The following is a 69,336-nucleotide window of genomic DNA, read 5'->3' on the forward strand; positions in this document are numbered from 1 at the left end:
GATTTTGTCCGTTGCAGAATCATGTGTTCCAGGCCAAACAATCATTTTGATCTTAAGTTTGTCAGGGTTGAGATTTGCCATCCAGTTTTTTCTGTCTGATGGGTGGTAATCACAGCCAGGGTAGTTTTCTCCTAAGCATTTTAGATCAGATAGAGTTTTCTCTTCTGTTTGGATTGTTTTTCGTTTTTCGATTTGTTTCGAGACCTGAGAACCCATTTTCTTTAACATCAATGAAAAAAATGGGGACAAGGAGAAGAAGAGGAAGAATAAGAATTCCTAGTTCTTCCTCTTCTTTGGTTCTGTCTTTGGTGTAATGACTATGTAGATTGGATTTAATATGATAAAGCATGGTGTCGTCCGAATGGATTTATAGTTTAAAATGAAATGGAATGAATAGGCTTGATGAAGTGGACAAGGGTTATTGTGTTTCTTCACTCAATTGATTTTTGGTTGCGTTGAAGTATTATGGTTTTGGATTAGAAATGACTCATGCATTAACATGTTGTCTTTTGTGTGTGGGAACCTTCGCTCAAATTATTGGTTTGGAGTTATAATCGATGTATGTCATTGGCATTTGGGTGGTCCACTTGTATGGCTGTCCAAACTCATCTGACTTGGTACTTGCTTTTGTTTATTCCATTCACTTGGCTTTGTTGTTAGTGGTAAACTTTGTTACTCTCTTGGTTACTTATTATAAGATTCCCTTTGAAGTTTACTTGTCTTTTAATCTAAAGATTACTTGTAAAATTTTACATATATTAATAACTTTTTTACAAAAATACAATCCCAAAGGTGTAGTCCATGACAAAAGGGTTGAGACATTGAAGGAGTATAAAAATGTGGTCCATAATTTGATCTTTGGTACTAACATTTCTCTCTCCCATCTAACAATATACTACTAACAGCTAATATTACCTATCAAAAAAGGGCGGTGCTATATAGCACGACACAATCTCCCACATGAAAGCGCACGACAAGCTCATCAACACATGATTTTCTATGTAAATGGTTGGTAGCTTATAATGTTTAAAATAAATGATAAACCATGATAAATAAAACATACAGAGAAGAGAAAGATGTTTGTCGTTTCTCTCATAAACAAACACATGTGAAACTAACATGGTCATTTGGTGTAAAATCAAATTTAAAAAAGCAATTAAATGAAAGCTTATAACCATTCGTGTGATTTGTACGAACATTGTTGTCGTACATTTAAGCATTTTCCTTGCAAAAATACACATTTAATTTATCATTGGATAACGTAATTTCCTCTCTTATGATATCAATAATTGTAATGATATGAGAAAAGAAATACATGTTTGACACAATATTAATGTTACAACAAGGTTTATTAATTTCCTAAAAAAAACAAGGTTTATTGATATATGTAAACTTTGTAGAGGGTCTTATGTAATAAGAGATGAAAGTAGTATAACCTATGTTTTAACTATTAATAATTAAATGATCGCATATCAAATCAACAAAATAAAAACAAAAGTAACAAAATATTTCTGCTAACATGTAAGAATATTTTTTTACAAATAATAAACGTACGACAAATTTTATCTGTTGATTCCATCAAAATTTCTCCTAGACAGTCCGATTCATCTGTAATTGCGAGAAGATAAGAAACATATGAATTATACCTTACTCAATTAGATATGTGTATACAGATATTAGTAATTGTTCGTTTCAAAATATGCTAGTAACTTGAAAACTACATACTCAAAGTAGAACCATAACACATTTTGTTTTCATGTTTTGACCACTGGTTTTGATGCCATGATGAGTCCTACAGATGAATCCGTTATCACATTTTATGTCTTCAAGAAGAAATTACAATTTTAAACATAAAGCAAGTACTCTAAAATTGCTGACATAACCATCCACAAATTAATTTATAGCAGAAAATAAAAAGAATGTGCAAAGAACTTCATTCTTTTCCTTTGATAATATTGCAGAAGAACATTATCTTTAGATATATTAACACGCCAAGAAAAGAAGAACAGGTTCCTTAATGAAGAATTTTTTTTTCTCAATCAACACGATACAAAGATGCATTATCCAATATTTCCTTTAGATAATACAGACAGATTTGATGCTATGTAAGCTCCTACTCCTATGAAAAGAATTATCCTACAATTAATCCAGTTCAATTCCTAAGCCTTGCATCAAAATTATTAAATTGTCAAAACAATGCTATGGTATACTAGCTCAGATCGTTTCAATGTCCCCTACCTGATCAAACACAAGCTCTTTAGAGTGAGGCCCTAAACAAGGATGATACCGTGTGAACTAGAATATGAAATCTTCCTTCACCTAATGCCCACATAGAAATTTGTGGTAATCTGCACCAAACATTCTACAGTATCCACCTGCCAGTAATTGTGTCCGTCACGAAATCTGTTTTGTAATTCACAGTTAGCACTCCCGTTTTCCATCAACAAGCCCCTTGGCAGACATATCAAGTCATAATAAGGAAAGAGATGTGCATCCGGAGAAATTGAAGGGAGATCCTTGGCACAGGAAAAAAAATCTTGTTTGATCCTGTTGGCGAAAATTACAACAGGCCAATTTGGACAGAAAAAAGGAAGCGAGATCAAAATCATCTCTTTAATTCCATTTTTCCATTGTACCTCCCTTCTCATTCCTCCTTGATTTTTATTTTTTTATAATGTCCTCAGTTTTTTACTGGAGGTATCATCTTATAGATATATCATCATGGAAATTCAACTTTGAATCTGAAATGACTAAAGAAAGTAAAAATAGAAGAAGAAAATAATTAAAATGGAAACTATATCCCTGCTCTCTACAAAAATTGACTAACAGAAAAAAAAGAATTCTATGTTTCAGTTAGGTATGGGGCATTGTCCTCTATCTGGTTATTTAAGTGCCCCAAAGCTGAGTATATTGTTTCCTTCGAAGGGTGCAATCCATCTGATATGGTGAAATTATGGACTTCATTTTCAATTTCGATCCAACTAATAGACCGATCTTGCCTCAAGCGTCTCTCATCCATTATATGTCTTGCTTCGTCAACCAATCCCCATGTCACAAGTGCAGCATATATACTGGAAAGTAATACATAAGCAGCAGAAGATTGAGGCTGCCATTTGATAAGGAATTCAGCTACTTCTCTTCCGACACCTATACTACCATTCGGTCTACATACACAGAGCAAAGAATACAAAACATGGTCACCTGGTTTACAATCTATCATGAATAGATCCTTCATCGATTCAACAAAAAATCCAGCTCGACCCAAAATATCAATTAGGTGTGCGTAGTGTTCTAGGTCTGGGACAACACCATAATCATTAGTCATGGACTTGAAAAACTGAAGCCCATCACAAACAAGGCCGGAATTACTACAAGCATTTAGAATGGCAACCAAAGTGTTCCTATTTGGCTTCACTCCTGATTTCAGCATATCATTGAGCATCAAAACTGCTTCTTTACCAAAGCCATAGTGAGCCAGTGCTGATGTCATAGTGTTCCATAACACTACATCTTGCATATTTTCAGCGAAATTAAAGACACGCCTGGCAGTCTCCATGCTTCCACATTTTGCATACATGTCAACAACAGCACTAACAACAACAGGATTAGGTCTGATGTTATTCCGTAACAAAAATGCATGTATTTGTTTACCATGCTTCAGTGAAGCAATAGTGGCACAAGCAAAAAGGCAACTACTGAATGTAAATTCATCAGGCCTAACTTGATGTGTGATCATCTTTCTAAACACTCCAAGAGCTTTATGATCCATACCATTTCTTGCATAACCACCAATCAAAGCTGTCCACGAATATGTATTTTTCTTAGGCATCTGACTAAACATTTCAGCAGCTGAATCCATATCCCCACATAAAGCATATCCCGAAACTAACGTCGTCCAAGCAGGAATATCCCTCACAGTCATATCATCAAACAATCTCATAGCATCTTCCATTTTACCACATTTTGCATAAGCATCTACAATTGAGCTAGAAACAACCAAATTAGACAAAAACCCAACAACTAAAACCTGCCCATGAATCTGCCTACAAAGTTCAAACTCTTTCAACTTCACACAAACAATCAAAACACTAGCAAACGTAAACTCATTATATCCAACACAGACCCTCCTCATCCATCCATAAAACCTCAAAGCCTCACTAAACCTCCCACAATGTGCATAACCAACCACCATCGCATTCCACGACACACAATCCTTCTCCGGCATTTGATAAAACACACCCCTAGCTTGTTTCATCATCCCTAACTTAACATACCCAGAAATCATATTATTCCAAGAATACAAATTTCTAACATCCATTTTATCAAACACCTTCCGTGCACGAACATAATCACCGCAACAAAAGTACATATGAATCAAATGATTGGCAATAAGTGTAGTGGGTCGTTTAAAACCGGTAAGCTTCAAATGAAGATGAACAAGCTTACCCTCTTTGTATGACTTGGTATCAGAACAACGGCGCAATAGAGTTGCGAGAATGTGAGAAGGTAAACGAATGCCTCTGGGATGTAAAACGTCAAGAGAAGAAACGGCGTCGGAGAGATGGGTTTTGGAAGAGAGGATGGGTTTGACGATGCATAGATCGGTGGGTTTGAAGCGCTTGAATGGGATTGGCATTGCAGAGAAAGAAGTTTGATTTGAACTTCATCATCTATGTTTATGATGATGATGAATTGGAATTGGCCGGAATGGTGGATTCGTTGAACCAGCTCCGGTCACCGTGGACGGTGGATCTTGGTGGTGAATAGCGGCGGCGGCGGCTGTGTCATGCATGAACAGAATCGGAAGCCGTAGCGCTAGAATTTTGATTTTGATGTTAAACCCATGGGCCACTCACTAAACACTTCACCTAGTTTTCCCTTTGCATCAACGAATAGACAAAAATTTACCAAATTTACTATTTTCTTTTTTAGGGACCAAATTTTCAAAAAAAATTATTCAAAATTATCTTATTGTTTTTGTTAAGGGAAAATTTACTTATTTGTGGAATATCCTAATCATCCAATATTTTTTTTGAAAAAATAAAAATAATTAATTTCAATACTTCATGGATACATATACGCAAGTATACTATAGTATTTGTATCAAATACGTATCCGATACGGATACGTCTCCAATTTGGAGTATTTGAGTTTCATAAAAGGAGGGAGATGATAATTATCAATTATTGATATTTAGTTAATTTTTTTATGCAATTACTAATTTTATGATAAATAACATAAATAAGAGGAAGAGAAAGAGCTTTAATTTTTTATATTAAAGTGTCAAAAAAAATTATATTAAAACATGTCCTAACTTTAATTTATAATTATTAATTTGTAAATTAACTAACTTTTAAAAAGTTTATGAGAAAGAAAAGAGAAAAAGCAATGCAATTACTCCGCTAACTTTACGATGATATCATTATTTATTACTCCCTCCATCCCTTAATGTAACATCTCTTTGCTTTTTTCACATTTCTTAAGAAAAGCTGACAATGTAATTATTATGTCTGTTTTATGTGTTAATATTATCATATTGTCCTTTGTTTGTATATGTATTAAATTTGACTTTTTAAATTTCAAAACAAGTTAGTAGGATTAATTAGGGGTATGTTTAGGAAAAAAAAAAATGCATCTAGTAATTTGAAAAGGGGTTTAGATTTAGGGACAAAAATAAAGTCAAATGGGTGGTTAGATATAGGGACGGAGGGAGTACTAACTTTGTTTAACAATTATTGATATTTAGTTAAAAAAATTATGCAATTACTATGTAATAAATAAAAACATTGATCCGGTGAGCTTAGTTCAGTTGACAGAGATATTGCATATTATATGCAGGGGTCGGAGTTCGAACCTCGGACACTCCATTTCTCCACATTTAAAATGTGTGAGCTCCGGCCATTAGGCTGTTTAAAAAAAAAAAAAAAAAAACATTGTTACGAGCCATCTATCTATCTTTTATATCCTATTTCAACCAATTAGAACGGAATAATACCACAGTAATTTGCAATACACCAGGCAAAGTTTTATTGACCAAAGTGATACGTGTTTTCTCTCCGTGGGTCAAATGGGCAAAACCTATTCATTCTCATATACACACTTTAGATGATACTAGAATGCAGACCCGTGCGCCGCACGGGTCTTATGAGTTAGAATAATTTGATATATAATAGAACGAGATATAGTGGAATGAAATTTAAATAATTAAACTACATAAATGAAATTTATCGCCAAACAAAAGCTACAATATCGATAAATATTGTATTGCCAACCAAACATGTTACACCAAAGAAATAAACGGTTTTTAATGACAACATAGCATATATTATGGAATATTACACATTTCGAAATACTTTTTCGTACACAACATTAGACGTCACATCAATATCTTCACCATCTTCATTGGTTATCGCCCTCCTCTGGATGTAACTCTCGAGACAACAACATATAATTGTCAATGTGAAAATACTGGCGTTGAGAAATATAATCCAACATGTCACAGTAATTGCCCTTGGCTCTCGTTAATTGTCACGAAAAATGAGACAACTAAAAGAAACTGTCGTCTTTGAAACTTGAAAGATCACGATTGATGCACAGGTCTTTGTGATGCACACATGAAATGTTTGTAAAACATGTGTAAAATGTATAGTTGCTTCTATTTTTTTTTTTTTGTTACAAAAATAAATAGAAAGAAAAGTGGTGTAATTTTTTGGAAGAAAAGATGGTATAATTATTACTTGACAAAATACACAATTATTTTTAACCCAATTTTTCATTTTATGGATCATTGAAGCAATTGTTAGAAAGACGCTTAAAAATAGTAGCAATCACATAAATGATTTGCTATGTCATTTAATCATTCATTCATATTAGCAAAAAATAATAAATAATCATTCATTCAATAGCTTTTTCAAATGGACAATGGTTTCAATATCATATTTTTTTATAGTGATTTCAATATCATTGAATCATGCATTCATACTGTTAACATCAGTGAAAAAATGCTTTACTTTAAGGGAATAAGGATCAACAAAAAAATTACAAAAGATATTACTAAGTATAAAAAAAAACTAAAAAAAATTGAAGCTTCAAATGTGCACTAATATAATCAAACACTAAGTATAGCCAAAAAAATATCAATGTGAAAAGGATCTTAAGTGGCAATAAGTTTTTTTTGAATCAGCAAAATATTATGGATAACCAAAACACTCGCAAGACGCTAAGAGACGGTGGAAAATAAAAAACAAAGAGTCCGCATATATGCGTAACATCCACCCAAACAACCAAAACTATAATCCCACACAAATTCATAACAGCCCCACTAACGAAACGAAGCGAAATAGCGTAAGATATGACACTGAAATCCAATAATAACCACCGGAATTCAGACCCATAACTATGCCACAACCTGCGGAAATCGCAACACTAAAAACCGGAACCCCCCAAGCACCTGAAGCGGAGAGATCAGTCAAAAAACAGCAGCAGAAACAGGTGCCGAACCAGAAAAAAAACAGGTGAAACAGGTGCTGCACTGTCATGACAGCAACAGAGCCACTGCCCACCTACATGCAATAAGTAAGAGCACATCATGATGTTCACCCCTCATTTTTAGTACAATCCACTATCAAAGCAACATAACATAAAATTTCATTATGTACACTAATTATATGGAAGACTTAAACATTTGCCCACTTTTCCAACCCACTTTGAGAGTCTTGTATACTTATCCTTTATGGGAGCCTAGCTTCAACACAGGTACCAAAAAAACTATCTTCATTTGTGCTTGCACCTTTAATATAATTGATAAAGGTTCATCTTCACAAACCTGCAATGCAATTTCATAAAAATAACAATAATTTCATATGAAGTCGACCCCTTTGCTTGAACTCAGCCATATCATAGAAGTATTCCCTATTAATTTCTTCATTTCTGCACAAAACTCCATCAACATCACTTGATCAATACTACACTTCATCACATCACAACTACTCAATTTCACTACTAAAAATAGTCACATCTCGAATCGAGTTCATGATACTTCAGAGGTTGAAATCAATATATGATGAATTTTATATAAAAACACTATAGTTGACATAAAAGTTTTAAGACTAAAGATTTAGGAACTTTACCTGAAGTTTTACAAAACAATTGTAACGCCCGTCTTAATTATTCGATTATTTAAAAATATATTTATATATATGATTTACGTGATTTTCATGACTGATATGTGTGAATTTTATGATTCATGAAGTTGAGTGGGTTATATGATTTATAACTGAATTATGAGGGATATTTTGTTGTGGTGATGTTGTTATGTTGTTATGACTTATTTTATTATTAAATAAAATAAGATTTGATAAATAAAATAAGAATATTAAAAATTGGGCTGTGTTGTGAGATGAGCAATTAGTAGTGATAAGAGTAATTAGGAGAGATAAATAGACAACAAAAGTTAGAGAACAGAATACGTACGTTTTTGGAGAAAAAGGGAGAAAAGTCAGAAAAGAGGAGAACCAGAGGGAGAGCTGCGATTTCATCATAACCAGGTAAGGGTGAGACTAATTTTCAATATTATTAAGGGTATAATTCTATAGGATGAATTTAGCATGATTAGGTTAAGTTTTGGTGAGAATTGAGAATTAGGTTTAGGATCAATTTTGATGAATGAATCAAGAACAGATGTTAGATTGATGCAAAATTAGTGTACAGACCTTAGACATGACTTAAGATGATAATTAGATGCTATTTGGATGAAGGAATCATGAATATAGGTGAAAAGTTGTGATTTTTAGGTTTCTGGCCGTACTGACATTCATCGCTCGCACCTGCGAGCAAGAACACTCGCAACTGCGAGCTAGAACCCAGAACTCGCAACTGCGAGCAACACAACTCGCAACTGCGAGTGACCTGTGAGCTCGCAACTGCGAGCAGAATATCTCGCCACTGCGAGTAAATACGTAGGAACCCAGAATGCACACTTTGCTCGCCATTGCGAGTGAAGTTACTCGCCACTGCGAGTTAGGCTGTTAGTTGCCCAAAATTGTCCCGATGCGATCCTTTCGCACGTGTAGTCTTGAGATGACCTTAGAAGTAAGTTAGAGAGCTGTTTAGGATGCTTTCATAAGCTCCAGAAGTCTGTTATGGTGACTGAAATTAGAAGTCTTGCTGCATGAATGCTATAATGATGTTTTATGATATTTATATTGATGTAATTAATTCTTTATGTGAATGCTAACACATTCAAGCGTTGTTAATTGTTGTATGTTGCTGCTGTTTTCTGTTGTCGACTGTTAGTGTCTTGAGGTTGCATGAGTCGGTCTATGTTGTTGGAATTTAAGAAGTTGTCCATGATTATGAGTCGTATGAGTTGTACACGTCGTTGTCTAAGTTGTTGGAAGTTGAGTTCATTGCATACTCATTAAAGTTGGGGGCTTTAGGCCCGGCAGCCTTTGTGCTCATTAAAGTTGGGGGCTTTAGGCCCGGCAGCCTTTGTGCTCACACGTTGAAGAGCCTATTATGCTCATTTGTTGTTGATTGGTACCACATGCATTTGCATATCAAGAAGTTTCATGATGTTTAAGTTGTTAAGTTGTTGTCAAGTTGATAAAGTTGCATGGTCTAGATGAGTTGTGTTGTCAAGTTGTTGTTGAGTTGATAGAGTTGCATGGTCAAAGATGAGTTGTGTCGTCAAGTTGAGTGTTAAGTTGATTATGATTTGTGATGAAAATTAGTAATGATATTTGATGATTGTATTTGTTATGACATGAAAAATATACTGATTGTTAATTGTTGACATGTTATTAATGTTTAAGTTGTTAAATGCATTTTATTGGATTATATGCTTAATGTATTGATTATGAAATCTCACCCCTTCTGCGTATATGTTGCCTCGACCGTGGGTAATGTGCAGGTAATAAAGATTAGGGGCGTTCATGAGTGGACTCTCAGTTGGTGTCTAGGTGCTCTGATACGTAACGGGATGGGGGCTTGCATTTACTTCTATTCCTTACGTGTCTCTTTTATGAACTAATTTATGAGATTTTTCAATAAGGCCTGCGTGCCAAGACTTTTAAATGTTGAACTATTTTCCGCTGCAATAGTTTAAGATTTTTCATGATGTTGAATTTGAAGGATTATTATTATTATCCATTTTATGATTTAAATGAAGTATGTGACATTCCGTTGTGATCAAAATACTCTGATTTTAAATGAAATTTTTATGTTGGGAAAACGGGGTGTTACAATTGGTATCAGAGCAGGTCGGTCCGTCCGGCCAAGTAGTGAGTCGAGTTGTGTCTTTAGGAGTTGGAATACCACTATTATGATATTCCAAATGCTGTGTGTTGTGCAGAGAAGAGACCTGGAGGCTGCGAATCTTATTTGCTATAAGAGGACTAGAATGGCTGGAAGAAATGATGCTGCGATTGCTGCTGCTTTGGAAGCTGTAGCCCAAGCTGTGGGACAACATCCAAATGCTGGTGCTGGTGCTGGTGCGAATGCTGATGTGAGAATGTTGGAGACCTTTCTGAGAAATCATCCTCCTACCTTCAAAGGAAGGTACGACCCTGATGGAGCACAGACGTGGCTCAAGGAGGTTGAGAGAATTTTCAGAGTTATGCAATGTACTGATGATCAGAAGGTGCGTTTTGGAACGCATATGCTGGCTGAAGAAGCTGATGACTGGTGGGTGAGCCTCCAACCTACCCTAGAGCAGGATGATGCAGTTATTACTTGGGCTGTGTTTAAGAGAGAATTCCTAAACAGATATTTTCCTGAGGATGTTCGCGGGAGAAAAGAGATCGAGTTCCTTGAGCTAAAGCAAGGAAACATGTCGGTGACAGAGTATGCAGCAAAGTTTGTGGAGCTGGCTCAGTTCTATCCACACTACACTGGGGACAATGCTGAGTTCTCTAAGTGTATCAAGTTCGAGAATGGTTTGCGTGCTGATATTAAGCGAGCCATTGGTTACCAACAGATCCGTGACTTTTCTGCTTTGGTGAGCAGATGCAGAATCTATGAAGATGACAGCAAAGCTCATTATAAGATTATGAGTGAGAAGAGGGGTAAGGGCCAACAAAGTCGCCCAAAGCCTTACAGTGCTCCTGCTGACAAAGGAAAAGGAAGAGCTAATGATGAGAGGAGGTCAAATAAGAAGGATGCTGGTGCTGAGGTTGTTTGTTACACTTGTGGCGAGAAAGGCCATAAGAGTAATGCTTGTACTAAGGATATTAAACGGTGCTTTCGTTGTGGCAGTAAAGGACATACACTTGCAGAGTGTAAGCATGCGGACATTGTGTGTTTTAACTGCAAAGAAGAGGGTCATATTGGGTCTCAGTGTACGAATCCGAAGAAGACTCAGACTAAAGGGAAAGTGTTTGCTTTGACTGGTACTCAGACTAAAAATGAGGATCGTTTGATCAGAGGTACTTGTTATATTAACAATACTCCTTTAGTTGCTATTATTGATACTGGTGCTACACATTGTTTTGTTTCTTTTGATTGTGCTTCTAAGTTGGGTCTTGCTGTGTCTGATATGAGTGGAGAAATGGTCGTCGAAACTCCAGCTAAGGGTTCGGTGACTACTTCTCTTGTTTGTTTACGATGTCCTTTGTCTATGTTTGATCGTGATTTTGAGATTGATTTAGTTTGTCTGCCTCTGAGTGGAATGGATGTAATTCTTGGTATGAACTGGTTAGAGTACAACCATGTTCTCATTAATTGTTTTAGTAAGTCGGTGCGTTTCTCTTCTGCTGAAGAGGAAAGTGGAGCAGAATTTTTGTCTACTAAGCAACTGAAGCAATTAGAACGCGATGGGATCTTGATGTTTTCCTTGATGGCATCCTTATCTTTGGAGAATCAAGCAGTGATTGATAAGTTGCAGGTGGTGTGTGATTTTCCTGAAGTTTTCCCTGATGAAATCCCTGATGTACCACCGGAAAGAGAAGTTGAATTTTCTATTGACCTTGTTCCGGGAACGAAGCTTGTGTCTATGACACCTTACCGTATGTCAGCTTCTGAGTTGGCTGAGTTGAAGAAACAGTTGGAGGATTTGCTAGATAAGAAGTTCATTAGACCGAGTGTTTCACCTTGGGGAGCGCCGGTATTGTTGGTTAAGAAGAAAGATGGAAGTATGAGGTTGTGCATTGATTATCGACAACTGAATAACGTGACTATAAAGAATAGATATCCACTTCCTAGAATTGATGATTTGATGGACCAGCTGGTGGGTGCACGTGTGTTCAGCAAGATTGATTTAAGGTCGGGTTATCATCAGATTAAAGTAAAAGATGAAGATATGCAGAAGACGGCCTTTAGGACGCGATATGGCCATTATGAATATAAGGTGATGCCTTTTGGTGTGAGTAACGCGCCTGGTGTGTTTATGGAGTATATGAATCACATTTTCCATGCATTTTTGGATCGCTTTGTGGTTGTGTTCATCGATGATATTTTGATTTACTCTAAGACAGAAGAAGAACATGCAGAACATTTGAAAATCGTTTTGCAAGTGCTGAAGGAGAAGAAGTTGTATGCTAAATTGTCTAAGTGTGAATTCTGGTTGAACGAGGTAAGTTTTCTGGGCCATGTTATTTCTGGTAGTGGTATTGCAGTCGATCCATCTAAAGTTGAAGCAGTATCACAATGGGAGACTCCTAAGTCAGTTACAGAGATTAGAAGCTTTTTGGGTTTGGCAGGATACTATCGAAGATTTATAGAAGGATTTTCTAAGTTGGCACTTCCGTTAACACAGTTGACGTGTAAAGGTAAAACCTTTGTGTGGGATGTTCATTGTGAGAACAGTTTTAATGAATTGAAGAAGCGTTTGACGACGGCTCCAGTTTTGATTTTGCCAAAACCTGATGAACCTTTTGCGGTGTATTGTGATGCGTCCAAACTGGGCTTAGGCGGTGTGCTTATGCAAGATGGTAAAGTTGTTGCTTATGCATCAAGACAGTTGAGAACTCATGAACGAAATTATCCTACTCATGACCTTGAATTAGCTGCAGTCGTATTTGTCCTTAAGATTTGGAGACATTACTTGTATGGTTCGAGATTTGAGGTGTTTAGTGATCACAAGAGCTTGAAGTATTTGTTTGATCAGAAGGAATTGAATATGCGACAGCGGCGGTGGCTCGAATTGTTGAAAGATTATGACTTTAGTTTGAATTACCATCCGGGTAAAGCTAATGTTGTTGCGGACGCCTTAAGTAGGAAGAGTTTACATATGTCTGCTATGATGGTGAAGGAATTTGAACTACTTGAACAATTTAGAGATATGAGTTTAGTTTGTGAAATGTCATCTCGGAGCGTTAAGTTAGGAATGTTGAAAATTGATAATGATTTCTTAAAAGATATTAGGGATGCGCAGAAAGCTGATGTTAAGTTTGTGGACTTGTTGGTTGCTAGTGATCAAACTGAAGATAGTGACTTTAAGGTCGATGATCAGGGTGTGTTGAGGTTTCGAGGTAGGATTTGTATTCCAGACAATGACGAGATAAGGAAGATGATTCTTGAAGAGAGTCATAGAAGTAGCTTAAGTATTCATCCCGGAGCTACAAAGATGTATCATGACTTAAAGAAGTTGTTTTGGTGGTCTGGATTGAAACGTGATGTAGCACAATTTGTGTACTCTTGTCTGATTTGTCAGAAGTCGAAGGTAGAGCATCAGAAACCTGCAGGATTGATGACACCGTTAGATGTACCAGAATGGAAATGGGATAGTATATCCATGGATTTTGTGACAAGTTTGCCGAATACTCCTAAGGGGAATGACGCTATTTGGGTGATTGTTGATAGATTGACGAAGTCGGCACATTTCCTTCCGATTAATATTAGTTTTCCTGTGGCTCAGTTGGCAGAGATTTATATTCGAGACATAGTGAAATTGCATGGTGTTCCTTCAAGCATCGTGTCAGATAGAGATCCAAGATTTACTTCTAGATTTTGGAAGAGTTTGCAAGAGGCTTTAGGCTCTAAGTTGAGATTGAGTTCGGCTTATCATCCTCAAACAGATGGTCAGTCGGAAAGAACGATTCAGTCACTCGAAGACTTGTTGAGAGTTTGTGTACTTGAGCAAGGTGGAACTTGGGATAGTCATCTTCCGTTGATAGAATTCACTTATAATAACAGCTATCATTCAAGTATTGGGATGGCACCTTTCGAGGCTTTGTATGGTCGGAGGTGTAGGACTCCGTTGTGTTGGTTTGAGACCGGTGAAAGTGTGGTTCTAGGACCAGAAATTGTTCAACAGACTACTGAGAAGGTGAAAATGATTCAAGAGAAGATGAAAGCGTCGCAGAGTCGACAGAAGAGCTACCATGATGAGCGTAAGAAAGACCTTGAGTTTCAAGAGGGAGACCATGTGTTCTTGAGAGTTACTCCAACGACCGGTGTTGGTCGTGCATTGAAGTCAAAGAAGTTGACTCCAAAGTTTATTGGTCCTTATCAGATATCCGAGAGAATTGGCACGGTGGCTTATAGAGTTGGCTTACCACCTCATTTATCGAATTTGCACGATGTGTTTCATGTGTCGCAGCTGAGGAAATATGTTCCAGACCCATCCCATGTGATTCAGAGTGATGATGTGCAAGTTAGAGACAACCTTACAGTAGAGACCTTACCCTTGAGGATTGATGATCGCAAGATGAAGACGTTGAGAGGCAAGGAGATACCTCTAGTGAGAGTTGTTTGGAGTGGAACGACTGGTGAAAGCCTGACATGGGAGCTAGAGAGTAAGATGATGGAGTCTTATCCAGAGTTGTTTGCTTGAGGTAAATTTTCGAGGACGAAAATTCTATAAGTTGGGGAGAGTTGTAACGCCCGTCTTAATTATTCGATTATTTAAAAATATATTTATATATATGATTTACGTGATTTTCATGACTGATATGTGTGAATTTTATGATTCATGAAGTTGAGTGGGTTATATGATTTATAACTGAATTATGAGGGATATTTTGTTGTGGTGAAGTTGTTATGTTGTTATGACTTATTTTATTATTAAATAAAATAAGATTTGATAAATAAAATAAGAATATTAAAAATTGGGCTGTGTTGTGAGATGAGCAATTAGTAGTGATAAGAGTAATTAGGAGAGATAAATAGACAACAAAAGTTAGAGAACAGAATACGTACGTTTTTGGAGAAAAAGGGAGAAAAGTCAGAAAAGAGGAGAACCAGAGGGAGAGCTGCGATTTCATCATAACCAAGTAAGGGTGAGACTAATTTTCAATATTATTAAGGGTATAATTCTATAGGATGAATTTAGCATGATTAGGTTAAGTTTTGGTGAGAATTGAGAATTAGGTTTAGGATCAATTTTGATGAATGAATCAAGAACAGATGTTAGATTGATGCAAAATTAGTGTACTGACCTTAGACATGACTTAAGATGATAATTAGATGCTATTTGGATGAAGGAATCATGAATATAGGTGAAAAGTTGTGATTTTTAGGTTTCTGGCCGTACTGACATTCATCGCTCGCACCTGCGAGCAAGAACACTCGCAACTGCGAGCTAGAACCCAGAACTCGCAACTGCGAGCAACACAACTCGCAACTGCGAGTGACCTGTGAGCTCGCAACTGCGAGCAGAATATCTCGCCACTGCGAGTAAATACGTAGGAACCCAGAATGCACACTTTGCTCGCCATTGCGAGTGAAGTTACTCGCCACTGCGAGTTAGGCTGTTAGTTGCCCAAAATTGTCCCGATGCGATCCTTTCGCACGTGTAGTCTTGAGATGACCTTAGAAGTAAGTTAGAGAGCTGTTTAGGATGCTTTCATAAGCTCCAGAAGTCTGTTATGGTGACTGAAATTAGAAGTCTTGCTGCATGAATGCTATAATGATGTTTTATGATATTTATATTGATGTAATTAATTCTTTATGTGAATGCTAACACATTCAAGCGTTGTTAATTGTTGTATGTTGCTGCTGTTTTCTGTTGTCGACTGTTAGTGTCTTGAGGTTGCATGAGTCGGTCTATGTTGTTGGAATTTAAGAAGTTGTCCATGATTATGAGTCGTATGAGTTGTACACGTCGTTGTCTAAGTTGTTGGAAGTTGAGTTCATTGCATACTCATTAAAGTTGGGGGCTTTAGGCCCGGCAGCCTTTGTGCTCATTAAAGTTGGGGGCTTTAGGCCCGGCAGCCTTTGTGCTCACACGTTGAAGAGCCTATTATGCTCATTTGTTGTTGATTGGTACCACATGCATTTGCATATCAAGAAGTTTCATGATGTTTAAGTTGTTAAGTTGTTGTCAAGTTGATAAAGTTGCATGGTCTAGATGAGTTGTGTTGTCAAGTTGTTGTTGAGTTGATAGAGTTGCATGGTCAAAGATGAGTTGTGTCGTCAAGTTGAGTGTTAAGTTGATTATGATTTGTGATGAAAATTAGTAATGATATTTGATGATTGTATTTGTTATGACATGAAAAATATACTGATTGTTAATTGTTGACATGTTATTAATGTTTAAGTTGTTAAATGCATTTTATTGGATTATATGCTTAATGTATTGATTATGAAATCTCACCCCTTCTGCGTATATGTTGCCTCGACCGTGGGTAATGTGCAGGTAATAAAGATTAGGGGCGTTCATGAGTGGACTCTCAGTTGGTGTCTAGGTGCTCTGATACGTAACGGGATGGGGGCTTGCATTTACTTCTATTCCTTACGTGTCTCTTTTATGAACTAATTTATGAGATTTTTCAATAAGGCCTGCGTGCCAAGACTTTTAAATGTTGAACTATTTTCCGCTGCAATAGTTTAAGATTTTTCATGATGTTGAATTTGAAGGATTATTATTATTATCCATTTTATGATTTAAATGAAGTATGTGACATTCCGTTGTGATCAAAATACTCTGATTTTAAATGAAATTTTTATGTTGGGAAAACGGGGTGTTACAACAATCACAGGAAGTGATAATCATGATTATCCAAAATGGTAGTGGCTTATGTATGGGGGAATGCAGCCGCCCTTCAAGGGAAATCAAACCATGCCAACACCTTCACTTGTATTTAGAGAAATGATGAGTACTTATCTCATTGATAACATAAACCTGTGCAAGAGAAATCGTGATTGCTTAAATAAATAAAAAACTATGACAACATAGAATAGAGTGCACTAATTACATAATATGTGGTAAAACGTGCAAGCAAGTCCATTGTGTCATTTTAACAAATTGTGCAAATATCCTTCTGATAGCCTATAGCTCACATCCAATTGAAATCATAATGAATGGATTTAATTGACAGGCATCCTTATAAACACACTCAGATTGATAACCTTGCTATATAAGAGCTTGCTTGTAGATGGTAAAACCTTAACCTAATTTCCAAAAAAAATGTGACAAAAAAAAAGGCTCAGGTATATCAGCCATTTTTATGGACATCTGGTTTAACCATGACACTATGGCACCTACAATATACATGATTTGCGCATCCTCATGTATCCATTTCTGCATCATTCACATCAGAACATGAATGACCCTCACTCATCCAATCATTAAATTTAATGATACAACAGATAAGGACTTAATGTGATTGAAGGGTTTCCATGAATTTGTTTTGAAGAGTTTTTGTTCATAACATCTGGTATAAACTAATGAAACTAAACTTTTTTCAATGTCCTTTTCATGTATATTTTTTAAACTCTGATAAACTGCCATTCAGAAAGCGCGTAATCTCTGACCACATTCATTGATAGCTATTTTACCACATACTCATTTTACTAACAGACCAAAGTTCAACAACCATAATTTATTCAGCAACTATTACCCCTGCAACTGAGGGTAAAAATGGATAATAGTCTACCATACCATATATTCAACAACCATATACATTGACATGATCAAACTTCTAGCTTACCATAATTTTTTTCGATGCACGGCAAGTAAATGTCAACCATGTGTTGATTAAGGATTGTTAACTTAATTGGTTGTCCATCATACAAAAAGATTGAGAATCATGATAGCAATTACTATCATATATAAAATTAAGATGAAATGGATTTTCATTATTTATTTGGGTGAATATCTATCTTTTTTAAACATACAAAATATGAGTTGATATAGAAAACTCAAATTGGATGTCGCTGCTGTTCATCGAAAGATAAAATAGGCATCCACAGATTCACATGGTTTACTCTAGAGCGAATATCAAATCCATGAGATTCAAGCTTAAAAAGAAAACATCCTTCAGTAGTATCCTAAATCATTGATTGTAGAAAAAAAAGTATAAACTTATCGACAATACACTTTTAAGTTAAAATTAGAGATTATTTAACTTGCCTCAGAATTGCAGACCTTGTCATTTTTCACATAAAATCTTCACAATAATAGTAATAACTCTCGATGCACATTTATTGTATGCCTGATAGACCATCCTATACCAGTCTTAAACTCACAGGTTCTTGCCAACACTGAACTGAAGCATCTATGAAGCAACATTGTTACACACACAAAATAAATTAATTTTGGCATAAAACAGTAGAATGAAGAGTAATCTTGCGAAAATCATGAACAAAATAATTAACCTCAGCTGATTCAACCAAATCTTCGATAGTTGTAGAAAATTATCAGAGAGAGGGACTGTAATCAAACCAGTAAAACAAATTAGAAACTTTAGGCAAATCATTAGTTAATTTTTTAAATGCACACAAAGGATAGAATAATGGTTATTGTAAAAGCTGCACCCTATAATTTTTTCTAAATCACGGTGGCGCACCGTGATTTTGATAAAGTCACCACAGAAACCCAAAATAAGCTTGGATAAAAAATATACACATCTAAGTATAACCTTATGAAATAAGCTCCTTATAGCAGTCAAAGAAAACTACCTTAAAACTCAATTTAAATTACTTGCAACTTGAAATAATATGAAAAAGGAAGACATTACACATGTAGAGCAGACTCTAATAGATAATGTTGTTTCTTCCTCATTTTCCTTTGTCCCTAGAAGCCACAAACCAAGCTTAGTCGCCTTAAGATTCTGATCGTTCTCATACGTCACTCTGCCTTCATAAAATGATACAGATAATGAGCAAACACCTTTATAGAAATGATTCCTCAAAAAAAAAAAAGAAACTATAGAGAAATGAGAAAATACTCGTGCCTTGGTTGAAGTCAATAGAGAAGAACATAGCAAAGTACCTTGATATAAAGTAAGCTACAATGTGATTCCATAAGTATGCCCACTTGCAAAAATATGTAACACACTTCATATGTTCTTGCCAAATGATTAGCAACACAGAATGAAAAATAATAGCAGATTCATATGTTCCTTTCAAAAACCAAAATCATATGTTAAATAATTAAGAGGTAATTACATATTGTCAAGCAAGATACTACAACAAATATCAGCGACACACACAAAGAAGTGGAGAACAACAAAACATATATAGCTTTAAATCAAGGCAAGCCTGATGCAAATACAATGTTTCAAAAAGCAGGACACAAAAAGGAAAGAACTATAAGTGAAAAACCTGAAGGGGAAAGAAACCTGTAAAAGCATCACCTTCTCATCAAAGCCTCACTCTCCATCATCATCTTCAACATATGAACTCAAACCTAGTCACACTAACTATAAGAGAAGTTACAGCTCCTAAAGAAACAGAAGAAAAAAAATATGCTAGCATAAATTGTGTGAGAAGGAAATAGTAAAATTGAAACCACGTTAAATCACTTCTATCAAATTGCGAAGTTGGTGAGATGAAATAATATTTATAAAAAGATATTGAAGTGATACCAATGAAACAACCAAAAAATACAATTTTCGTACCTTTTTTGCTTATGATTGTAGCTAGTTCTTTGAACAATGGAATGAATAGACAACATGAACGACACAACAATTAAATCAAAACAATAGACATACAAATTTGATAACGTAAACAATCCTCTTAATATACCATAAACAAATACATGTTGCATCACATCTTCAAAATGACCCGGATCTTAAAATACACATAAATCACAAAAATGATTTAAAATCAAAACACGGATTAAGATTTATATTAACTTTCTTCAGTGGAACAGAGGTGAAATTATCACAACATCCTAACCTAATTCAACCTTTATATCCATTCCATTTCTTTCCATCAGCTTTCCCAACCTAATTCAAATTCACGGTAAAACTATATCGCTTCACAAAACTCACCACAACAACGGATATGTTGCTTGGATTCTCTATCGTAAACCTCTCTCTGAATTCAGACCTAAAAATCACAAAACAAAAATCATCAGAATCAAATCGAACTTCAACAGAACAAATTCATAACGTAAACAATCACCCTTCGGTCGCCGAAACCCAAAATAAGCTTGGATAAAAAATATACACATCTAAGTATAACCTTATGAAATAAGCTCCTTATAGCAGTCAAAGAAAACTACCTTAAAACTCAATTTAAATTACTTGCAACTTGAAATAATATGAAAAAGGAAGACATTACACATGTAGAGCAGACTCTAATAGATAATGTTGTTTCTTCCTCATTTTCCTTTGTCCCTAGAAGCCACAAACCAAGCTTAGTCGCCTTAAGATTCTGATCGTTCTCATACGTCACTCTGCCTTCATAAAATGATACAGATAATGAGCAAACACCTTTATAGAAATGATTCCTCAAAAAAAAAAAAGAAACTATAGAGAAATGAGAAAATACTCGTGCCTTGGTTGAAGTCAATAGAGAAGAACATAGCAAAGTACCTTGATATAAAGTAAGCTACAATGTGATTCCATAAGTATGCCCACTTGCAAAAATATGTAACACACTTCATATGTTCTTGCCAAATGATTAGCAACACAGAATGAAAAATAATAGCAGATTCATATGTTCCTTTCAAAAACCAAAATCATATGTTAAATAATTAAGAGGTAATTACATATTGTCAAGCAAGATACTACAACAAATATCAGCGACACACACAAAGAAGTGGAGAACAACAAAACATATATAGCTTTAAATCAAGGCAAGCCTGATGCAAATACAATGTTTCAAAAAGCAGGACACAAAAAGGAAAGAACTATAAGTGAAAAACCTGAAGGGGAAAGAAACCTGTAAAAGCATCACCTTCTCATCAAAGCCTCACTCTCCATCATCATCTTCAACATATGAACTCAAACCTAGTCACACTAACTATAAGAGAAGTTACAGCTCCTAAAGAAACAGAAGAAAAAAAATATGCTAGCATAAATTGTGTGAGAAGGAAATAGTAAAATTGAAACCACGTTAAATCACTTCTATCAAATTGCGAAGTTGGTGAGATGAAATAATATTTATAAAAAGATATTGAAGTGATACCAATGAAACAACCAAAAAATACAATTTTCGTACCTTTTTTGCTTATGATTGTAGCTAGTTCTTTGAACAATGGAATGAATAGACAACATGAACGACACAACAATTAAATCAAAACAATAGACATACAAATTTGATAACGTAAACAATCCTCTTAATATACCATAAACAAATACATGTTGCATCACATCTTCAAAATGACCCGGATCTTAAAATACACATAAATCACAAAAATGATTTAAAATCAAAACACGGATTAAGATTTATATTAACTTTCTTCAGTGGAACAGAGGTGAAATTATCACAACATCCTAACCTAATTCAACCTTTATATCCATTCCATTTCTTTCCATCAGCTTTCCCAACCTAATTCAAATTCACGGTAAAACTATATCGCTTCACAAAACTCACCACAACAACGGATATGTTGCTTGGATTCTCTATCGTAAACCTCTCTCTGAATTCAGACCTAAAAATCACAAAACAAAAATCATCAGAATCAAATCGAACTTCAACAGAACAAATTCATAACGTAAACAATCACCCTTCGGTCGCCGTCTTGGATCCATCAATTTGTGCGTTCAACAAATTGATGCGTGCAAGCGAGTAACTCGCTTAAATGATTGAAGCAGAAAGAAAAAGAAATCGAAAAGGCCATGGTCACAGCAGCAGTGTCGCAGAGAGAAGGAGAGAGGGAGAGAACTGACCGTGCGGTAATACGTGATTGCATAAGGAATGGGGGGAGAGGGTTGGCGGTGGTGACGATGATAAGAGGAAGAAGAAGAAACGCGTGAGAGAAAGAGAGGAAAAATTGTTAGGTTTAGGTTTAAATTAGGTTTCGTAATTAAGATTTAGGTTAGGGTTAAAACAGGTATTTTAGTCATTAGGGTTTAGGAAAAATTAGGGCTTCAAAATTGGCTTGGGACAACTTTTATATATAGAATAGATTGTCTCCATACTCTTTCTCATAAATTTCTATTATATTTATTTAGTCAAGTATATTTTAATTTTAACAAATAATGAATTGATTCAAATGGTAAAGATTTAAATCTCTTAAGTAAATGATAGGTTGACGAAGATTAACCACTGTTAATCGACGGGGATTAATCTCTCATTTTTTTAGTATGAGAAAATTCGGTTTGGAGAAAATAACCAAATTTGTATGCCCTACAAGTTGATCCGCAGAGATTAATCATTGTTAACCAACAGTATAAACAGTAACAAAAAAAAAACAACAGTGTAAACTTAGTACCAATAACATGGTAAATCAAAAACGAAAAAGAAGATTTATTTTCTAAAATTACAAATTAGAGAAGTAAATATAAATGAAAAATGTGTAGCAACTAAACTTAATAAAAAAGATATATTTTTTAGAGGTACAAAACTATTTTATAGGGACCCAAAAATAAATTTAAATGTGTTTATATTTACATTATTTTGAAAAACTGAAGTTTTTGGAGAGGTTGAAAAAACTAAACATAATTGTCCATTTTACTTATGGTGTGTCAAATTTCGTCACCCTTAATAATTTTTTCTAGCTCCATCCCTGGTTGGTGGCGGGAATTAGCAAGGACTGAGGTGGGACGTAATGTGAGACAAAGTTAAGGGATTTGGTCTTGGATGGTGGCCTGTGTGACAATGTTTTCTTTACAAAATTATTTTTGTACACTTTTTATCCATTCTACACTTAGAGAGATAGAAATAGAGAGAGTGATATGATAAATATAAAATGTAAATGATGTGATAGAAAGAGAAAAATAGTGAAAAAATGAGGTGTTAAACAAGCATAAGAAAAATTAAGGTATACAAATATGAGTTTTTTTTTTAACTGTGTGACATTGTTAGTGACACAGAGTTGTTCAAGTGAAGGTTTTCATGATGTGGTACCTATCAGGGGTGGCCCTGAGGGTGGGTAGGATGGGCGGCAGCCCAAGACACCATTTTTTTAGGGGCACCAAAATTATTATTTTTACTTAGTAGTTAGTACTGTGTAGATATATTTCTTTTTATTTCGCTTTAATTAATTCTATTGAAAATATATTTTTAGATAACTTTGATTATAAATAATTATCTTGCAACAAAAAATGTAAAAATAAATAGATTAGAATAATTAAAAGGGCACAATTTATTGTTTTGTCCGGGGCACCAAAAATCTTAGGGCCGGCCCTGGTATCTATAGCTATGGCCTATGGGATGAGAGTAAGGTTCAAATATCGTATTAAATGATTGTAAAGTGATACAAATAATAAAAAGTTAGATTGAGTGATTAAAATACCTATCTATTTATAGGCATACCACAAACTATTTTAACCAACACTACTAACCAATACCCTCTAATTATGTACGTAATAATTGTATTATCATGAAGACTATGATGACAAGTTAATTTCTTTCTTTCTGCAGTATTCGGATCCTCTACCTTAATTATTAGAAACTTGAAAAATTTGTGAGAGAATCAAGTTGACAGAAATATAAAGATGATCTAGAGAAATTGATGAATAGGATTCTACATTCTTGTCATTTTCATACAAGGGTAAAACACATTCAGATCATACATGTTTGAGTTATTTTTGTCTACAATGATAGTCCAATACTCCAATACATAAAACATATAAAACTCAGTACAAGGCCAATAAGCTACATTCGTTTGGAGAAAAACAAAGAGAAAAAAAATAAAACATACAGTAGAAAAATACCAACAAGAGAAAGTGTACATTGGGTCATGCATAGGAAGCTGGACAAATCTATAATGCTATTAATAATGAACGAGGGTGACATTGTAGCCAACAATAGCATCACCAGTAGTAATATCAATCCAATGAGTCTTAGCAATGGCATAACCCCTTGCCATACGGAAAAGTCCAGTACCTCCAACAACAGGCATCTCACGAACCGGGTTCATAGCAGGGTTCTTTCCAACAAGAGCAAATGTGCTACCATTATACGGCCCATCCACAAAGGAGTAGCTCAACGACATAAGAAGCCCAATCTCCTGCTGACACGATGACGCGTAAATACCTTGTGCTCGGCCCACGAGCTTGGATTTTGGATCAGATGTTTCAGTTAAAGGATCATCTGCCATCATAATGTTTCCGAACTGTGTAAGGTATGTTTTGGTCTTGTCTACAGGTTCAGCCACCTTGATCGCACTTGGGTTTTTTCCACTTAGTGTGTCGTGGAAATAGAATTGAAGGTTTGTTTCTGTTTCTTGTTTCTTGTTTTGAAAAGTTTCACCCCAATTCCCTGCTTTTAAATTCAAGCTTTGAATTGGTGGTGGAAGTATAGCACTTATTAGAAGTATCATCACAAGCACATTTTGCTTAGACATTTTCATTGGATTCTTGTTGTGGCTTTTCTTTCTGTGTAATTATATATAAATAGAAAATTTCTTGCTTAAAATTTGTTTTTTTTTTCTTTCTCTTGTGGAGTTAGTCAATTGTTGTAGGTGTTAGGTACTGTTTGATGGAGAATATTTTGCACACTTTTTTCCCAGAAAAATTTAAATTGTGGTTTAACAACAACACTACACCGACAATAGTTGTTTTTACTTTTTTGTCATGATGAAGTGAAGGAGGTCACTACAGCATGATAGCTGGTTTCTTTCATCAATATGATACATGTGGTCGTTCAACTACTTTTAAAAACATGACAGGATAAAAAAAATTCACACCATGTCTCACGTTATTCTGGTAATGAGAATAGGCGTGACCGATATATTTGGTATGTTTTTAATTGAGGAAAAAATATGAACTAGTAAAACAAAATTGGTTTGGTTTGTTTCCATTTGCGTAGTATTTTCTCCCAAAATTCTAACTGAATCAAAACAATAAAAGATTGAATTGATTTAGTTTGCTACAATTTGGTTGATACTTGAAAAAAAATTAAGAACCTCATTTTTCAAATAACGTTAGTAAGTTAGTAATAGAGTGTGAAATAAAAGAAATAATATTATTGAATTTTTTTTTTTTTTTTGACAAAAATAGTATTGAATCTTGGTGGTTGATTTTGAATGACATAAAATTGATATCTAATCACTAAAGAGTAACGATGTTTGTTTTTTTTTTAAGAAGCTAAAATAAAATTAAAAGTTAAGATAGTTTGATTTGTATCGAATTTGTCAAATCATTGGTTTGACCCTCGGTGGTTCTGATATACCCAACTTCGAAACCAAATATATTATAAACATGAGGAATACTAGTAACAATCTCTTTTAAACACTTTCTCTAGCACTCATTCTTTTATTGGGTGAAATCAATGTATGTCCCACTACTTTATGTGGGTTCCATTTCTAAAGTGTAGGTCCTACATTGATTTTATCCAATAAAAAGAAAGTGCTCAAAAGAGAGTGTTGCTTGACATTTCTCTTATAAACATATGCTAAGTGAGACTAATAGTAGTAGTAATCTTTGAACACTCACACGTGTATCAATAATTCGACATAAAAATAATTCAATTATATCAAAACTCTTATTAAACTTTAATGATCTTTTACAAACAACAAACGTTTACTGTACCCGTGCGTCAGCACGGGTTTGTTACTAGTAAAGCAGTAAAAATAGTTCAAAAAACGGTGCAGCTAATTTCACACAGGAAAGAAGAAATTAAATCAAGGTACGGACGAAAAAGAAATAGGCATACTAACCAACCAACCACTTCTCTCAAATAAAAAACCAACCAACCACTTCGGTCATTTTCATTTTTATGTTTTTCTTGAATTGGTCCTTAAATTTTTTACGTTAAATTTCATAGTCCTTTGAGTTTCTAGATTAATATGATAAAGTGTTAATGTCTAATACTAACAACACTGTAAGCTGATTTCCTCAAAAAAAAAAAACACTGTAAGTTGATTGTCCAAGCTATTTTGCAGGTGAAACAGGTTAATGACATTGATTGCGTAGGTAGGTTTTTGATTTCCATGTGTTTAAAGGTTGTGTACATTTGTCTTGACGATGATAGAGTTTCAAGAAATGTAGACCGTTTAATGGGTGCTTTATTGGTGGCATATTCTTTGCAATAGTGGATTGAGACCCTAATGATCAAACATGGTATTAACATTGCAAATAAAATGTAACATAAAAGACTAATTTGGGAATCAATTCAAAAGATGTTTAAATTTAAACAAGGAAAATGTTAACCGGTGCCTTCGAGGCACTATTTAAGGAATTATAAAATGAAATGTTTTTTTTGGAAATTGTGTATTTTACTTCTTGAAACTTGAAAAAGTGTTGCTTTTAATGCTGATTTTGTTTTTCTTTCCATTTTTAGCTACTTAACTAGTGCTCCAGTAACACTGGTTAACATGACCCTTTTTTTTTGTCAAGTAGACTAGTGGCTAGATTCATACACATTATGTGTGGAGAAGTGGGGAATCCGGGGTTCGAACCCCGGCCCTTGCATAAATTATTAGCTACCAACTGAGCTCAACTTTAGGGACCATGACCCTTTAAATAACTGCATAGATCATCTTTTGGATGGGAAACTCTAATAAAAAACAGCTTTTGGAGTGCAAGTCATATGTTAGACTGTTAATTTATGGTAGGAGAGAATCCATTTCCAAAATCAGATCAATACTTTGATGGCAAAAATTAAGGTAAAAGATATACATCAACCATAATTATATATGTGATATTCTACTTGTATTAATCAAATTTAGTCCAGTCAGGTCTTAATGTTATCCTTAAATTTCTTCATGTGTGAATGAAAAGTGAGGGGGTGGCTTCCTTGCCCTGGTAGATTGCTCAAAGTCATAAGCAATCTCAATCAGTTTTGGCTCAGTTCCCTTTAACCCCCCAAAACAGATCCCAAATGGCATTCCTTGCCTATCAGACCCAGCTGGAACAGTGATTGCAGGATACCCTCCAATTGACAGTATTGAAGTAGCATCAGAACCTATGGCCAACACTGCATCCAATTGATTCTTCTTTATCAGCCTCTCAACCCCATTTTTTGACAATTGCTCCATCTTCTTCACTGTCTCGATTTCACTTTCGCCAAAGCCACTGGTCGTTTCTGATGCCATAAAGTAATCTTGCCCATACTCATTAGTCTTTTCCTGTTACAAGAAAACCATAAACAAATCACTACTAAACTACCATACTAAAGTGAGAAAAATACATACAAATCACAGACACAGATACGAGACACGACACTGATACATCAACATAAGTTAATTTGTGAAAATGAAATAATATAATATAACTGCTTTTGTTGGTGTTGAACACTAATGCGTGTCAGACACAAAAAAGACTTCAAGTGTCGGTGCTATATAGCAAAATACAATTGTGTTCAAACTTCAAAGATCTAATCACATGCTTTCCGAACGATGCACAACTTTAATGTTATATACTAGTATATTATGCATGATGTAATAGGGATACTGAAAAGTTTAGATAAAATTTGACAACACAAAGGAAAATATTTAAAATTATAAAATCTGAAGTATTTATATACTTACTAAATTAGGGTTGTTGATGTTGAATTCTATAATCTCAGCTAGAGACCTCACAGGAGAATAAATGAGCTCCTGCAGATATTTGTTGACGGACAACTTGAATTCTAAAAGTAAGGTTATCATTTCACCACTTTGAGATGGGTCCATAAGGATGCTTAAATTTTCCGCTTCCAAATTGTCCACCACTGTTGCACCTCTTTGTCTTGAATTTGCAAATAAAACAGACACAACTCAGTGTTAGTATACATTTGATTTTTTTTTTTTTTTCTATACTATAAATATTGAATATAGCGTGCATGTCATAGTGTGCGTTATTAAGAATCAATGTGCAATTGGGTGTGTGTGTGTGTGTGTTATGAATTATATTGTATTTTTACCTCAACACATTGAGATGATCCTCAAAGATGGAAGTGACATTGGATCCTTTATAGGGAATCAAAAATGGATTCCTCAAAACACCTATTTTCTTTCCATTGAGCCCTTGTTTATTGAGGAATTGCTTATAACCACCTGAAGGTATAAACTTAACAGCTGACTTTGTAGCTTCATAATCTTTTGGGTCTAACCCAACAATTACATCAAGCACATGAACTGCATCTGAAACTGTCCTGCATATTGGCCTATACAAAAACATACAATCTCACATTTAAAATTAATCGACAAAACTACATTTGATGTCCTTTAACTTAATTTAAAACTTCAAACAGGCCGTTTATTTATTTAATTTGTTTCAAGTTAGTCATTTATGTTTAAAAACGTCTGCACTAACCCAATAGTATCTTGACGAGGTGAAATCGGTATGACACCAGCCCTGCTAGTGAGTCCAACAGTTGGCTTGATCCCCACTACTGAGTTGTGATCAGCCGGACAGATAATGGAGCCATGAGTTTCTGTCCCCAAAGAAACTGCAACCATGTTAGTTGCCACTGAAATGGCTGATCCAAAGCTAGACGTGCATGGACTTTTGGATTCCACGTAAGGGTTCTGCATAACATAACTAATCAGTAGTTATACACTCATATTTACTAATAAGTGATACAATTCTTCAAATTAAGTCGACCAATGTCAAAGTCAGCACATCACAAGTGTCATTTGTGACACTCTGAGGTTATCAATTCAAGATTCAAATTGTGAATTAGAAAACTTGTTCTACAAATCCTAAAATCAAATCTTATTTATTATTAATCGTGAGAATAAAAACATTATAATTTTAAGCAAAAACTAGCGACATAGCAAACCTATAAACTAATATATCCTTATCATCAATGTATATCAAAATAAATCAAGATTCAATAGGTACTGAACCAACAAATGAACGCCGTACATTAATCCGGTGTTGATATCCAAATGCTGCAGAGAAAGAACAAGAGCAACAGATCGCAATAGGTACTGAACCGATCAAATAACACCACTTCCCTACCACCAACCTGCCAAATACAGATTAACCATCTATCACCCACCACACCAGAACCAATAATGCGAAGCATGTGAACTAGCCGCAGCTCCAGCAAAATCATTTCCCAGCTGCACTTCCAAGGAATTCGGTAGGATGATCCCACCATTGGTTTAAACCATAATTAAAACCTTTAACTTGATGTCTCAACCACCACCAAGATAAAGTTTCACATTGTCAATAAGAGGTAAATTACGATCCTCTGAAAGTAAATTGTTACTGTATACTCCTTTAACCGAATAGTCATCACTGATATCAGATCTCCACACCCACCTCTCTGCTACATTTTCATGTAAAAAAGTTGTCCAACAAAGAGCAAGACTACTCAACTGACTCACTGAATGGATGGCTTTGGTGGTTTAGCTTTGGAATTTTTTTGTACAATCTTCATCATGTTCATCATCAACATCATCATCATCACCACCATCATCATCATCTTCTTGTTCAAGTCGTTGCAATAGACCCCCGATGCAAGGTCTAACAAAATGGTCTTAAATTTTGGTCATTATTATAAGCAAAAATTAACGCATCGAAACTATTTAATGCCAGTATTCCTAATATACCCTTCATTTAATTCAAAAACTTTTAATATGAGTAGTTGAATGAACTTTTCCAACAAAATCAAAAAGGACAATATAGTAAACTTGCCTTATGTTTTACCTGAAATCTAGAAAATTAGTTGCACTTAACTAAATTAACTAATCACCATGAAACTATTATTTATTTTTTTTGTATAAAAGTGACCGGAGGGAGTATCTCTTAACCTCACTCCCCCCAACCAAGGATCATGCTAGAAATACGTTAGCCAATTATCACTATTAGATCAAAAAGTAACAATAAAACAGTACATCTATACTTGACCCCAAAAAAAAATACATCCATATACTTGACCCAAAAAAAAATACATCTATTGCTCATTCAATATAACTAAAATTTACAAAAATACTTTAGAAAGAGAGAGTGATAGTGATGAGTACTACTAACCAAGCCAAATCCACCTCTAGGGCACCAAGCTTGTCCTAGCATTTTTGAAGAACGAATCCCATACCACTCTGGGAGACTAGTTTTCCCCAGAATGATAGCACCAGCATCTCTGAGTTTAGAAACCACGTGTGCATCACGTGGAACCTTTGATCCAAGCAATGCATACGAACCTGCTGTAGTGTTGAGTTTATCAAAGGTTGCAATACTGTCCTTGAGCAAAACAGGGATCCCATGAAGCAACGAACGGTCACGATTTTCTCGTCTCTCACAATCAGCCTTGTCCGCTTGATCTCTTGCATCAGGATTGACTTCCAATACAGCACCAAGTATTGGATTGAGGACATTGATTCTGTGTAAGTAAAAGTCAACAAGTTGTCTTGAAGTGAGTTCGTTTCGTGTGAATGCTTCTTGTATGTCTTCTATGGTTGATTCATTGATTGTAAAATCTGGACATTCATCTATTGCATGGATAAATGCCACTGCGAATAGCATCAGAGAAATACAAACTTCTTTGGTTCTTGTTACCATTTTTAATTTGTTGAAACTAAGATGGAATGCTGCCTTCTTGTTAGTTGTTACTTATTCAAATTTACTACTAAGATTCAAAAAGGGATCTATATTAGTAACTTGAATTCTGGTCAACTTCTTGGGTGGATAACATATATTAAATGCACTTTTGTCCCTCTAATTTTTAAAAACTTGTGATTTTGTCCCCCTAACATAAATATAATAATATTGACCCCTAACTTAAAAAAAAGGGGCCAACATTGTGAGAAGACGTCACATATCTCAAAATAAATGGCAAAAAAAGTTAAGAACAATGCAACTAATTTCAAGTTTTCACAATATGGATAATTGCATAGAAGAGATAAAAAAACTGGACAAAAATAAATAAAATAAACAAATTTTTGTGTGATCTTTTAGTTTGACTTTTTTCCTTCTTAAATTGATTATTTTTCTCGAATTAGTGTTAAGACCTAGTACCAACATTATCCTTAAGCTGACTATTCAAGCTAATTTGCAAGTGAAGAAGGTTAATGACATTGATTATGTAGATATGCTTATTTTAAAATTTTCAAAGACCATTCACGTGTCTGGATAGTGGTAGTAGAGACTCTAATGACAAAAAAAAAAAAAAAATCATGACCAAATGCTTTCAACTGCAAGAGTCATTGTTGAGGGTGTGACCGGTATGTCGCTGAAAACTCCATAAAAAAGGTCAAGCTTAAATTACTATATAGATAACTTACTTATAAAATAGGAGGGACCTATGACATTATCATCTTTTGGATTGAGTCGAACAATTCAAATTTAAACTCTAATAAATATGCTTTAAAAGATAACTTGGAGTGCAAGTCATATGATTATAAGCTAATAATTTATGATTTGAGAGAAACCATTTTCAACATCAAATAAATGATATGATGGGAGAAAATAAGGCTAAAGATATACATAAGCAATAACTAAATATGTGATATTGTACTTGTATTAATCAAATCCACAATCACCAGAAATCCATCAGTCAAGTCTAGGTCCTAATATTATCCTTAAATTTCTTCATGTGTGAATGAAAAGCGAGGGGTGGCTTCCTTGCCCTGGTAGCTTGCTCAAAATCATAAGCAATCTCAATCAGTTTTGATTCAGTTCCCTTTAACCCACCAAAACAGATTCCAAATGGCATTCCTTCGCTATCATATCCAGCTGGGACAGTGATTGCAGGATACCCTCCAATTGCCAACATTGGAGAAGCATCAGAGCCTATGGCCAACACTGCATCCAATTGATTCTTCTTTATCAAACTCTCAAACCCATTTTTTGACAATTGATTCATCATCTTCATTGCCTCAATTACACTTTTTCCAAATCCGCTGGTCATTTCTGAAGCAATAAATAAATCTTGCCCATATTCCTTAGTCTTTTCCTGTTACAGGAAAACCATAACAGTTCACTACTAGATTACAAAATTAAACCGAGCAAAATACGTGTCAAGCACTGTCGCAGTCAAGGACATAGAACACGACACTGATACGCGACACAAGTAAAAATGTGTCAAATTAAATGATTGTCTTACACCAAACAAACCTTCAATATATATTGTAGCTGTTACATAGCATGATAGCAAAATACTCTGTTTAAAGTTCTTCTCATACGCTTTCCAAATGATAGATAACTTTTATGTCATATAAGTATCTTATGCATAATCCATAGTATAGTTAAAAGTTTAGATAAAATTTGAAAACATAAATGATAATATTCAAAATTATAATTTCCATGAGGTTTTCACCAGCTATTTGACCATTTAAAATTAAAAGTAAATGTATAGACACTTACTAAATTAGGGTTATTGATATTGAAGCTTATAATCTCAGCTAGAGACCTCACGGGAGAATAAATGAGCTCCTGTAGATATTTGTTGAGAGACAACTTGAATTCTGAAAGTAATGTTATCATTTCACCACTTTGTGAAGAGTCCAAAATGATGCTTAAATTTTCTACTTCCAAATTATCCACCACTGTTGCACCTCTTTCTCTTCAATTTCCAAATGAAACAGATACAATATTATATCAGTATTTTACTACAAATAGTGTCATAGCAATAGTATTATGAATTATTTTATAATTTTACCTCAACAGATTGAGACGATCCTCAAAGATGGAAGTGACATTGGATCCTTTATAGGGAATCAAAAATGGATTCCTCAAAACACCTATTTTCTTTCCATTGAGCCCTTGTTTATTGAGGAATTGCTTATAACCACTCGAAGGTATGAACTTAGCTGCTGATTTTGTAGCTTCATAATCTCTAGGGTCAAACCCAACAATTACATCAAGCACATGAACTGCATCTGAAACTGTCCTGCATATTGGCCTATACAAAAAATACATTCTCACATTTAAAATTAAAGGAAAAAACTAGATCAGAGACCCTATAACTTAATTTAAAGTTTCAAACAAATATTGTATTCTTTTTTCATTTCAAGTTAGTCATTTATATTTAAAAACATCGGCACTGACCCAATAGTATCTTGACGAGGTGAAATCGGTATGACACCAGCCCTGCTAGTGAGTCCAACAGTGGGTTTTATCCCCACTACTGAGTTATGATCAGCTGGACAGATAATAGAGCCATCAGTTTCTGTCCCCAATGAAACTGTAACCATGTTTGTTGCCACTGAAATAGCAGATCCAAAGCTAGACCCACATGGACTTTTAGACTCCACATAAGGATTCTGCATGACATATTACCAGAAATTAAATCAACCAATATCAAGGTTAGCATATCACAATTGTCATTTGTGTCACTCTGAAATTCCATTATATTCTTAAGCTGATTTTTATATCCAACTTAATTAAATTCTAAATCTTCTAACTCTTCTTCACCATACATGATATATTGATATATTGATATGTATAGCATGGACACTTCAGATAGATAGTGTGTGAGTGTGTCTGTTGTTTGACATGTATCATACCAGATACTTTTTTTTTAATTATTATTGTTAGTGTGGTGTTCAGTGAGTGTCTGTATCTATATCAATAGTACTTCATAGTACATGAATGAAAGATACCACTGAATCGAAATAGGGAGAATTCTTGCTCTCTCTAAACATCTCTCTCAATTCTAAAATCAAGGATTACAACGGTGTCATGAAATTTTATATATCTTTTTTGTAACCACGTTATTGGGGGAACTGTGAACCAACTTTTGTCGATGATTAATCTCTGCCAGAAAATTTGGCTGACTATCTTTAGTGGATTATCTTCACTCAACATGTTTGCATTCAGAAGGTTCAAACCGGAGACTTTATTTAAAGGATCGGAATCTAGTTCAACTTGGAACAATAAATGTTAGTTTTTATAAACTTCATTTTTCATATATTTGAAGTGATGAGCACTACTAACCAAGGCAAATCCACTTCTGGGGCACCAAGTTTTCGGCATAACGGTAGAACGAAACCCATACCACTCGGGGAGACTAGCTTTCCCCAGAATAATTGCACCAGCGTCCCTGAGTTTAGAAACCACGTGTGCATCACGCGGAACCTTGGACCCCAACAATGCATACGACCCTGCAGTAGTATTGAGTTTGTCAAAGGTTGCAATACTGTCCTTGAGCAAAACAGGGATTCCATAAAGCAACGAACGGTCCCGATCTTCTCGTCTCTCACAATCAGCCTTGTCTGCTTGATCTTGTGCGTCAGGATTGACTTCCAATACAGCACCAAGTATTGGATTGAGGACATTGATTCTGTGTAAGTAAAAGTCAACGAGCTGTCTTGAAGTGAGTTTGTTTTGTGTGAATGCTTCTTGTATGTCTTCTATGGTTGATTCTTCGATTGCGAAATCTGACCATTCATCTATTGCGTTGATGATCAATCCTCTAAATGCCACTGTAAATAAAACCAACAGAGAAAGAGAAACTTTGGTTGTTGTTACCATTTTTTGATTTGTTGAAACCAGAATGCTACCTTGGTGATTAGTTATTTAAATAAGATAAGATTGGGAGGGATCTCGTAATCTTCGTAAACACTATAATAATGGCATAAATTAACTACTTTATGAAGTAGTGAAAGTGAAGGTGAGACAGGGTGATGATCTCATCACCGGGGTTGGTGGCCTAGTTTGAAAGGTATGTTACTTTGTTTGATTGCAAGTTGAACATTACAGTAACTAGTCCTTGCACCGGTGCTGCCGCACGGGTCATACAAATTGCATATGTGTAAATCCTAAAAGCAAATTTTAATAGTAAGTATCAAACCTTGAAAGTACATCTTAGTGATCACACCTCTCTCTGTTGTTATGGATAAAATATGAAAATAAAACTGTATTAGTCTAAGAAAATAATGTGTTCTCTATGTATAATCTTATATGCTATATGTGTGGGATATATGAACTTCTTTTTTAGAAAACATATCAACCAATTTACGGACCTTCCTTAAAAAAGAACCAATTTATGGACCGAAAATGTATACCCAAACACAAAAAATAAGGAAAGGAAAGTAAAAGGAGAACCACATCACCTTAACAAAGCAGAAAAGCATAAATGATCATGGTAGTAGAGTTGGGCAATCATGCAGAATGGGAAGTTCCTTTTTTTTTTCAATAGTGGAGGAAACTATTCAATTTGATAATTAATTAATTCTTTAATTCTTCAAAGATAATTGAAAAGTCAAGTTGTTAATTAATAGTGTAAATTTTTTTTAGAATTACAAATTCAAAGATATATAAATATATAGAAGATAGAGAGATAGATGTGTAACTTGGATCATATCCTCTAACCTTCTCTATATATTGTTTTTAGAGGCACTATTCTTTATTCATCTCAATTTTATCTATCTTTATCTTAATTACACATACACAATGTTTATCTTTATCATTATACTTGGAGTAATATTTTTATTATTATTTTTATACTAAGAAATGGTAGACACTTGTCTTCACCTTTATAAAAAAACAGTATTATTTATAAATATACCCCTTATTTATATTACCAATTTGTATTAATTAATAGCAAAAAAATAAATAGTAAAAAAGAGAAGAAAAACTATAACACCAAATTGAAGAGGAATCATCCAATAGTTTCAAGGAGAAAGTGACGATAAACAACCATTTTTAATAAGCTTCTTCCTCACCATCAATGATGTAACAAAATAAAAAATAGAAGCATCATTTATCCTAATTCACAAAACAAATCAAAAATCCACATATACATTTAGGAATAAAAAAATATATAAAAGAAAGTTCGAAAAATAGACTAATAAACATTTGAAGCTTAACTATTTGATCAATCTAAGAGTAACTTGACTCCCTATCAATTATTATATCATAGAAACCAGTTAATAATCAAGAGATAAGAGAAAAATTGTACATACACTAATGAATAAATCGTCATATAATTAATACCAAGAAATATTGAAAAATGGATTCAAATCCAAATCCAACACCAAAACTTACTGGTTTCTAGCTTTCAACTCTTGCAGCGAATCAAGACTACTACCACCACATAGTATTATTAGAATTGTGAATATTGTTATTTCCTTTCATATTTGAAGCTCTATGTCTCCTCATGTAGCCACCTAAAGCTTGTCCTATAGCAAACTCCAATCCACAAATAGAACACTCTTGTTTTAGACTTTGATAATCAAAAGATGAAAAGTAAAAGTGAGTGGAAAAACAACAATACAAAATTGAAGATAAACTATCTAATTGTTACTTGAAAGTGATGATGAACAAAACCCAAAATATGATGCACAAAATCACATATTTATACACAATGTTTTCAATGTAGAAACTAAAAATATTGAGATCATATTAGTGGTTGTATATATAATGAGTGAGTGTATGGTCATAATTAAAAAATGAGTTACGGAATAAAAATAAAAAAAGCAGTTCAAAGGTTGTGATTGAAATGAATCCATCCATCCATAATCCATAATAAACATGTAAAGAATGTGTGAAGGAGGTATAACGTAAAATGAAACAAAAATCATAACGTCAAATTAAAAGTTAATTGTGCCTTGTATTACTTGACCTTGTATATTCTTTTTAATTGTTGATATAAACTGCTGTATTAATTCATTGTTGGTTTGTTCATGATATGCTATTCATTCATTTCAATCATAATGTATTAGTGGAAGCGATATTATAACACTAAAATAGCTACTGGTCAAGTGGTTAAAGTGTTTGGATGGAGGCTATGGGTTGCGAGTTCAACTCCCTGCAGAGACTTTTTTCAGAAAGATTTTTTAAACCTCTCAAAAAAGGCAGGATTAGGTTTAGGTTAAGGGTTTCACAATGAGCATGCATTGTGAACCTTAGTATTATATATTAAGATTTGTTACTTTAGGACAACCTTTAAATTTGGGGTTGTGATAATACTTCATCATATCATGTATTTAGGTTGTGATGACACAAAATAGACAATAGTTCAAAAGAACAATGCAACTAATTTCACATTTCAACAATATGAGATAATTGCATTGAAGAGATTAAAAAAGCTAAAGACAAATAAATAAAATTTTGTATGTGATCTTTTAGTTTGACTCTTTTTTCTAGAATTGATTATTTTTCTTGAATTAGTTCTTTATGTTACATTAAATTTGTATGTTATATTAAATTACATGGTACTTTAAGTTCGACAATTTTAACATATAAATTGAAACCCTAAGGAATGGGTGATTTCGTGGAAATGGGCGAATTCTAGACTTAAAAGTCCTCCTTGACTCTATTACGAGTGGTGTTGGAACCCTAAGGAATGCTTATTGAGATAGGCGGGGCAGTTTTAGAGGAGTCCGGGACTTTTGTGGCTGAGGTTTGCTGGTTTGGGTTGAGCCTCGGGCTTCTATTTTCAGCTGCAGTGGATTTTGGTTTGCTGTTTTTCTGTTTTAGGTGCCTCAGGTTTTTTTCTGTTTTGCTGGTGCACGGTTGGCTGCTGCTATCAGCAGTGTGATAAGGATTATGTGGACACAATATTTAAGAAATTAAATTCTCATGAAAATGAGAAATTCAGGGGATAAAGAAGAGGTTTTTTTTATTGGAAAATTTTCATTGTCTTTTCATTCAATGATTGCTGCATAAATACTTCTAGGGTAGTGGCTACATAGTTGCCTTGATTTAAGCATCTAGGGGACACTTGTCCAAATCCTAGCGCATACAAATAAAACTAAATAAGAAAAATTCTAATTAACTTTTTATTCCTCTACTGGTATTCAAACGGTCATAAGACAGCTGTATCCAGCAATAGCACATGTTGCCTTTATACTATAGATCAGAGTAACCAATTTCCAACTTGCATTTGACTGACTTAATCCATAAGTCTGTTGGGTTTCTTTGTGTTTCTTTTGGGCCTTCCTGCTGCTTGGGTAATTGGGCTTGAGTGTGACATTGTATCATTACATACCCCATGCAGACCAATCTTGTCCTCAAGATTGAAGTGTGGGAACTGGAGTTGAAAGTCTTGTAAGTCTTCCCAAGTGGCTTCAGAACGTGAATACCCCTCCCAATGAACCAGAATTTCCTTCTTCCCAGCTGTTGTGTGGCGAACATCAAGAACGGTCATAGGAGTTGGAAGCAGTGGAGGGAAACTTCCTGGATCAGGTAGTGGGGAGACTTGTGTGGCTGGTTGGCCCTTACAAAGTTTGAGCAGTGATATGTGGAAAACTGGATGAATGCGGGCAGAAGCAGGGAGGTCGAGCTCATAAGCAACTGGACCAATGCGGTTGATAATGCGAAATGGTCCGTAAAAACGCTTGGAGAGCTTGTTGGATTCACGACGATGAACACTGTGTTGACGGTACTTCTGGAGCTTCAGATAAACCCATTGCCCAACCTCAAAAGTCTTGTCTTGGCGGTGGAGGTTTGCTTGTTGTATCATGCGATTCCGAGCCCTTGAAAGATTGACCTTTAACAGTTTTAACACTTGAGATTTTTGAGTTAGTAACTCATCTAGTGATTCAATTCTGGATTTTCCAGGGGTGTAGGATATGATGGTTGGGGGTTTGCGGCCATAAAGAGCTTGAAAGGGTGTCATTCCGATGGCGGAGTGGCTGTTGGTATTGTACCAAAATTCAGCTAAAGGAATGAAACATGACCATAGCTTAGGTGCGTCACTAACAAAACAGCGAAGGTAGGTCTCTAAACAGCGGTTTAAGACTTCGGTTTGGCCGTCTTTTGGGGGGTGATAGGAGCTGCTGAAGGCGAGAGTAGTGCCCAAAAGACGGAAAAGGGAGCGCTAAAATTGCCTAACAAAAATGCGGTCTCGGTCACTTACAATGGTTTTGGGGGTGCCGTGTAGGCGATAGATTTCAGAAACAAAAGTGTTAGCCAGGGATGCTGCATTGAAGTTTGTGGGTAAAGGTATGAAATGGGCGAATTTGGTTAGGCGGTCCACGACAACCCATATGACAGTTTTGTTGTTAGAGTTGGGAAGGTTGGTGATGAAATCCATAGAGATTTCTTCCCAAACATGGCTGGGGATGGGTAAAGGTTGTAGGAGACCATATGGAGAATGAGTAGAGTACTTGTTCTGTTGACACGTTGTACACGCGGTGACGAACTGCTTGACATCTTTGTGTAACCCCGGCCAGTAGAAGGAAGAAGAGATGCGAGCTGTAGTAGCCTGAATGCCGGAGTGACCTCCTAAAGATGTAGTGTGAAATTCACGTAGCAATTCAGTTGTGAGCCCCGTTTCTGGTGGAATGAAGAGGCGGTCTTTGAAAAATAACAGTACGTTTATTGTAGTGAAATGGCGCTGCATTTGTGTGTCTTCTTGAAGCTTGGAAATTAACTTGGTACCTGCAGGATCAAAAGAATAAAAAGATTGCAATTTAGTTAATAAAGGAAAAATGGGGGATGATATCGTGGCACATAATCCTTCAATTGGGCTCTCATTAATTCGGGATAGGGCATCAGCAACGACATTTTGTTTTCCAGGTTTGTAATGGATCTCATAATTGTAGCCAACCAATTTAGTGAGCCACTTTTGTTGTTCCGGTGTTTGGATGGTTTGGGTCATGAGGCTTTGGTGGTCAGTATAGATGCGGAAGGTAGAGCCAAGTAGGTATTGCCGCCATTTCTTGATAGCTTCGGTAAGGCGTAAAGCTCACGGACATAGGTGGAGGCAGCGCTTAGTCGCGGGTTTAGCTTGCGACTAAAAAGAGCGATGGGATGGGAATTTTGGGACAGCATGGCTCCAATAGCAATGTTGGAGGCATCAGTGGTTGTAACAGCCCGATTTTCGTTAGATTTATTTTATTATTTATTATGTGTGTTACATGTGCTCATATGTGATTATTTTCCTCTGTGTATTTTTGATTGGGAATTGTAGAATTCGGTGTTAGAAGGGTATTTTAGTCATTTTGGACTTAGGGGTATTTTTGTCATTTTGTGAGCAAGGGTAATTTAGTAAATTTGTTGAGGGTTAATTTTAGTGCTTAGTGAGAGTTGTTATTTTGCTAAGTGCTAGGAAGTTGTGGTAATTTATTTATTTACCGGTAGATGATCGTTAGTATTACATTTTTACCGTTAAGTGAGTAGTAACATTTTGGGGTTGGAATAGAAATGGGTTAGGCCCATTAAGGTGTTGTGGGTTAAGCCCAATTAAATAGGACCTATATATACTCTTGTTAGTAGAGAAAATAGGGTTTTTCACCAACATATTACAATAGAGAGAAAGATTGAGATAGAGAGAAGATAAGGGTTGAAGAAGAAGAACAAGAGAAAGGGGTTGGAGGCTAGAGCTAGAAGAGGAATTCATCATCTAGGAGCTAAATTGAAGCTTGGGTTAGAGATTCTTGGTGCTAGAGGTAAGAGGGTTAGGTTTCACTCATAATTTCATAACTTTTCCCTTTTACCCATTTTTATGAAATTGATGAATTGATTTTAATTGGTGTAAATTCGTGCATGATTGTTGTTGTTATGTTTGAGAACATAATTTGTATGATAATTGTGTTGTTGTTGTTGAATTTGTATGTCAAAATGGGTATATATGAATATGATATGTTTTTGTGTGAAATTGATGAAGAATGAAGTTGTGGTTGTTAAATTGTGGATGATTGCATGATTAGATGTTGCTGTTGTTGTTGTTAGATGTGTTGTTGATGAATTGATGCATTGGGTATCATGAATTGGAGAATTATGATGAGATTTGTTGTTGTTGTTCAAATTTGTGAAGTTGTGTTAAGTTGTCCATGTGAAGGACCAAAATGAAATTTTGATATATGAAGTTGTTGGCTGAGTTTTTGATGTTGATGGATGAATTGAACTTGGTAGAATTTCTGTTTTCATGTTGTGATTTTGTTAGTCGATTCGTTTGGGAGAAAACGGGATTTTTGTGTGAAAATTCGAGTGTTAACCGTTTTGAAAAATGAGTGTGATGTGAGGTTTTGGAAAATAATTTTGGGATGGTTGAAACTTGAATTTTTCTGTACATTATGATAGAGCTAAGTGTTAGGAGAATGTAGGCGAAAACGGCATCGAAAACGGATTAACGGTTTGATTTTTATGCGCGAAAACGTGAAGGTTAAAAATCTGGCGCTGTCTGTCAAACTAAGAACGTGCCACGATGCGGGGCCAACGTGCCACGATGGTGACTAGAAATTTCAGTGTTTTTGACTCTGGAAAAATCGTGCCACGATGGAAGTCTCACGTGCCACGATCCTGTCTGACAAGAAACCTTAAAAATGCATTTTTCTTCAATCCAGTTGCTTCCAAACTTGTTCCAAAGTGTAGGGGCTTTATCCTAACCATCTAGGGATGTTTTATGAAGGAAATAACTTTGTTTAAAGGGGTCTATTGAATTCTTATGTTGTGGCATTGAAATGAATTAATTAAGAGACGAACTTAGTGAATGCTATAATTTTGTTGTGTTTGGCCGATGAAATGCTTATGTAACCTCTACTACATGTACATGTGACTTATGAAAATACATGGCATAGGCAATTAGGCTTGTTTACTTGGTTTTGACTTAAATGCTCAATTATTTTCAATGTTGTTATTTTTGGAGACGAACTTGGTAGAAAACGATTTTTGAGAGTCAATTGCTTATGAACCCTTTATGAATAGATTAATATGATTATGAGATGATGTATGAATGGTTGTTGAGTGATGAATATGATGTTTGTGATCATATGTTGTATTTGTTCCGTTATTTGGATTGTAAGGAATTATGTGGAAATGTGACAACTATATGTTGATTGGATTATAGATGTTGTTGGTGATTGTATATATGTCAAGTGGTGGTGAATTGTTGTCGATGCATGCATATATACTAATTGAATGGTGATGGACATGTTTATGTTATGTTGTTTGTTGAACATGTTAAATGTTGATTGTTGGTGGTGAATTCATACATGCTAATATTGATGATGATCTTGTTGGTGAATGCATGTATGCAAAATGATGGTGATGGTGAGGTGATTATTGTTTGTGTGAACATATTCATTGAGTCGAGTCATATGTTCATGCATTCATGACTGATTGTGGCGGATTTTATATCCAATTGAGGTGATTACGATGTTTTTGTTGCATCGAAGGTGACGACCTTGAGGTGATCTGGTACCGCATGCATCTAGAAGAGTCTAGAACATTGCATGCATTTGATTAATTGATGAGTTGTGTCATAATTCAAAATGTGACTTGGTGAATTTGTGTAATGGTGAAATTTGGTGAACCTATTTGATGATAATTAATTTGATAATAATTATGAGGTGAGAATTGTATATGTATATACATAAGATGTGATGATTTCTTTGATAATGGTGATTGTTTGCTTATAACTTTGAAATGATGAATTGTACTTGTTGAGTTAAGTATGCTAAGTGAAGAATAAGGTGAGTAATCCTTCATTGATTGATAATTGATGAACTTATGTCGATGATTTGTTTAGAGATTGGATATACTTGATATGCCATGTTAATAATGTGATAGCTTGAAATGTAAGTGATGGGGGATAATAATCAGGTGATGCTAGTGTTCTAGGAGGGATGGTTATGTATATGTGATACGTGTATGATACACTTGTTGATACGAATTTGGAAAGATGATATTGAATGATATGAGTGTTGTGAATACTTGTGAACACATGTATGATTTGTTGTCCTTCGTTCTTGAATATATCTTTCATTTCCAATGTTCTTGTTAAATCTTATATGGATTATGATGATGTAATGCTAACCATCAGTGGTTTACCATCTACCTTTCCGTATGGACGGGTAGATGGAGTGCACGGTGCTTAGTTTGTGTGCTTGATGTTGCCGAGGAGCGGAGTTCCTCCTTTTTATATGCAAGTGTCTAGATTAGGGCTCTGATCTAGGGTAGTACTTGCATGTTGGATTCTTTTTTTTTATTATGTAGCTGGAGTTGAGATATTGACAATTTATGAGCCTTGCAATTTATACATGTATGTTGCTATACATGTATGTTGCTTTTGTAATTTGACGTAGCATCTATTTCTAGAATATATTTGTATATTCGCGCGTTTTACCGCTTATTAGAAGTAGGGTGTTACAGTGGTGACTTCAAAGGGTATGGTGAAATTTGGTAAGGTAAGTAAGGGCAGATTCTGCATTGCTAATTTCAGTTTGTGGAAGGTTGTGTTGCCTGCTTCATTCCAATGGAAAGAGTTTGACTTCAAAAGATCAGTAAGGGGGCTGGCTATTGAGGCATAGTTTGCTACGAAACGTCTATAGAACCCCATGAGGCCTAGGAACGCGCGTAGAGCAGTGATATTTTTGGGAGCAGGCCAAGAAACCATATGGCTTGGACTTTGGTCGGGTCAGCCTGAACTCCTTGTGAACAGATGATGTGGCCTAAGTAATCAACATATGAGACTTCAAATTTACACTTGGGCAACTTTGCGTAAAACTGGTGGCTGAGTAAGAGGTCCAAGATCAGTTGGATGTGCTGGAGATGTTCTGGCCACGTTGGGCTGTAAATGAGGATGTCGTCAAAAAAAACCAATGCAAATTTGTGAAGGTAAGGACGGATGAGGTCATTCATGGCTGCCTGAAATGTAGATGGGGCTTTGGAGAGACCGAACGACATCACAAGGAACTCGTATGACCATCTAGGGTACGAAAACCAGTTTTGGGAATATCTTCGGGGGCCAATCGAATCTGATGGTATCCGCTTCTTAGGTCAATTTTGGAAAAGAACACCACTCCATGGAGTTCATCCAAAAGTTCGTCAATGGTGGGGATTGGGAAACGGTCCTTAATGGTGATGGCGTTAAGGGCACGGTAATCGACACAAAAGCGCCATGTTCCATCTTTTTTATTGACTAATAAAACGGGGGAGGAGTATGGGCTTGTGCTTGGTTGTATGATGTCATCTTTAAGCATTTCAGCAATGAGGGTGGTCATGGCGTCTTTTTGAAAATGGGGGTAACGGTAAGGTTTGATGTTAACAGGGGAAGCCGATGGGGTAAGGTGAATATGATGGTCGTGGGGGCGTAACAGAGGTAGGCCATGAGGGGTGGAGAAAACTTGTTTGTATTTGGTGAGAATAGGTTGTATGTCGGGGTGATGGGTGGTTGGTGATTGGTCATCTGGTGAAGAGTTAGGTGGAGGTTTGTGTAATGAGGGGTCTGTAGGTATCATGGAAATGGAGTGGAAAGTTGAGACAGAATTTGTGTGTATCATACGGGTGAGTTGGTGAAAAGATGCTTGGTGAAGGATAGAGGTGTTAGAGCCTGTAATAGTGAGGAGTGAGCCATCATGATAGAATTGCATAGAAGGAACTGTGAAGTCAGAAACAAAAGGACCAAGAGTTTGCAACCATTGGACGCCAAGAACGATGTCTGCCCCTTGTATTGGGAGGACATAGAAAGAGATGCTAAAACGGTGTGTATCAACCAACAGAGGGACATTTGGACAGAACCCCGAACATCGTAACTGTTCGCCGTTACCAACCATAACAGAGAACGAAGGTAGGGATTGGGTGTGTAGGTTGAGGAAGGATGCAATTCTTGGTTGAATAATGTTGTGTGAGTTGCCGGAATCAACGAAGACAGAAACATTATGCCCGTTAATGGTAGCTAAAAAGCGAAGGGTGCGTGGGGAGGGGTCACCGGTGGCGGCTTGAAGGGATAAATGGAAGTTATCCAGGTTGGCAGTATCAGTAGTGTTTTCTGTTGTAGGTGGGGATTCCGGAGGGGTGTTATGTGTGTCTGTTTGTGTTTCTTGAGACTCAGGAAGGAGTGAAAAGTTCTCAAAATGAAGGTCTGGTGGTTCTGTGTTGTCATCATTTGTAAGCTGTAGCATAAAGGGTTTGGATTTACAACGATGGCTGATGTGGAATCGTTCATCGCAGTTGAAACACAAACCTTTGGCACGGCGGTGAAGGTGTGAGTCGTTTGATGGTGATGGCTTGTGTGAGTCGTTTGATGGGAAGGTTGTTTGGAATTCCGGTTGAGGGTGTTGGTGAAGGGAGTAAACGGGGTGAAGGTGTGGGTAGTAATGGTGGTTTTGGGCCTGGATTGCGGCCAAAACTGTTTTGGAAAGGTCTAGCAGCAAGGATTTTGGACTCAATGAGTTTGGCTAAGCCTATGGCTTGAGAGATAGATGTGGGTTGGTGTATGGCAAGTTCATTTTGGATGTGAAATTTAAGGCCAGAAACAAAACAGTCAATTATTATATCATAGAAACCAGTTAATAATCAAGAGATAAGAGAAAAATTGTACATACACTAATGAATAAATCGTCATATAATTAATACCAAGAAATATTGAAAAATGGATTCAAATCCAAATCCAACACCAAAACTTACTGGTTTCTAGCTTTCAACTCTTGCAGCGAATCAAGACTACTACCACCACATAGTATTATTAGAATTGTGAATATTGTTATTTCCTTTCATATTTGAAGCTCTATGTCTCCTCATGTAGCCACCTAAAGCTTGTCCTATAGCAAACTCCAATCCACAAATAGAACACTCTTGTTTTAGACTTTGATAATCAAAAGATGAAAAGTAAAAGTGAGTGGAAAAACAACAATACAAAATTGAAGATAAACTATCTAATTGTTACTTGAAAGTGATGATGAACAAAACCCAAAATATGATGCACAAAATCACATATTTATACACAATGTTTTCAATGTAGAAACTAAAAATATTGAGATCATATTAGTGGTTGTATATATAATGAGTGAGTGTATGGTCATAATTAAAAAATGAGTTACGGAATAAAAATAAAAAAAGCAGTTCAAAGGTTGTGATTGAAATGAATCCATCCATCCATAATCCATAATAAACATGTAAAGAATGTGTGAAGGAGGTATAACGTAAAATGAAACAAAAATCATAACGTCAAATTAAAAGTTAATTGTGCCTTGTATTACTTGACCTTGTATATTCTTTTTAATTGTTGATATAAACTGCTGTATTAATTCATTGTTGGTTTGTTCATGATATGCTATTCATTCATTTCAATCATAATGTATTAGTGGAAGCGATATTATAACACTAAAATAGCTACTGGTCAAGTGGTTAAAGTGTTTGGATGGAGGCTATGGGTTGCGAGTTCAACTCCCTGCAGAGACTTTTTTCAGAAAGATTTTTTAAACCTCTCAAAAAAGGCAGGATTAGGTTTAGGTTAAGGGTTTCACAATGAGCATGCATTGTGAACCTTAGTATTATATATTAAGATTTGTTACTTTAGGACAACCTTTAAATTTGGGGTTGTGATAATACTTCATCATATCATGTATTTAGGTTGTGATGACACAAAATAGACAATAGTTCAAAAGAACAATGCAACTAATTTCACATTTCAACAATATGAGATAATTGCATTGAAGAGATTAAAAAAGCTAAAGACAAATAAATAAAATTTTGTATGTGATCTTTTAGTTTGACTCTTTTTTCTAGAATTGATTATTTTTCTTGAATTAGTTCTTTATGTTACATTAAATTTGTATGTTATATTAAATTACATGGTACTTTAAGTTCGACAATTTTAACATATAAATTGAAACCCTAAGGAATGGGTGATTTCGTGGAAATGGGCGAATTCTAGACTTAAAAGTCCTCCTTGACTCTATTACGAGTGGTGTTGGAACCCTAAGGAATGCTTATTGAGATAGGCGGGGCAGTTTTAGAGGAGTCCGGGACTTTTGTGGCTGAGGTTTGCTGGTTTGGGTTGAGCCTCGGGCTTCTATTTTCAGCTGCAGTGGATTTTGGTTTGCTGTTTTTCTGTTTTAGGTGCCTCAGGTTTTTTTCTGTTTTGCTGGTGCACGGTTGGCTGCTGCTATCAGCAGTGTGATAAGGATTATGTGGACACAATATTTAAGAAATTAAATTCTCATGAAAATGAGAAATTCAGGGGATAAAGAAGAGGTTTTTTTTATTGGAAAATTTTCATTGTCTTTTCATTCAATGATTGCTGCATAAATACTTCTAGGGTAGTGGCTACATAGTTGCCTTGATTTAAGCATCTAGGGGACACTTGTCCAAATCCTAGCGCATACAAATAAAACTAAATAAGAAAAATTCTAATTAACTTTTTATTCCTCTACTGGTATTCAAACGGTCATAAGACAGCTGTATCCAGCAATAGCACATGTTGCCTTTATACTATAGATCAGAGTAACCAATTTCCAACTTGCATTTGACTGACTTAATCCATAAGTCTGTTGGGTTTCTTTGTGTTTCTTTTGGGCCTTCCTGCTGCTTGGGTAATTGGGCTTGAGTGTGACATTGTATCATTACATACCCCATGCAGACCAATCTTGTCCTCAAGATTGAAGTGTGGGAACTGGAGTTGAAAGTCTTGTAAGTCTTCCCAAGTGGCTTCAGAACGTGAATACCCCTCCCAATGAACCAGAATTTCCTTCTTCCCAGCTGTTGTGTGGCGAACATCAAGAACGGTCATAGGAGTTGGAAGCAGTGGAGGGAAACTTCCTGGATCAGGTAGTGGGGAGACTTGTGTGGCTGGTTGGCCCTTACAAAGTTTGAGCAGTGATATGTGGAAAACTGGATGAATGCGGGCAGAAGCAGGGAGGTCGAGCTCATAAGCAACTGGACCAATGCGGTTGATAATGCGAAATGGTCCGTAAAAACGCTTGGAGAGCTTGTTGGATTCACGACGATGAACACTGTGTTGACGGTACTTCTGGAGCTTCAGATAAACCCATTGCCCAACCTCAAAAGTCTTGTCTTGGCGGTGGAGGTTTGCTTGTTGTATCATGCGATTCCGAGCCCTTGAAAGATTGACCTTTAACAGTTTTAACACTTGAGATTTTTGAGTTAGTAACTCATCTAGTGATTCAATTCTGGATTTTCCAGGGGTGTAGGATATGATGGTTGGGGGTTTGCGGCCATAAAGAGCTTGAAAGGGTGTCATTCCGATGGCGGAGTGGCTGTTGGTATTGTACCAAAATTCAGCTAAAGGAATGAAACATGACCATAGCTTAGGTGCGTCACTAACAAAACAGCGAAGGTAGGTCTCTAAACAGCGGTTTAAGACTTCGGTTTGGCCGTCTTTTGGGGGGTGATAGGAGCTGCTGAAGGCGAGAGTAGTGCCCAAAAGACGGAAAAGGGAGCGCTAAAATTGCCTAACAAAAATGCGGTCTCGGTCACTTACAATGGTTTTGGGGGTGCCGTGTAGGCGATAGATTTCAGAAACAAAAGTGTTAGCCAGGGATGCTGCATTGAAGTTTGTGGGTAAAGGTATGAAATGGGCGAATTTGGTTAGGCGGTCCACGACAACCCATATGACAGTTTTGTTGTTAGAGTTGGGAAGGTTGGTGATGAAATCCATAGAGATTTCTTCCCAAACATGGCTGGGGATGGGTAAAGGTTGTAGGAGACCATATGGAGAATGAGTAGAGTACTTGTTCTGTTGACACGTTGTACACGCGGTGACGAACTGCTTGACATCTTTGTGTAACCCCGGCCAGTAGAAGGAAGAAGAGATGCGAGCTGTAGTAGCCTGAATGCCGGAGTGACCTCCTAAAGATGTAGTGTGAAATTCACGTAGCAATTCAGTTGTGAGCCCCGTTTCTGGTGGAATGAAGAGGCGGTCTTTGAAAAATAACAGTACGTTTATTGTAGTGAAATGGCGCTGCATTTGTGTGTCTTCTTGAAGCTTGGAAATTAACTTGGTACCTGCAGGATCAAAAGAATAAAAAGATTGCAATTTAGTTAATAAAGGAAAAATGGGGGATGATATCGTGGCACATAATCCTTCAATTGGGCTCTCATTAATTCGGGATAGGGCATCAGCAACGACATTTTGTTTTCCAGGTTTGTAATGGATCTCATAATTGTAGCCAACCAATTTAGTGAGCCACTTTTGTTGTTCCGGTGTTTGGATGGTTTGGGTCATGAGGCTTTGGTGGTCAGTATAGATGCGGAAGGTAGAGCCAAGTAGGTATTGCCGCCATTTCTTGATAGCTTCGGTAAGGCGTAAAGCTCACGGACATAGGTGGAGGCAGCGCTTAGTCGCGGGTTTAGCTTGCGACTAAAAAGAGCGATGGGATGGGAATTTTGGGACAGCATGGCTCCAATAGCAATGTTGGAGGCATCAGTGGTTGTAACAGCCCGATTTTCGTTAGATTTATTTTATTATTTATTATGTGTGTTACATGTGCTCATATGTGATTATTTTCCTCTGTGTATTTTTGATTGGGAATTGTAGAATTCGGTGTTAGAAGGGTATTTTAGTCATTTTGGACTTAGGGGTATTTTTGTCATTTTGTGAGCAAGGGTAATTTAGTAAATTTGTTGAGGGTTAATTTTAGTGCTTAGTGAGAGTTGTTATTTTGCTAAGTGCTAGGAAGTTGTGGTAATTTATTTATTTACCGGTAGATGATCGTTAGTATTACATTTTTACCGTTAAGTGAGTAGTAACATTTTGGGGTTGGAATAGAAATGGGTTAGGCCCATTAAGGTGTTGTGGGTTAAGCCCAATTAAATAGGACCTATATATACTCTTGTTAGTAGAGAAAATAGGGTTTTTCACCAACATATTACAATAGAGAGAAAGATTGAGATAGAGAGAAGATAAGGGTTGAAGAAGAAGAACAAGAGAAAGGGGTTGGAGGCTAGAGCTAGAAGAGGAATTCATCATCTAGGAGCTAAATTGAAGCTTGGGTTAGAGATTCTTGGTGCTAGAGGTAAGAGGGTTAGGTTTCACTCATAATTTCATAACTTTTCCCTTTTACCCATTTTTATGAAATTGATGAATTGATTTTAATTGGTGTAAATTCGTGCATGATTGTTGTTGTTATGTTTGAGAACATAATTTGTATGATAATTGTGTTGTTGTTGTTGAATTTGTATGTCAAAATGGGTATATATGAATATGATATGTTTTTGTGTGAAATTGATGAAGAATGAAGTTGTGGTTGTTAAATTGTGGATGATTGCATGATTAGATGTTGCTGTTGTTGTTGTTAGATGTGTTGTTGATGAATTGATGCATTGGGTATCATGAATTGGAGAATTATGATGAGATTTGTTGTTGTTGTTCAAATTTGTGAAGTTGTGTTAAGTTGTCCATGTGAAGGACCAAAATGAAATTTTGATATATGAAGTTGTTGGCTGAGTTTTTGATGTTGATGGATGAATTGAACTTGGTAGAATTTCTGTTTTCATGTTGTGATTTTGTTAGTCGATTCGTTTGGGAGAAAACGGGATTTTTGTGTGAAAATTCGAGTGTTAACCGTTTTGAAAAATGAGTGTGATGTGAGGTTTTGGAAAATAATTTTGGGATGGTTGAAACTTGAATTTTTCTGTACATTATGATAGAGCTAAGTGTTAGGAGAATGTAGGCGAAAACGGCATCGAAAACGGATTAACGGTTTGATTTTTATGCGCGAAAACGTGAAGGTTAAAAATCTGGCGCTGTCTGTCAAACTAAGAACGTGCCACGATGCGGGGCCAACGTGCCACGATGGTGACTAGAAATTTCAGTGTTTTTGACTCTGGAAAAATCGTGCCACGATGGAAGTCTCACGTGCCACGATCCTGTCTGACAAGAAACCTTAAAAATGCATTTTTCTTCAATCCAGTTGCTTCCAAACTTGTTCCAAAGTGTAGGGGCTTTATCCTAACCATCTAGGGATGTTTTATGAAGGAAATAACTTTGTTTAAAGGGGTCTATTGAATTCTTATGTTGTGGCATTGAAATGAATTAATTAAGAGACGAACTTAGTGAATGCTATAATTTTGTTGTGTTTGGCCGATGAAATGCTTATGTAACCTCTACTACATGTACATGTGACTTATGAAAATACATGGCATAGGCAATTAGGCTTGTTTACTTGGTTTTGACTTAAATGCTCAATTATTTTCAATGTTGTTATTTTTGGAGACGAACTTGGTAGAAAACGATTTTTGAGAGTCAATTGCTTATGAACCCTTTATGAATAGATTAATATGATTATGAGATGATGTATGAATGGTTGTTGAGTGATGAATATGATGTTTGTGATCATATGTTGTATTTGTTCCGTTATTTGGATTGTAAGGAATTATGTGGAAATGTGACAACTATATGTTGATTGGATTATAGATGTTGTTGGTGATTGTATATATGTCAAGTGGTGGTGAATTGTTGTCGATGCATGCATATATACTAATTGAATGGTGATGGACATGTTTATGTTATGTTGTTTGTTGAACATGTTAAATGTTGATTGTTGGTGGTGAATTCATACATGCTAATATTGATGATGATCTTGTTGGTGAATGCATGTATGCAAAATGATGGTGATGGTGAGGTGATTATTGTTTGTGTGAACATATTCATTGAGTCGAGTCATATGTTCATGCATTCATGACTGATTGTGGCGGATTTTATATCCAATTGAGGTGATTACGATGTTTTTGTTGCATCGAAGGTGACGACCTTGAGGTGATCTGGTACCGCATGCATCTAGAAGAGTCTAGAACATTGCATGCATTTGATTAATTGATGAGTTGTGTCATAATTCAAAATGTGACTTGGTGAATTTGTGTAATGGTGAAATTTGGTGAACCTATTTGATGATAATTAATTTGATAATAATTATGAGGTGAGAATTGTATATGTATATACATAAGATGTGATGATTTCTTTGATAATGGTGATTGTTTGCTTATAACTTTGAAATGATGAATTGTACTTGTTGAGTTAAGTATGCTAAGTGAAGAATAAGGTGAGTAATCCTTCATTGATTGATAATTGATGAACTTATGTCGATGATTTGTTTAGAGATTGGATATACTTGATATGCCATGTTAATAATGTGATAGCTTGAAATGTAAGTGATGGGGGATAATAATCAGGTGATGCTAGTGTTCTAGGAGGGATGGTTATGTATATGTGATACGTGTATGATACACTTGTTGATACGAATTTGGAAAGATGATATTGAATGATATGAGTGTTGTGAATACTTGTGAACACATGTATGATTTGTTGTCCTTCGTTCTTGAATATATCTTTCATTTCCAATGTTCTTGTTAAATCTTATATGGATTATGATGATGTAATGCTAACCATCAGTGGTTTACCATCTACCTTTCCGTATGGACGGGTAGATGGAGTGCACGGTGCTTAGTTTGTGTGCTTGATGTTGCCGAGGAGCGGAGTTCCTCCTTTTTATATGCAAGTGTCTAGATTAGGGCTCTGATCTAGGGTAGTACTTGCATGTTGGATTCTTTTTTTTTATTATGTAGCTGGAGTTGAGATATTGACAATTTATGAGCCTTGCAATTTATACATGTATGTTGCTATACATGTATGTTGCTTTTGTAATTTGACGTAGCATCTATTTCTAGAATATATTTGTATATTCGCGCGTTTTACCGCTTATTAGAAGTAGGGTGTTACAGTGGTGACTTCAAAGGGTATGGTGAAATTTGGTAAGGTAAGTAAGGGCAGATTCTGCATTGCTAATTTCAGTTTGTGGAAGGTTGTGTTGCCTGCTTCATTCCAATGGAAAGAGTTTGACTTCAAAAGATCAGTAAGGGGGCTGGCTATTGAGGCATAGTTTGCTACGAAACGTCTATAGAACCCCATGAGGCCTAGGAACGCGCGTAGAGCAGTGATATTTTTGGGAGCAGGCCAAGAAACCATATGGCTTGGACTTTGGTCGGGTCAGCCTGAACTCCTTGTGAACAGATGATGTGGCCTAAGTAATCAACATATGAGACTTCAAATTTACACTTGGGCAACTTTGCGTAAAACTGGTGGCTGAGTAAGAGGTCCAAGATCAGTTGGATGTGCTGGAGATGTTCTGGCCACGTTGGGCTGTAAATGAGGATGTCGTCAAAAAAAACCAATGCAAATTTGTGAAGGTAAGGACGGATGAGGTCATTCATGGCTGCCTGAAATGTAGATGGGGCTTTGGAGAGACCGAACGACATCACAAGGAACTCGTATGACCATCTAGGGTACGAAAACCAGTTTTGGGAATATCTTCGGGGGCCAATCGAATCTGATGGTATCCGCTTCTTAGGTCAATTTTGGAAAAGAACACCACTCCATGGAGTTCATCCAAAAGTTCGTCAATGGTGGGGATTGGGAAACGGTCCTTAATGGTGATGGCGTTAAGGGCACGGTAATCGACACAAAAGCGCCATGTTCCATCTTTTTTATTGACTAATAAAACGGGGGAGGAGTATGGGCTTGTGCTTGGTTGTATGATGTCATCTTTAAGCATTTCAGCAATGAGGGTGGTCATGGCGTCTTTTTGAAAATGGGGGTAACGGTAAGGTTTGATGTTAACAGGGGAAGCCGATGGGGTAAGGTGAATATGATGGTCGTGGGGGCGTAACAGAGGTAGGCCATGAGGGGTGGAGAAAACTTGTTTGTATTTGGTGAGAATAGGTTGTATGTCGGGGTGATGGGTGGTTGGTGATTGGTCATCTGGTGAAGAGTTAGGTGGAGGTTTGTGTAATGAGGGGTCTGTAGGTATCATGGAAATGGAGTGGAAAGTTGAGACAGAATTTGTGTGTATCATACGGGTGAGTTGGTGAAAAGATGCTTGGTGAAGGATAGAGGTGTTAGAGCCTGTAATAGTGAGGAGTGAGCCATCATGATAGAATTGCATAGAAGGAACTGTGAAGTCAGAAACAAAAGGACCAAGAGTTTGCAACCATTGGACGCCAAGAACGATGTCTGCCCCTTGTATTGGGAGGACATAGAAAGAGATGCTAAAACGGTGTGTATCAACCAACAGAGGGACATTTGGACAGAACCCCGAACATCGTAACTGTTCGCCGTTACCAACCATAACAGAGAACGAAGGTAGGGATTGGGTGTGTAGGTTGAGGAAGGATGCAATTCTTGGTTGAATAATGTTGTGTGAGTTGCCGGAATCAACGAAGACAGAAACATTATGCCCGTTAATGGTAGCTAAAAAGCGAAGGGTGCGTGGGGAGGGGTCACCGGTGGCGGCTTGAAGGGATAAATGGAAGTTATCCAGGTTGGCAGTATCAGTAGTGTTTTCTGTTGTAGGTGGGGATTCCGGAGGGGTGTTATGTGTGTCTGTTTGTGTTTCTTGAGACTCAGGAAGGAGTGAAAAGTTCTCAAAATGAAGGTCTGGTGGTTCTGTGTTGTCATCATTTGTAAGCTGTAGCATAAAGGGTTTGGATTTACAACGATGGCTGATGTGGAATCGTTCATCGCAGTTGAAACACAAACCTTTGGCACGGCGGTGAAGGTGTGAGTCGTTTGATGGTGATGGCTTGTGTGAGTCGTTTGATGGGAAGGTTGTTTGGAATTCCGGTTGAGGGTGTTGGTGAAGGGAGTAAACGGGGTGAAGGTGTGGGTAGTAATGGTGGTTTTGGGCCTGGATTGCGGCCAAAACTGTTTTGGAAAGGTCTAGCAGCAAGGATTTTGGACTCAATGAGTTTGGCTAAGCCTATGGCTTGAGAGATAGATGTGGGTTGGTGTATGGCAAGTTCATTTTGGATGTGAAATTTAAGGCCAGAAACAAAACAGTCAACAATAGCTGTAGGAGAAAGACCATTTACCCTGTTGCTGAGCCGTTCAAAGTCGCGTTGGTATTCTGCAACTGAGGATGTTTGTTTGAGTTTGAATAGAGCCTGTTGGTGATTATCGTAGGTGGAGGGACCAAATCTGACCTCCAAAGCGCTGGTGAACGCATCCCAAGTGGAAAGGAGATTGTTGTTGTGCATCCATTGGTACCATCCGAGAGAATCACCTGTCATGTATCCGGCAACATGAGCAAGACGGTGAGGGCGAGAGATGGAGTAGTGTCAGAAAAATTGTTCTGCCTGAAAAACCCAGTCCATGGGGTTGCTGCCATCAAAAGGGAGAAGGCGGATTTTTGGAGGCTTGAGTGTGTTATCAATGTCTGAGTGTACTGTAGAACCAGATACTTGGTGGATGAGAGGGGTAGGTGTAGGGGTAGTATTGGAAATGCGTTGGTGTAGGTTGTCCATGGCAGAAAGGTATGCCTCATGTCTGAGGTCTTGGGTAGTTTTGAATTCAGTGAAAGTTGTTGTAAGGCCTGCAATGGCATCAATGAGTTGTTGGGTAGTAGGTTGGTTTTGGATTACAGGGTCGTTTCTGGGAGGCATGGGTAGAAGTAACGAGAGCACCAAATGATAAGGATTATGTGGACACAATATTTAAGAAATTAAATTCTCATGAAAATGAGAAAGTCAGGGGATAAAGAAGAGGTTTTTTTTATTGGAAAATTTTCATTTTCTTTTCATTCAATGATTGCTGCATAAATACTACTAGGGTACTGGCTACATAGTTGCCTTGATTTAAGCATCTAGGGGACACTTGTCCAAATCCTAGCGCATACAAACAAAACTAAATAAGAAAAATTCTAATTAACTTTTTATTCCTCTACTGGTATTCAAACGGTCATAAGACAGCTGTATCCAGCAATAGCACATGTTGCCTTTGTACTATAGATCAGAGTAACCAATTTCCAACTTGCATTCGACTGACTTAATCCATAAGTCTGTTGGGTTTCTTTGTGTTTCTTTTGGGCCGTCCTGCTGCTTGGGTAATTGGGCTTGAGTGTGACATTGTATCACAGTGTTACAATTTTAGCAGCACTTGGTTTCTGTTTTGGCGTTTGTGCCGTCACCTTGTATTTGTGCTTCTCGTATAAGTTGGTGTTACTAATATAAGCTGATTAAAAAAAAACATATTAATGTCATAAAGTGTTAAGAAGGTTAATGAAATTGGTTATGTAGATAAGCTTATATTAAGTTTTCGGAGGCCGTACACGTGTCTTGATTATGGTGGTAGAGACCTTGATCATATGCTTCAAATTGCAACCGTTGTTGAGAGTGTGACACAAACATGACTAATAATACAAACAATTTATGTATTCAATAATACATTAAAAATTGAAATCTTTGACTTTATTAAAAGATAATTTCTTAATTTAGAATCCTTAGAAATGATTAGAAGACTTTCATAAGCAAGGCCCTAATTAAATATGTGATATTGTACTTGTATTAATCAAATCTACAATTTTCACAAAGCTATCGGTCAAGTCTAGGTCCTAATATTATCCTTTAAATTTTTTTCATGTGTGAATGAAAAGCGATGGGTGGCTTCCTTGCCCTGGTAGATTGCTCAAAGTCATAAGCAATCTCAATCAATTTTGGTTCGGTTCCCTTCAACCCTCCAAAACAGATCCCAAATGGCATTCCTTGCCTATCATACCCAGCTGGAACAGTGATTGCAGGATACCCTCCAATTGCCAACATTGGAGAAGCATCAGAGCCTATGGCCAACAATGCATCCAATTGATTCTTCTTTATCAAACTCTCAAACCCATTTTTTGACAACTGCTCCATCATCTTCATTGCTTCAATTTCACTTTTTCCAATTCCACTTGTCATTTCTGATGCAATAAAAAAATCTTGCCCATACTCATTAGTCTTTTCCTGTTACAAGAAAACCATAAACAGTTCAACAACCAAATTTAACCGAGCAAAATACTATAAAACACTAACATGGACACCAGACATGACACTAGGATAATAGTTTGTGATGATAAATTATTGAATATAACTACATGTGTCGGTGTCAGGCATTGACATGTATGACACAAAAACATTCAATGTAAAGTGTCAGTGTTATGAATCAAAATACTGTGTTAAAAGTTCTATTCAAATGCTTTTCAAATGATACATCGATTTTATGTGATATAAGTACCTTATGCATAATACATAATAGGGATAGTTATAAAAGTTTATTTAGATAAAATTTGTAAACATAAATGTAAATATTTAAAATTATAATTAACTTGAGCTAAGGTATAAGCAGTTTGAGGAGAAAACAACTAATTATTAACATTTGTCATTCAAAAAGAATTAAGAGGATATACATAAATACATACTAAAATAGGGTTGTTGATGTTGTATTCTATAATCTCAGCTAGAGACTTCACAGGAGAATAAGTGAGCTCTTGCAGATATTTGTTGATGTACAATTTGCATTCTGAAAGTAAGGTTATCATTTCACCACTTTGAAGAGGGTCGAGAACGGTGCTTAAATTTTCTACTTCCAAATTATCCACCACTGTTGCACCTCTTTGTCTTGATTTGCATATAATAAAACAGACAAAATGGTGTTAGTGTTACAATAAAATTTGATATTATTTTATTTTCATTTTATTGTCTGTAGTATGAATATAGTGTCGTCGTGTGTGCTAGTGAGAATCAATGACCAATTGAGGGGTGTGTGTTATGAATTAGTATATTGTATTTTTACCTCAACACATTGAGATGGTCCTCAAAGATGGAAGTGACATTGGATCCTTTATAGGGAATCAAAAATGGATTCCTCAAAACACCTATCTTCTTTCCATTGAGACCTTGTTTATTGAGGAATTGCTTATAACCACCTGAAGGTATAAACTTAGCTGCTGATTTTGTAGCTTCATAATCTCTTGGGTCAAACCCAACAATTACATCAAGCACATGAACTGCATCTGAAACTGTCCTGCATATTGGCCTGTGCAAAATATATATACATACATTCCCACATTTAAAATTAAAGGAAAAAACTACATCAGAGGTACTTTAACTTAATTATTTATGTTTTAAAATGTCTAGCGCTTACCCGATAGTATCTTGACGAAGTGAAATTGGTATGACACCAGCCCTACTAGTGAGTCCAACGGTGGGCTTGATTCCCACAGCTGAATTGTGATCAGCTGGGCAGATAATAGAGCCATCAGTTTCTGTCCCCAATGAAACTGCAACCATGTTAGTTGCCACTGAAATGGCTGATCCAAAGCTAGACCCGCAAGGTCTTTTAGACTCCACATAAGGATTCTACATAACATAACATAACTTTTAAATTCATCTTTTATAAATCAGTGATAACATACTTCAAATTAAATCAACCAATGTCAAAGTTATCATATCACAATTGTCATTTATACTGTGAAATCGAAATTCCACTCTATTTAATGCTAAATTTGATAGCCAATGTAATTAAATTCTAAATCAGTAAGATTTTGTATTACATAACTAATCAAATCTGTTATATACTCATAATATTTACTAATCAGTTATACAATACTTCAAATTAGATCAACCAATATCAAAGTTAACATGTTACAATTTTCATTTATATTGTGACAATCTTCAATCCTATTCTATTTCATGAGGAATTTTATAGACAATGTAGTTAAGTACTAACCAATGCAAATCCACCTCTGGCGCACCAAGCTTCTGGCACAGTGTTAGAACGAACCCCATACCACTCCGAGAGACTAGTTTTCCCCAGGATAATGGCACCGGCTTCCCTTAACTTCGAAACCACATGCGCGTCACGTGGAACCTTCGATCCCAACAATGCATAAGAACCTGCTGAAGTGTTGAGTTTATCAAAGGTTGCAATACTGTCCTTAAGCAAAACAGGGATCCCATGAAGCAACGAACGGTCACGATCTTCTCGTCTCTCACAATCAGCCTTGTCCGCTTGATCTCGTGCGTCAGGATTGAGTTCCAACACAGCACCAAGTATTGGATTCAGGACCTTGATTCTGTGTAAGTAAAAGTCAACGAGCTGTCTTGAAGTGAGTTTGTTTCGTGTAAATGCTTCTTGTATGTCTTCTATGGTGGATTCATCGATTGCAAAATCTGAACATTCATCTATTGCATTGACAAATGCTACTGCAAATAATATTAGAGAAATACAAACTTTGCTTCTTGTTGCCATCTCTTTATTTGTTGAAACTAACTGGAATGCTACCATGGTGGTTAGTTATTATTTAAATACGATAAAATTGGGAGGGATCTCGTAATCTTCGTAAACATTAATTTAACTACTTTATTAGTAATAGTAACAGCGAATATCCTTTAACTCTGGTCAACTTATCGAGTTAGAAAGCTGAGGGAGTTTAATTGTGCTTTGTTGGGTAAGTGGTGTTGGAGGATGCTGGTTGATAGAGGAGGTTTGTGGTATAGGGTTTTAGCCGCCAGGTATGGCGAATTAGGTGGCAGGTTGGAGGTAGGGGGCCGGAGTGTTTCTTGTTGGTGGAGGGAGGTGAGCCGTCTTTCTGGTAGGGCTGGTGTCGGGGATAGTGGTTGGTTTGAGAGACAGGTGGTGAGGAGGGTTGGTGATGGGGCTGATACGTTGTTTTGGTTGGATAGGTGGTTAGGAGACGTTCCTTTTTGTGTTCGTTTTAGGAGGTTATTTGAGTTAACAGAGAACAAATTTGTGACTGTGGCTAATTTGTTATCTGTTGACTCAGAGCAGTGGGGGGAGGTGTTGAGGTGGAGGCGTAGATTGTGGCAGTGGGAGGAGGAGTTGTTAGGAGAGTGTAGGACTTTATTGCTTGATGTTTTCTTGTCTCCTAATGTTCCAGATAGGTGGGTATGGATTCCTGATCCGGCAGTTGGTTACACAGTTCGTGGCGCTTATGATTTACTAACATCTCAGAATCAGATTAGTGAGGCTACAGTTTCAGATTTGGTTTGGCATAAGCAGGTTCCCTTGAAGGTTTCAGTGTTTGCCTGGAGACTTCTGCGGGACAGGTTACCAACGAAGACTAACCTGATTTATCGTCGGGCGCTGGCGGCTGACATGTCCTTGTGTGTGGCTGGTTGTGGTCAACAGGAAACGGCTCAACATCTTTTCATATTGTGTGACACTTTTGGTTCCCTTTGGCATTTGGTTCGTGATTGGATTGGGTGCAGTGGGGTTGATGCTGATAATATTTCCGATCATTTTTTACAGTTTACTTATTTGACAGGTGCTGCTAAGTCTAGGCATTCTTTTATGCAACTTGTATGGCTTCTTTGTGCCTGGGTTGTGTGGAATGAACGAAATAATCGTCTGTTTAATAATGTTGTAACCCCCATACCCCGTTTATTAGACAAGGTGAAAATGTTCTCTCTAGGGTGGTTGAAAGCTAAAAAAGCTACCTTTGTTTATGGCACCCAACAATGGTGGTCATGCCCTCTTGGTTGTTTGGGTATTGGCTAATGGTGCCCTTTGTGGTTGGTTTGTTTTGTTGTAAACTCTTGGTTCCTTTTGCAATCGCTTAGGCACTCCTTGTGCTTTTGGGATTGTTGTGTTATATAATATCATTTTGGCTTGTTCAAAAAAAAAAGTAAAAAAATAATGTTATACTCTCTCACTTGTTTGACTACGGATTTAACGATCATGTTGTGAATTCGATGAAAATAACACCAATAAAATACTTGATGTGAGGAGCAAGTAATAATCAAGCAATCAAACAAAGTGTATGGAAGCTATAAACACAAACCAAAAGTAGAAAAACAATGAGAGAAAAGAAAGAGAGAACACACGAAATTTGTTTACCCAGTTCGGTCCAAAACTGACCTAGTCTGGGGGAGAGAGCAGCTCTCCATTCCACTATAATGATGAGTAACTTTACAAAACAGATATTAATGGGTTACAAGAATAAGTCTCCCGCCTAATTCTACCCAAAGTCTCAATCTCTTTATGTGACCAAGAGACTCAATCCTAATAGTGTTTCCCAAGGTGAATCAACCACAACCTTAGTGTTTCTTGCCAAGAGAAAACTTTATACAAACCCTAGTTTTCTTGTTGACTTCTAAACCCTTGTTTCAGCCCCCTCTATCTCTTCCTCTCTCAAGGTTTACATCTGATACATATTTATAGAGAAATATAACTCATAAATTTGGAACGGATATCACGCTGAATATACGTTTCTTCTTTTTTCTCCTTCAGCACAAATAATATTTGCATAAAATGTTCCCTTTAAAAAATATATTTGTTTCAAATATTCCTTCATACGGTACAAAAATATATTTATTGTCCATAAATATTTTTTCAGCACAAAATATATTTGAAACAAATATTTTATATTTTAAGCTACAATATTCTTCATCCATCAAATTTTGAGTCATACTACAACAGTTCATGTTTAACTGTCGTTTTAGTATTTTAAAGATATGATTTTTCAAATATAACATATTTTAATTACTCTTATCTTTTTCAATAAAACTGGTTAATGTTATGTATTTGGAAATCTAAAGCTTGTTATTTTTTTAAACAAAGTTTATTTCTTTTTAAAATGATATGTGTTTGGAAAACTAAAGTTTGTTTTTTTAAAATAAAGTTTGTTTTTTGTTGTTATGTATTTGAAAATCTAAAGTTTGTTATTTTTTTAAACAAAGTTTGTTTCTTTTTTAAACGATATGTATTTGATTTTTTTTAATAAAGTTTGTTTTTTTTGTTATCTTCAACATTCAAATGTCACATAGTGTGAATCTAGAATTGATTGTTTTGATTAAAGGAGTTGAAAGAAAGTTAAATTTTTTCTTATTAACTTGGAATAACTTTTATTTTGCTTTGCAATTACTAAAAAATATGTGTAATAGAATTTAATTATTGATAATTATTTGATATGAGAGATACAAGTATTATTTAGTTATTGGACAAAAAAAAAATTAGTCATGCTAATATTTTATGTCCAACTCCGCTCCTGCTTAGTACTTGGGATGATTTTTTAAGCTAATACCGCCAGACCAGACCAAGTGGGTTTAGTAATTATGATGATTATATTGTGGGAATTTCAAATTCATTTTCTGTTTACTTCTTTTGGTACTTAAGATTCAAATCTTACCTTGTTACCTTGTTAGATATATAATTTACTTTTCAAAACAGGAAGGGTGACTCGAATCAATCTTTTAGTCCTTTCACCGTGATTTGAATCACATATACTAGAGAGAGTGAAAAATCAAAAATTTGCAGTACGACTAGAGATCACTTGTAGGGATAGCTTGAGTCACCATATGCATAAATTTTTGGAAAACTTTTGAAGAAATTCTTTTGAAGACTAACTAACCAAACGAAATAGCATTTACGAGCACTAGAAACATACACCCAACGTGTTCTTAACCACCTCTGCATTTCTTTCAAAAAAAACAAAAAAACATCTCCAATGACTTTCAGAAATTGGTTTTGGCATTTCGTGACAACAGAACGTGTTCGAAAACAACACATAACTCGTTCCAAAGTTGAACATGGTAATTAACTATTGATTACCTTTAGTCTTTACACATTAGTTTCCGGCAACTAATCACAGGGGCTTAATACTCACAATATCAAAACAATCACCATCTTCAACATGTACACTAATATTTACTTGGTACTGTATTATATGTAACACATTTTTTATGATGTACAAGTATAGGGTAATTGGATTAGAATCCATTCTGCAGATGCCATAGCAAAGCGTCTTCCTCTACTACTCTTAAAAATAGGGAATAGGAATAGTTAAGTCATGCATACAATGATCAAACAAATAAATTTTCAAGTTGAACATTAATAATATCAATAAAAAAATACAGGGAAGCAGAAAACCACATGAATCCCAAAACCAGCAGTTCACCGCCATGCTTATACTGTTATACAAAATGAGTTGATGAAATTTTAACCGATCACGGTAACATTCAGCTACAAACATAGCCATAAATACTGAAACTGCCTAAGCTACCAACATACCTATCAAAAATGTCTTTTACCAGTTTTAGTCGTGTCTCACAATAAAGAACATGTAAGTAAAAACAAAACTTCAATGGGTAACAAAAAAATAAGTTTCAGATATTCAATGTTTCGTTCCAACTCCCTTGTCAATCTATCTGTAGGGATAAAAGTAATTGACAACTCTTTAGTTTTCTTCGACGTGTTCTTCCTCCACTTTCTCAGCACTACATTATAAAGTCAAGAGCAATATAAGTAAGCCAAATAGACAATACAGTCTAAGACATAAACAGAAACACTGCAGCTTGCATATGAGACAGATAACACAATGACACTTTTGTCCTCCATAAGAGACAGCACCACTACTTAACAACCAAATCCTCACAAAGACAAGAAAAAGTACAGAAACCAATAAATGTTCAATTCTGTTTGAAGGCAGGCAGGTTATGCAAGACTCGGTAGCAGAATCCGAAGCTAAGTTTTACAACAACACAGGAGTTTTTAAGAAACTGTTCATAAATCTCAAAAATTGGCATGCCAAAAATTGTTTAGATACCACAAAGAGAAAGTACATACATCACACAAGTGAAAGTTACAAGCATATTGTTTTTGATATTATATAAAGTAGGATACACACAAACAAGAAAAACAAATCATTTTGGCATACAAGTTAAAAGTGAAGCAACAGTTTAGAAACTTGAAACTACCATCACAAAGCACATCACATTGGAATGTATTAACAGTTTTCTGACTTATTTGTTCATGAACTACCATCACTAAAAAACCTAATTATAGCTCAAAACACTACTAGCAACAAACACGAATACTCAAGAACAAATAATGAAAAATCAAAATTCTAATACTATTATATTGCATCCAAAACGTTATTGGTAACAAACCTTTCAGAACGACCATCATCAGATGGTGATGATGGAGACGATTTCCTCCAACTCCTCTCAAATCGATCTTCACCGCGTCCATTGCCAGAACCAAAACCCCTCTTTCCAAATCCTTCAACCACTGCAGTCTCCTTAATCTTCATGGTCTCAAGCTGCTCATCAATCTTCTTCCAATCCTGACCTTTCTCAGCCAAAACCTGCTCCCTTGGCCTTGCCTCACCAAACGGATTTGCACCCTTAGGCTTAGCTATATTCCCAGAAACAACACCACCATTAGTATTAGTAGCAACAGCATCCTGATTTTCATTACTCACCGGCGCTGTTCGTGGTTGCAAAACAAGCCTAGGCCTTCCACCACCACCACTGCCGTTACCAACATTCTCGTTTCTCTCACTTCCAACACTGAATTCACCTTTCTTCTTATTCCAATTATCCGAATCCGCACCACCACTAACACCAAACCCTACTTTCCTCTCCCTATCAAACCCACCACCAACACCACCACCAGAACCAAATCTCCGTCCCTCCGATGGCACCTTACTCGAAACCCAACTATCCGATCCATCAGCCCGTGACTGCGAATCAAAAAACCCACCTCCACCTCCACCTCTCTCCCTTCTCTCAAACCCATTCCCAACAACAGTCTTCTTCCCAGCAGCCCAATTATCAATCTCATCAGCCCTCGACGGCCCCGAATCACGACTCGATTCTCTATCCCTCCCATTCCTTCTCCCATCCTCAGAAACCCTAGAACCCGAACCAGAACCCCATCTCGAAACAGAACTCTCATCACTCCTTGTCCTGTCCCTATCACCACGGTCACCGTAAGATCTAAAACCACCACCAATCCTAGTCCGGTCCCTTTCAAGTTCCTCAGCGGTTCGCTGACGTGGACCGGTGGGAAGATCAACCGGATCTTGAGCCGTATAAGAAGAAACCGGTTTAGCAGTGAACTCAGCCAAACTTAGGGTTTGTGCTTTCTTCTTTTTAGGTTTTGTTGCGGCGGCAACAGCGAGGGAAGGGAATTCAGCAAGTGGTTTGGTTTCAACAACGTTGTTGGTGGTGTGTTGTTGAAGAAGTTCAGCTTCGTGTTCTTCAGAATCAAGTGCCCATGCACCTGGTTTGGACCAAGCAGATACAGTAGCCGCCATGTTGTCTTTCTCTTTGTTCTTGTTCTTCTTCGATCTTTTCGATTGTTTTCTCAAACGTAACTTCACTCTTTCGTAGATTGCGTTTTTTGGCAGCAAAACTCTCCTAGACCCGTTATATATAACGCCATCCAATACCCCAAATGAACGGTGCAGATTTAATCTTATTTTAATCAGGATTGATTCTTAATTAATTAATTAATTAAAAGACGGGTCAAAAAAACTAATAATTGCTTATCTTTTATGAAAGGATTTGTTTTTTGTTACAAAGGAATTAAAAGATAGGAATAATTCTGTTTTTTTTTTTTTTACTAGATTAAAAGATAATAATTAAACAAAGAATAACTTGTGCAAATTAAATATAATAAAATATTAAAATATACCCTTTCAAATATCACTTTCCAACAGTTTTTTTATTTATTTTTTATATACAAAATTTCTGTGGTCTATATTCGGTTTTGGTTTTAAATTTTAAGCAATAGTAGATAGTTAATGTAAAACCTCTTTTCTTAAATTGTCATTTTTAAAACAAGTATCTCTCTTGCTGTGTTATAGTCCAAGTGGTAAACAATTTAGATCTTTCAAACATGTCATTGTATAAGTTTTTATGAACATTTGTTTCATATAGATAATTCTTAAATGCATACAAAATTCTTAAATGAATTAGTATATGCAATTGCGTCTAAATGGTGACTAAAAAAATGTTGTGTGTCCGATGAAAAGAAAGCTTTGTGGATCCTCTTTATTTTCTCTCTCGCTCGCTAGAATAAAATAATTTCTTTGATGAACAACCAAGGGGGTGTCTTCCATGCAAGTTCAATTGCAAAGTAAACAGATTCCTATTTTTTTAGAGAAAGTAAACAAAATCCTATCAATTGTGTGCTTTGTAATTAGGTAGGAAAAATAAGTAGCATTGTTTTTTATGGGAGATTAGTCACTTTAGTCCCTGAATAAGAAAAGAATCGTCACTTTAATCCCTGAATGCAGATAAATTGCGAAATAGTCCCTGAATGTAGACTTTGTTAGTCAATTTAGTCCCTGAATGCAGACTTCGTTAGTCAATTTAGTCCTTAAATGTAGACTCCATTAGTCACTTTAGTCCTTGAAATTGACCAACAAAGTCTACATTCAGGGACTATTTTACAATTTCTCTGCATTCATGTACTAAAGTGACAACTCCTCTTCCATTCAGGGACTAAAGTGACTAATTCCTCTTTTTTATTGTGACAATCCAAATAGAATTTAATACATATTGAGGGATTAGTGTCATAACTTTAAACACAAAGGAAATATGTTATAATTTCTCAGGACGGAGCGTTTATTATAGTTTTTAAAAAAAAATCATTTTTTTAAAATATAATAATATTTTTAAAAGTATTGCATTTGTTTGTTACAACTTTTAAACAAAAAATCAGAATCTAAAAAAAAAACTAAAAACAACTTCAAATGAGAAGCTGTAACTTTTAAACAAATATATTTTTTAGAGGAGATAAAAAATAATGATCAAAAGATTGAACTAATTTCGTAACAAAAAAATCTTTTTTATACAGTTGTATCTAAACAAACTAAATTATCTATTCTAGCTACTTGTTACACGTTTAGGAACCAAAATAATTCTTATCGTACATACATACAAATGGCATGTACTGTTATAAAAAAATTGCAAATACGATCAAAATAATATTTTTATATTATCCAATATTATTATTTTTTAGGGAATATTATCCAATATTGTTAATGCGTCGTCATCAACCATAATCACCATTAGGTCATCTGTATTCGCTAATGCTCTTGGAATCTTCACAAAAACAGAAAAACATTCTTAAAGATAGATGACCACAATATCCAACCAACTGATCCATTGCAGAATATCAAAAGAATATAATCTTTCACATTTAAATGGGAGACAACGAATCAATGTAATTTATCACATCCAATCAAAGAAACAAAAAGATATCTAGTTATAAATGAGAAAATATATAGAGATTGAACCATATAAACAAGGGTTGTGTTAACTTGTGCCCTAAGGGCACAAGTTAAGAAGCTAAAAATTGAAGTAAAACATAATTTCTGTCTTGAAAACATAAGATTTTAAATTTCTAAAACATAGAATGCACAATTTCCAATAAAATGTTTCTATATTTAATCTCTTAACTTGTACCTTAAGGTATAAGTTAATATTTGCCTATAAACAATTGCTTACTTTCTACGGAAGTATTAAAAAGAAAAGTCACACACTTACACCGACTATTCTGAACAACATAACGTACAACGAGATCAGTCCGAAAATCTCAATGGTTGCAATGAGACAGCAACCCCAGTTCAATTGGAAAATGATTAAGCCCTCGAATCACTATTAGTTAGCGGCACTTTGAGATGGGTCTAGAGAATAGCCGTATTCACAACAGCCTGCGAAGAATGATAAAAAAAACTATATATAGTACCATGGAGTGCTTGAATTCAAGCTCCAGCATGAAAAACAAGCAATCCCCACTGCAATGATGCACCACATCACGACCATAGGCAGGCACATTGAATTGAATTGTTGCGTATAAAATATGTTCTCTTCCATCAACCCAAAAGGAACGTCAATTTTCAAGACGATCCGAACCATTTATAACGATAAGGTGTTCATCCTCAACGCACTTTGCGGAATCTTCACTCATAAACCATGACATGCTCCCTGCACCAGAGAAGATACTGTCACTTCATGAGGTTCCATTGTTATAGAGAAATCTTATGGTTCATGAGATAGTTTATTAACGCATTGACAAACATGTGGAAACTGATTGAGATTAGAGTAAAATATATATTTTTTTTAAAGAATTAGAGTAAAATATTATTCTATACCTTTCCTAGTAGGTTCTTCTTGTTCTTTAGTCCCATGCAAAATTATTGTTCCCGTAAGGACGGTGATGAATCCACATATCTCAGAAGCTATGCTGCTGACATCCTGACCAGACCAATCCTGTAATGCAAATCAATGAAAAAAAACAGCCAATCTTTTCATATACCAGTGTTCAACAGACGAAAAGTTTTGATACATCCCCAAAAGAATGCATGAAACATGAATTGATTGTCCTACGCCTACCTTAAACATTATTGCGCTGGCAATAATAGTAAGAGTTGTGAACATCACATAATATACAGGAGTAACAATGGTTGCATCGAATGTATCCAGGGCCTGAAACATAGTTGAATAGTGAAATAAAATAAGCTCAAAATTTCTTAAAAGAATAAGGAATTATAACTTACTGATACAACATAGATGGACAATAAGAAAATTGGTGTCTGTAGGAACTGATACTTATCAGTTGACAAAACATTACTGCAACTGTGTTTCTTCAGTTTGCAACATTGCTTAAACAAAGGAAAAAACTTTCGCGAAAATGCATTTTAAGCTTCTATGTATTAATTGCAATAGGCCGTGTCATGTTATCGTAATTTGGTAACCTGTTATTACTGACCCACTCCTGAATAAAAATCATTATTGGCTATTTTTGGTTATTATGCAGATAGGAGGGGAAGGACTTCTCACTTGCAAGCTTACGCTTTATAGACGACTGAATATTATATTGATTCATGACAAACCTAATTTAAATAGATCAACTCTTCTGCTACCGATGTTAAAACTAGTAGAGCATCCCTATGAGGCTGTGACTGTGATTTCACAAGTTTTCCTTACAAAATAACTAAAAACACAGAAGAGGCTTTGCCTCCTGGGACCACACTAGTGTAAGAAACTATAATTCATGCATTAAATAAAATCAAGGCCAGACTTGAAAATTTGCGTCCAGTATATTAAATAAACAATAGTTTATAGTTTCGGTTATAAGCTGCACCGGATGAGTTTAAAATTCTGCACTCACCTTGTTAAGGTAATTCAACTGTGTAACGACGCATATTGTGGCCACTATAACAAAAAACCAAGTCTGAGGATAAGCTATTTGACTTATTCCATCAAGGGTAAGCTTTATTGCAATTCCAATGGCCTTAATGCTCATAACCTGAATAGTTTAAAAAATCATTGATGAGCATACTAAAATACAGTTAGTGAATGCTCACATAATAATGCTGTCAAATAGAGGCTTTGGCGTAGCGGAATTTAAACAAATCATTATTGTTCCGCGATACGTTATTTAGTACATAGTGTTGTCGAATAGCGGCGCTATAGCACTGTAGCATATAACGGAATCCGAACAAACCGATATTTCTGCAATCCACGATCGACAACACTGATATGATACTTCCTTCAAAATGATTTTTATCATAGACATAATTACCGTAAGTGAACCCATTAATGAACAGATTCCCAAGTAGACCAGCATATTTTTCTGTCCATAACGAGGTTCAAAATTTAAAATCAAGGCCAAAACTACTGAAACCGTTGCGGCAGCATAAATCATAAATTCTGTTGAAAAGGGAAAAGATAGAGAGCATTAATTAAAGACTAGATCAGAATTAAATTTAAGAGTAAACTAAAATGGGAGATACATGCCAACCTGGTTGAGTGGCCAATTCCCATATTTCTTGGACAGAATTTGGAGTGTGTTCTTGTGGTGCATGGATGACAATAACAATTGATCCCACGATGCAGGACAAACATCCTAACACCCCCATCTTCTGAAGCCTTTCCTTCAACAAGAAGTGGGCCAAAACAGAACTGGCAATATATACCGGATATGTTAGTTGATTTC

The 69,336-nt window shown here is 35.9% G+C and overlaps 11 protein-coding genes and 2 long non-coding RNA genes across 14 annotated transcripts in view; 1 reads left to right on the top strand and 12 right to left on the bottom strand.

The window, feature by feature from the left end:
• Nucleotides 1-2,017: 2,017 nt before the first annotated feature.
• On the bottom strand, nt 2,018-4,893 carry LOC146931316 (Pentatricopeptide repeat (PPR-like) superfamily protein). The gene has a single exon (XM_085702798.1). The coding sequence runs from the start codon at nt 4,634-4,636 to the stop codon at nt 2,843-2,845; it is 1,794 nt and encodes a 597-aa protein (XP_085558924.1). The 5' UTR covers nt 4,637-4,893; the 3' UTR covers nt 2,018-2,842.
• A 12,012-nt stretch (nt 4,894-16,905) lies between these two features.
• LOC146931317 (uncharacterized) lies at nt 16,906-19,870 on the bottom strand. 2 transcript variants are annotated; one of them, XR_015006637.1, is made up of 5 exons: nt 19,151-19,870; nt 18,897-19,011; nt 18,535-18,589; nt 18,290-18,434; nt 16,906-17,006 (listed from the first exon to the last, which is right to left on the bottom strand). It is a non-coding gene; the product is annotated as an uncharacterized LOC146931317 (long non-coding RNA). The 2 variants fall into 2 exon arrangements; XR_015006636.1 differs by having other exon boundaries at nt 18,897-19,015.
• A 1,658-nt stretch (nt 19,871-21,528) lies between these two features.
• Nucleotides 21,529-22,153, bottom strand: LOC146931318 (uncharacterized). The gene is made up of 2 exons (XR_015006638.1): nt 21,836-22,153; nt 21,529-21,760 (listed from the first exon to the last, which is right to left on the bottom strand). It is a non-coding gene; the product is annotated as an uncharacterized LOC146931318 (long non-coding RNA).
• A 1,629-nt stretch (nt 22,154-23,782) lies between these two features.
• LOC146931319 (Disease resistance-responsive (dirigent-like protein) family protein) lies at nt 23,783-24,654 on the bottom strand. Its single transcript, XM_085702800.1, has one exon. It carries the CDS (start codon nt 24,623-24,625, stop codon nt 24,047-24,049), a length of 579 nt encoding a protein of 192 aa, XP_085558926.1. The 5' UTR covers nt 24,626-24,654; the 3' UTR covers nt 23,783-24,046.
• A 2,133-nt stretch (nt 24,655-26,787) lies between these two features.
• LOC146931320 (putative amidase At4g34880) lies at nt 26,788-30,755 on the bottom strand. The gene is made up of 5 exons (XM_085702801.1): nt 30,180-30,755; nt 28,512-28,726; nt 28,120-28,362; nt 27,746-27,944; nt 26,788-27,343 (listed from the first exon to the last, which is right to left on the bottom strand). The coding sequence occupies exons 1-5, from the start codon at nt 30,705-30,707 to the stop codon at nt 26,969-26,971; spliced, it is 1,560 nt and encodes a 519-aa protein (XP_085558927.1). The 5' UTR covers nt 30,708-30,755; the 3' UTR covers nt 26,788-26,968.
• Nucleotides 30,756-31,567: 812 nt separating this feature from the next.
• Nucleotides 31,568-34,640, bottom strand: LOC146931321 (putative amidase At4g34880). The gene is made up of 5 exons (XM_085702802.1): nt 34,083-34,640; nt 33,195-33,409; nt 32,806-33,048; nt 32,511-32,709; nt 31,568-32,100 (listed from the first exon to the last, which is right to left on the bottom strand). Exons 1-5 carry the CDS (start codon nt 34,617-34,619, stop codon nt 31,708-31,710), a joined length of 1,587 nt encoding a protein of 528 aa, XP_085558928.1. The 5' UTR covers nt 34,620-34,640; the 3' UTR covers nt 31,568-31,707.
• Nucleotides 34,641-37,983: 3,343 nt separating this feature from the next.
• Nucleotides 37,984-38,709, bottom strand: LOC146931322 (uncharacterized). The gene has a single exon (XM_085707649.1). It carries the CDS (start codon nt 38,707-38,709, stop codon nt 37,984-37,986), a length of 726 nt encoding a protein of 241 aa, XP_085563775.1.
• A 201-nt stretch (nt 38,710-38,910) lies between these two features.
• On the bottom strand, nt 38,911-44,938 carry LOC146931323 (uncharacterized). Its single transcript, XM_085707650.1, has 2 exons — nt 43,741-44,938; nt 38,911-39,473 (listed from the first exon to the last, which is right to left on the bottom strand). The coding sequence occupies exons 1-2, from the start codon at nt 44,936-44,938 to the stop codon at nt 38,911-38,913; spliced, it is 1,761 nt and encodes a 586-aa protein (XP_085563776.1).
• A 2,354-nt stretch (nt 44,939-47,292) lies between these two features.
• Nucleotides 47,293-54,247, bottom strand: LOC146931324 (uncharacterized). The gene is made up of 3 exons (XM_085707652.1): nt 53,050-54,247; nt 48,230-48,782; nt 47,293-48,034 (listed from the first exon to the last, which is right to left on the bottom strand). Exons 1-3 carry the CDS (start codon nt 54,245-54,247, stop codon nt 47,293-47,295), a joined length of 2,493 nt encoding a protein of 830 aa, XP_085563778.1.
• Nucleotides 54,248-55,993: 1,746 nt separating this feature from the next.
• Nucleotides 55,994-58,991, bottom strand: LOC146931325 (putative amidase At4g34880). The gene is made up of 5 exons (XM_085702803.1): nt 58,312-58,991; nt 57,727-57,941; nt 57,376-57,618; nt 57,002-57,200; nt 55,994-56,546 (listed from the first exon to the last, which is right to left on the bottom strand). The coding sequence occupies exons 1-5, from the start codon at nt 58,867-58,869 to the stop codon at nt 56,172-56,174; spliced, it is 1,590 nt and encodes a 529-aa protein (XP_085558929.1). The 5' UTR covers nt 58,870-58,991; the 3' UTR covers nt 55,994-56,171.
• Nucleotides 58,991-60,223, top strand: LOC146931326 (uncharacterized). Its single transcript, XM_085702804.1, has one exon. The coding sequence runs from the start codon at nt 59,050-59,052 to the stop codon at nt 60,100-60,102; it is 1,053 nt and encodes a 350-aa protein (XP_085558930.1). The 5' UTR covers nt 58,991-59,049; the 3' UTR covers nt 60,103-60,223.
• A 2,253-nt stretch (nt 60,224-62,476) lies between these two features.
• On the bottom strand, nt 62,477-64,733 carry LOC146931327 (glycine-rich protein). Its single transcript, XM_085702805.1, has 2 exons — nt 63,492-64,733; nt 62,477-62,819 (listed from the first exon to the last, which is right to left on the bottom strand). The coding sequence occupies exons 1-2, from the start codon at nt 64,640-64,642 to the stop codon at nt 62,780-62,782; spliced, it is 1,191 nt and encodes a 396-aa protein (XP_085558931.1). The 5' UTR covers nt 64,643-64,733; the 3' UTR covers nt 62,477-62,779.
• Nucleotides 64,734-66,508: 1,775 nt separating this feature from the next.
• LOC146931328 (putative magnesium transporter NIPA6) overlaps nt 66,509-69,336 on the bottom strand; it is a 4,742-nt gene continuing 1,914 nt past the window's right edge. Inside the window, exons 4-9 of the mRNA XM_085702806.1 lie at nt 69,142-69,302; nt 68,923-69,050; nt 68,509-68,646; nt 67,731-67,823; nt 67,490-67,607; nt 66,509-67,322 (exon numbers count right to left, since the gene is read on the bottom strand). Coding sequence (XP_085558932.1) covers nt 67,228-67,322; nt 67,490-67,607; nt 67,731-67,823; nt 68,509-68,646; nt 68,923-69,050; nt 69,142-69,302 — 733 coding nt within the window. The 3' untranslated portion in view covers nt 66,509-67,227. The remainder of the gene's footprint in view (nt 67,323-67,489; nt 67,608-67,730; nt 67,824-68,508; nt 68,647-68,922; nt 69,051-69,141; nt 69,303-69,336) is intronic.

The sequence above is a fragment of the Medicago sativa genome, chromosome 4 (assembly GCF_051527215.1).
Source record: "Medicago sativa cultivar Bolivia chromosome 4, Bolivia_mono, whole genome shotgun sequence".
NCBI classification, from domain to species: Eukaryota; Viridiplantae; Streptophyta; class Magnoliopsida; order Fabales; family Fabaceae; genus Medicago; species Medicago sativa.

Coding starts and splice junctions, on each gene's coding strand:
- LOC146931316 (XM_085702798.1), bottom strand. CDS start 4,636: ATGCCAATCCCATTCAAGCGCTTCAAACCCACCGATCTATGCATCGTC.
- LOC146931319 (XM_085702800.1), bottom strand. CDS start 24,625: ATGAAAATGTCTAAGCAAAATGTGCTTGTGATGATACTTCTAATAAGT.
- LOC146931320 (XM_085702801.1), bottom strand. CDS start 30,707: ATGGTAACAAGAACCAAAGAAGTTTGTATTTCTCTGATGCTATTCGCA. Junction 27,945..28,119: donor GATCATCTCAATGTGTTGAG/GTAAAAATACAA, acceptor TGCAAATTCAAG/ACAAAGAGGTGCAACAGTGG. Junction 27,344..27,745: donor ACATCAACAACCCTAATTTA/GTAAGTATATAA, acceptor TTCTTGTAACAG/GAAAAGACTAATGAGTATGG.
- LOC146931321 (XM_085702802.1), bottom strand. CDS start 34,619: ATGGTAACAACAACCAAAGTTTCTCTTTCTCTGTTGGTTTTATTTACA. Junction 33,049..33,194: donor CCTCGTCAAGATACTATTGG/GTCAGTGCCGAT, acceptor TTTTTTGTATAG/GCCAATATGCAGGACAGTTT. Junction 32,101..32,510: donor ATATCAATAACCCTAATTTA/GTAAGTGTCTAT, acceptor TTCCTGTAACAG/GAAAAGACTAAGGAATATGG.
- LOC146931322 (XM_085707649.1), bottom strand. CDS start 38,709: ATGACACCCTTTCAAGCTCTTTATGGCCGCAAACCCCCAACCATCATA.
- LOC146931323 (XM_085707650.1), bottom strand. CDS start 44,938: ATGCTACAGCTTACAAATGATGACAACACAGAACCACCAGACCTTCAT. Junction 39,474..43,740: donor TGGTTTTCGTACCCTAGATG/GTCATACGAGTT, acceptor TTGATCCTGCAG/GTACCAAGTTAATTTCCAAG.
- LOC146931324 (XM_085707652.1), bottom strand. CDS start 54,247: ATGCTACAGCTTACAAATGATGACAACACAGAACCACCAGACCTTCAT. Junction 48,783..53,049: donor TGGTTTTCGTACCCTAGATG/GTCATACGAGTT, acceptor TTGATCCTGCAG/GTACCAAGTTAATTTCCAAG. Junction 48,035..48,229: donor CGAGACCGCATTTTTGTTAG/GCAATTTTAGCG, acceptor CAATACCAACAG/CCACTCCGCCATCGGAATGA.
- LOC146931325 (XM_085702803.1), bottom strand. CDS start 58,869: ATGGTAGCATTCCAGTTAGTTTCAACAAATAAAGAGATGGCAACAAGA. Junction 57,942..58,311: donor CCAGAGGTGGATTTGCATTG/GTTAGTACTTAA, acceptor TATGTTATGTAG/AATCCTTATGTGGAGTCTAA. Junction 56,547..57,001: donor ACATCAACAACCCTATTTTA/GTATGTATTTAT, acceptor TTCTTGTAACAG/GAAAAGACTAATGAGTATGG.
- LOC146931326 (XM_085702804.1), top strand. CDS start 59,050: ATGCTGGTTGATAGAGGAGGTTTGTGGTATAGGGTTTTAGCCGCCAGG.
- LOC146931327 (XM_085702805.1), bottom strand. CDS start 64,642: ATGGCGGCTACTGTATCTGCTTGGTCCAAACCAGGTGCATGGGCACTT. Junction 62,820..63,491: donor GATGATGGTCGTTCTGAAAG/GTTTGTTACCAA, acceptor TTTATAATGTAG/TGCTGAGAAAGTGGAGGAAG.